The 72,089-nt window shown below is 46.7% G+C and overlaps 2 protein-coding genes and 1 long non-coding RNA gene across 4 annotated transcripts in view; all 3 read right to left on the reverse strand.

Annotated features, from left to right (window-relative positions):
• LOC120642856 (protein PFC0760c-like) overlaps positions 1 to 4,197 on the reverse strand; it is a 5,876-nt gene extending 1,679 nt beyond the window's left edge. The window contains exon 1 of one of the 2 annotated variants that reach the window (XM_039919464.1): positions 4,062 to 4,197. The gene's annotated coding sequence lies outside the window, so the exon portion shown is untranslated. Of the gene's footprint in view, positions 1,072 to 4,061 lie in introns of those variants that run through there. The other variant, XM_039919465.1, reaches the window with a different exon arrangement.
• Positions 4,198 to 11,863: 7,666 nt separating this feature from the next.
• LOC120642858 lies at positions 11,864 to 13,153 on the reverse strand. The gene is made up of 2 exons (XR_005662754.1): positions 12,206 to 13,153; positions 11,864 to 12,120 (listed from the first exon to the last, which is right to left on the reverse strand). It is a non-coding gene; the product is annotated as an uncharacterized LOC120642858 (long non-coding RNA).
• An 8,631-nt stretch (positions 13,154 to 21,784) lies between these two features.
• Positions 21,785 to 38,600, reverse strand: LOC120639656 (eukaryotic peptide chain release factor GTP-binding subunit ERF3A-like). The gene is made up of 17 exons (XM_039915514.1): positions 38,274 to 38,600; positions 29,625 to 29,675; positions 29,116 to 29,202; positions 28,019 to 28,130; positions 26,940 to 26,985; positions 26,585 to 26,656; positions 25,663 to 25,725; positions 25,421 to 25,575; positions 25,263 to 25,327; positions 24,769 to 24,919; positions 24,454 to 24,559; positions 24,213 to 24,348; positions 23,493 to 23,557; positions 22,754 to 22,936; positions 22,597 to 22,669; positions 22,159 to 22,245; positions 21,785 to 22,079 (listed from the first exon to the last, which is right to left on the reverse strand). The coding sequence occupies exons 1-16, from the start codon at positions 38,452 to 38,454 to the stop codon at positions 22,184 to 22,186; spliced, it is 1,608 nt and encodes a 535-aa protein (XP_039771448.1). The 5' UTR covers positions 38,455 to 38,600; the 3' UTR covers positions 21,785 to 22,079; positions 22,159 to 22,183.
• Between the last annotated feature and the right edge of the window lie 33,489 nt (positions 38,601 to 72,089).

A 72,089-nucleotide genomic window follows, 5' to 3' on the forward strand; every position in this document is an offset into this window, starting at 1 on the left:
TCATCTCCATCAATGTTGTTTAAGGTTCTTGGCTGTATCTTGTAAACAACACACCAATCACGGAGATCACGCCTTGGAGATGGGTACTGGAAGTAGTACACTTGTGTGGCCTGGTGAGCCATGGCAAAGGGTTCAAAATTCACAAGTCTTGAGGATGACTTTACTTCCACTAAACCTAATTTAGGTTCAGACCTGAGACCAGAAATTGTGTCAAACCAATGACATTCCAAGAGAACCATTTCAATTTTTCTACCAGCACTAAAGGATAATTTGATAATGTCCTCAATGACACCATAATAGTCAATTTGCTGATCATCTGAGGTGAAGGAAGACAAACAAATCCCAGTGTTCACTGTGGTTAGCTTTGCACGGGAAGTCTCATAATTCTCTGACCTAAACCTGTAGCCATTGACATCATAAGAGTTATATGATAGCACTCTAGATTTGCATCCATTAGCTAAATTCCACAAGTCTTCATCTGCTTCAGTATCCTTTCTACACTAAAAACAAAATAATTTTATATAGTTAGTAGATATGTTATAATCATAAGTATATAAAATATGAAAGATGGATAAAGAGTTAGTTCTTTACAGTTTTCTTAAACCAGTCCACAAATTCTGCTGCCATCATTTGATCAAGGACCTCAACCGACAAATTAGGGTCCTGTGATAGCTTTTGTTCCATAAATGCTCTACAAATGTACACATGTTAGAGAACGTGTGCCAAGAAAAGCGAGAAAAAATATATTTGCTTCACTTACTCCCGAAAACGGTCTACAGCAGAGCAATTGGTCAAAATATATAGCCTTGCTGCATTTAACTCTTGTTCTGAGAGATCACGAGGCACACCTCTACCATGTAGGGTGCCATGATATTGGAACACATCTAAGGTGCAGCCATCATTTTGCACCTATGTCCCTCTATTATTGTATCTATCGGTCCTTGTCCATCTAGTACGAATATGGTCGGCGAAGTATCCAAAAAAATAATCTGTCATCTCTTGCACAGTCTCTGCCTCTACAATAGAACCCTCTACTCTAGCCTTGTTGTGCACTTTCAATCGAAGATCATGCATGTACCTAACATAATAATATTGTACTATTTAGTGACACAAGATTTAAAAATAAATATTGTTTAGTTGTTAGGTTCAGCAATGTAAATAATACCTCTCATGCTGGTACATCCAACGAAATGCCACAGGACCACCAACCCTTGCCTCGTATGGAAGGTGCACAATTAAATGTTGCATTACATTAAAGAACCCTGGTGGAAACATTTTTTCTAGCTTGCATAGCAGAATCGGTATCTCCTTCTCAAGTTCACACATTCGCATTGGATCAATTTCTTTGGCACAAAGTTGTCGATAAAAAAAGCATAATTCTGATATATCATTCCACTCCTTCTCAGGAATGAAACCCCTTAGTGCAACTGGCAGGAGGCGCTCGATGATTATGTGGAGGTCATGGCTTTTCAGACCAATAAATCTTTGATGATCCAACCTCACAGATCTACTTAAATTAGCAGCAAATCGATCAGGGAACTTCAATTGTTTGAACCACTTCAAGATAACACTTTTATCTTCCTTCCTAACACAGCACTTTGCTCTTGGTTTTTGCCATTTTCCATTGGGCTTCCTAGTTAAATGAAGAGTTGGGTGATCACAAATCATAGCCATGTCAAGGCGTGCTTTGCCATTATCCTTAGTTTTGTCTAAGATATCTATAGTTGTTCCTAGTTGTGCCTCTCCAACATTTTTCTCATTGTGCATGACATCAATGTTATGTCTAAGAAGCAATTTTTTCCAGTATGGCAATTGCCACAACCCACTAATATCTGTCCAATTGTGCCACTTCCCAAAACCTTCATATTTATTCTTATCTTTGCTGTCAGGAGTTAGGCTACTGAGCTGATCATATACCTCATCACCAATTAGGTGCTTTGGTGGTAGATCTGTAACTTTGGTTTTCTTACGGAAACACTTTAAACTCTTACGGAATGCATGATTTTCTTGAAGAAATCTTCTATGGCAATCAAACCAACAAGGTTTGCCCCCATGCTTCAAACCAAATGTCTTTATGTCAGACCCGCAAATAGGACAAGCTAGCTTTCCATGTGTGCTCCAGCATGCTACTAAGCCATATGCAGGAAAATCATGAATGGTCCACAACACAATTGCCCTCATTGTGAAGTTTTGCTTTCTATGACAATCATAAGTAGCAGCACCATTCTCCCATAAGTCCAAAAGCTCATCAATTAGTGGTTGCATATATACATTAAAGTTCTTCCCTAGGTGTTTAGGACCAGGAATAACAAGTGCAAGGATAATGTTGCTCTTTCTAGTGCACATTTCAGGGGGAAGGTTATATGGAACAATAAAGACAGGCCAGCAAGAGTATGGGGCAGCATGAATACCAAAAGGTGTAAAACCATCAGTTACCAAACCAAGACGCACATTCCTTATCTCATTGGCAAAATTCGGAAACATCTTATTAAATTCCATCCAAGCTTCTCCATCCGAAGGGTGAACCATAACACTCTTGTCCCTTGGTTGTGCATGGTAGCTCATGTACTTTGCTGTGTTCTGTGACATATATAGCCGTTGCAGCCTTGCAGTAATTGGAAGATAACGCAAAACATTCCGTGGCACTTTCCTAGATTTATTTCCTTGGGCTGGCTCCTCATATCGGGATTCACCACAAACAGTGCAGCTTTCTTTATTTTCATTATCTTTATAATATAACATGCATCCATTGGAGCACGCATGAATCTTGACATATGGCATTTCTAGGCTATGCACAAGCTTCTTGGATCTATAGAAGTTTTTGGGGAGATCCTTAGCAGCCTCAACTCCAATAGCTTCATGTAGCAGATTTATTATTTCATTGTAACCAGCTTCAGGCAAATTATATTGTGTTTTAATAGTCATAAGTCGTGCTACTATGGACAAATGGGACTGAGATGTTCTGTCATGCAGTGGTTTATCTGCTTCCTCTAGCAGTTTATATAATTCCTTTGCAACTTGAGTTGGCTCCTCATCATTAGGAGTCACACCTTCTGCACCAATAGCATCAAGTAGCATTTCACCCATCCTATCTGAGGTACCAACATATTCATTGTCTACTTGATCAGGTACATCAATCTCCCCATGCCTAGTCCATCTCTCATATCCCAACTGGAAACCATTGCGACATAAATGCATCTCCATTTCATCCCTTTTACGCTTATGGCGACAATCACACTTAGTACATGGACACCTAGACCTCCCATCAATTGCTTCAGGTAAGGAAAAAGCATGGTCCTAAAAAGCATCTAGACCATGTTTCCAAAGTGGACTAAACAAGTTGCCTTTCCGCTCATTGTACATCCAACTACGATCCTCACCCATGGTACTTCACCTAAATATTACAGTTCAAATTTCAGAAAAACTTCATATTACTTAGATGGAAAAAAGGGCAACACCTCTGCCATATGTTCTTCAGCAAAATTTTCTATTTTGGATATACAAAATGTTTGGCTAAACTGAATATGCATGTATAATTTGTCCCTTCTAAAATGGGATTGACAGAACCTATTGTGAATTATTTGCTGGAGGCTGTGGCAATAGCTATCAAAGCACCAGTTGTATATTTAACAAGTTATATTTGCTTTAACTAGTTGAAGTTTCCATGCATAAACACTAACACAAATGGAGCTGCTCCTAAGAACCATCTTATGCACTTAGTGTGCAGTGATCTCTGTTCTTTGTTACACTTTCACCTTACTGTTTCATCAATTAACCAATGACTTATATATGAGATAGATCAGTTATAGCACCAGGAAGGCAATATTGACATCAAACTGTTGCACACATGAAAGCTCGAAAAGAACAGATTGAATAAAAACCCTAATCAAATTCGTTCATACATGATATGCAAACAATCTGCCATAACCAAGGATTGATGTTTAATTGTTGGGTTATCAAATTACACGCAAACAATCGCAGCACCGCAAAGGAAACTTAAATCAGCACACGGAGACAAAGCAGCAGGGGGATGGTAAACAGAGAAGACAGGGAGAGGAGACCTGAATTCTTAGCTTTCCCCTTCAAGCAAATAACGATCTCCTGTCCGATCTCTAGGAAGCAGCACCAGCACAGCAGGACACCAGCCGCCAGACGAGAAGTCGAGAAGACGATTAGATTAGATCGAAGGAGGTGAAAAGGCTTTTTGGGAAGGAACGGTCTGACAGAGGCCGAGCGGGATTTTAGGGATAGTGGCGGGGAGATTCGGCGCGAGAAAGTTTTCATTGCGCGCTAAAATTTGCTCCGTCCGCCCCCCTACTTCCATGCAGATGCAGATTTTTATTTAATTAACTTCTAGCAGTTTGTATATAGTATCTTTTTGTCCTACATCTTATCAAGATCTGGTCATAGTTCAGTTGGTCGACTGCAATTTTGAGATAAGATTAAGTTGCTTTAGTGTTCGAATCCTGTTGGCATCATTTTTTTAATTATTATTTCTAGAATTAACTTTTACATGTTGCTTATCCGATGCCCAAGTTTGATTTACTTGCACGAAAAAAAAATTCTTTTACAACAATTCAATGAATGCAGTGATATTATTTCATATATGAAGCACGTACATATAGCAATCCTTGGACTTAATTTTTATGTGAATAATTGGGAATTCAGTTTTGAACCTTTAGATTCATCAGGTCAAGCTAGGGCTAATATATATCGTATCAGGCCTCTTGTATTTTGGAGTTTAGTAATTTAGTTAGAACCTTGCTGAAATAAAATTTCCTTTTTACTGTGAAATAGTGAAGAAAAATAATTGAATATTACATATATAGAATAAAAAGAACACCTGTTAAACTATTCTACGTTGTCGTTTTTCGTGGGATCACTGCAAGAAAGCTGCCCTTGCATAACATCTTTGAATCTAGATGCAAATATAATATTACAATTGCCTTCACCGATCGAAGAATAGCAACAATTAATATAGAATCTCATCATACAATGGATGACGAGGCCAGTCTCAGTGAGAACTACATAACTGTGTCAAATGGGTTTCATGATAATGAAACTCTCCTCGCATCCCATGAAATCACATCCTTCTCTCTTCTTCTCATGTCAGCAAAAATAATGATATTTAATATTATAAAACCTCCATTGAGACTGGCCTGATATATAGGACAATGTCCCTCACAAATAATGTCGAAAGTGTTTGCACATTTGAGGCTGATATGCACAACAATGGCACAATCAAGTGAGCTTCATTGAGAGTCTCCATATATAACAGAGTGGCTAGTGTATAGTTACATGCACTAAAAATAAGAATAATATTAAATTTTATCCAATGAGAAATACAAAAACATATGAATTAAAAATAACTAATCAACCAACCATATGAATAATCCCTGAAATATAAAAAAATAAGGAAAGAAATATGCATGAGACATCATGGGCTCGAATCACACAGGCTCTCTTGAATATGGATAGGTCGAGCTTGCGCATTTAGCAAAGCAGTTGAACCATAGTGCTGTGTGGCGCGACCGCTTTCCTAGATGTGTTGAGCAGATCATTGCTCATGATTGTAATACGTTTGTGAGCAATTAATATAGATCTCTCTTTACTCATAAAAAAAGTCTTGACCATCGACCACTACAACTAATAGTAGCCGAGAGTAGCGTAAACACCCATTGGCCAATGCTGCTAATAACCGTGTGTGAAATGATACTATCGGGAATAAGGATTGATCCATCGGCCATTCAACACAAAAGCCAACGGGTGAACGATTAACCATCGGCTATAGCTCATGAATAGCAGACCATCCATTTAAAACTATAGGTGATTGTTTAACTGTTGGCTATCATGTCCATTTACCGTGTGTCACGTAGACACGGTCGGGACATACTTAACCATGTCGGTCATTTGACCTAATGGCCGACTAGTTAACATTTGACCCTTGGGAATTTGTTGTACCGTCGGCTATTGGTTAGAAACACCGATGGTTCAACCTTTAACCATCGGCGACATCTTAACTGTCGGACATTTACATTCTCCCCAACTAGTTGTTGGCCATTATACTACCCCGTCGGCCTAAGTTGGGTTTACAGTAGTGTACAATTTCATCGATATACACCTCAACTATATCTCTAATTAAATTATAGAAAGTTTTGTTCATAGCTCGCAGAAACGTGGGTAAGGCATTCCGCAGACCACATGGCATGACAATATAGCAATAAAGTCCATCCACTGTTACAAAAAGCAGTATGTTTCCTATCCTCTCTAGACATCTGAATCTGGTGGAAACCAGAGTATGCATCTAGGAAAGACAAAAAGTCACACCCGGAGGTGGAGTCCACAATCTGATCGATACGTGGGAGAGGATAGGGGTCTCTAGGACATGCCTTGTTGAGGCTGGTGTAGTCGATGCACATCCGAAGCTTCCCGTTGGCCTTTGGGAAGACGACCGGGTTGGCCAACCACTCGGGGTGGTGGACCTCCTCGATGAAGCCAGCGTGTAGCAGCTTGCGGACTTCTTCACGGATGAAGTTCTGCCGCTCCACGGACTGCTTCCGAGGTTTCTGGCATACCGGTGTGGCGTCGGGGTAGATCCTCAGATGGTGCTTGATCACTTCTCTAGGGATCCCGGGCATCTGTGATGGTTCCCAGGCGAACACATCTACATTTGCCCGGAGGAAAGTGATGAGCGCGTCTTCCTATTTCTCCTCCAGGTTTCCCGCGATGCGGGTGGTCTTGGAGGAGTCCGCTCCGATCTGCACAGTCTTCACGGGAACATTGTCCGGGTCGGACGGTTGAACCTTATGTGCCTTGGCAGGCACCTTGGCTCGCGAGGTGGATGGGCCCTCCTCGGAATGTGCAGCCTCTACCACCAGAGCATGTAGTTTCTCAAATGCAGCGACGGCAGCGGTGCGGTCACCCCGCACGGTGAGGACACCGGCAGGGGAAGGCATCTGCAGAACCAAATTCCCATAATGGGCAATGGCCATGAAGCGGTAGAGAGCCGGCCTGCCAATGATGGCATTGAACGGGAGGTTCACCTCCGCAACATCGAACTGGACGCTTGTGACACCCCGTCCAGGGCTTAATAGGATTAATAGGATACTCATACCAACAAGTTGCAACTTCTTTTCCGGAAGCCGGTCTCCAAAGAACTCCGAGGTTAAGCGTGCTTGGCCTGGAGAAATTTGGGGATGGGTGACCGGCCGGGAAGTTCTTCCCGGGTGCGCACGAGTGAGGACAAAGTATGCAGAAAAGACTGGTGTTAGTCTGTGAGGACAGTCTATGTCCTAGAAAGAAGCCAGATGTAAGCGGGCCCGACCTCGGGGAGGTGGGATGTTACAGAATGGTATCAGAGCCGACTCTCGCGGTTTCACGGGCACGTAAGTGTGCAGAAAAGACTGGTGTTGGTCTGTGACGACAGTCTATGTCCTAGAAAGCATCCAGATGTAAGCGGGCCCGGCCTCGGGGAGGCGGGACGTTACAGAATGGTATCAGAGCCGACTCTCGCGGTTTCACGGGCACGTACGGGCGTAAGTGCAGAGGCATGAGCACGGGCGCGTGGGGGCGCAGATGCCACCGGCATGTGCACGGGCCCGTGGCGGGTCAGTGCGCGGGCATCTGGGATGCGCCGTTGGCACTGGACGCACGGACGTGGCACAGGGACCGTTGGCACTGGACGCACGGACGTGGCACATGGGCTGCTGGCACTGGACGTACGGGACGTGGCCAAGAGAGGATGTTCCTGGCTTGGGATTGACCGATGAGGACGTCGGTCTCTTAAGGGGGTGAGTATGTGACATCCCGGCCCAGGGCTTAATAGGATTAATAGAATACTCATACCAACAAGTTGCAACTTCTTTTTCGGAAGCCGGTCTCCAAAGAACTTCGAGGTTAAGCGTGCTTGGCCCGGAGAAATTTGGGGATGGGTGACCGACCGGGAAGTTCTTCCCGGGTGCGCACGAGTGAGGATAAATTGTGCAAAAAAGACTGGTGTTGGTCTGTGAGGACAGTCTATGTCCTAGAAAGCAGCCAGATTTAAGCGGGCCCGGCCTCGGGGAGGCGGGACATTACAACGCTCTCTATGCGGAATTTCTCCTCGGTCCCGAACGTGACCGGCAGAGTGATGCTCCCAAGAGGGAACACCGGATGTGGGCCCACTCCGGAGAATGGGCGAGAGGGAGTCAGCTTGGACTCTGAGATCTGCAGCTGCTTGAACGTTGCATGACTGATGACGTTGAGGCCAGCCCCACCGTCAATCAGCACGTGATAGAGCCTGATGATGGCTATGAAAGGCGCGGTGACTAGAGGTAGTACACCAGCCCCGGCCATGTTCTCCGGACAGTCAGATGGCCCGAAAGAGATGGGGATTTTCCTCCACCTGTGGTGCGGCGCCGCCTTCGGGACCCCCGGCTTCGCCGAAAGGACCTCTCGGCGAAGGGTCTTCACGTCCCGCCGGGAGACAAGCTCCTAGCTTCCGCCGTACATAATGTACAGCTTCTTGCGGCGCTCCTCGTTGTCAGAGTCGGAGTTGTCGTGGCTGTAAACTCCCTTCAGCTCCCGAGCGGGGGATTGTTACCCCAGCTCCTTCTCACCGGAAGCGGTCTCACTGTCGGAGGCTTTCTCCTTGCTATACCGCTAGCGAGGAGGGGATGAGCCGTCCTTGGAGGCCTGCTCATGCTGCCCACTGACCCGCTTCGCGAGTTTCTAGATCTCGCGGCAGTCAGCGGCGCTGTGGCGAGCGGTGGGATGAACTAGGCATGAACCTCCGTTGCCACCTTGCGGGCGCGGACGCTTGCCATGCGCATTCTGGCCCCCAGCCGCTGCCACAGCATATGGTGCCGCTACTGCAGCGACCGGACCGCCGGCTTGTGGCTCCCCGCGACCCTGGTTCTTGTTCTTCTTTTTCTTGCCACCGCCCTGGATGGTAGCTCCAGAGCCACCAGCCTTGGCGTCTCCGTCTTGGGGGGCTGAGTGCCATGCGCGGCCCTCAGTGGCCCTGGCACACTTGTCAGCCAGGTAGAAAAGCGTGGTAATGCTTTCCACCTCGTGCGTCGCCAGTTTCTCGAGCATCTTCTCATCACGTACCCCCTGACGGAAAGCAGTAATGATAGATGCGTCAGAGATACGAGGAATGGTATCCCATACCTTGGTGAAGCGCGAGATGAATGCCCGGAGCGTCTCTCTGGGTTTCTGCCTCACGGCGTGGAGGTGAGCCTCCACACCATGCTGCTGGTACGCACTGGCGAAGTTCGCAGTGAACCTCGCACAGAGCTCCTCCCAGGACTGAATCGTCCCAGGATTGAGGTTCATGAGCCAAGTCCGGGCTGGCCCAGTCAAGGCTACATGAAAGTAGCTCTCCATGACAGCATCATTACCATTAGCTGCTGTGATGGCGGTAACGTACATCTGCAGGAATTCCGACGGGTTTGTGGTACCGTCGTACTTCTCCGGCAAGTGCGGGCGGAACTTGGACGGCCATGCCACCGCCCGGAGGTGATCCGCCAGTGCAGCGCAACCCACCCCAGCCACCCGGGTGCCCGCCTATATCCGGGCGTTTCCCAGAGGCTTGGGTGCCGCTGCATCCAAGTCGGCGTTGAGGTTGCGGCCCTCGATGTTGAGGCGGCGTTCTCGCGCCCTTTCCACGGAGATGTGGGCATCCTCACCCGCGCGCCTGCGGTTGAGCTCCACCCGCAGGTCCTCACCCCCACCGCATTGCCAGGCGGAGGTCGTTTCCCAGTCCTTGCAGAACTGGGGGAGGCCTGAGCCAGATGGAGGAGACGGTCAACGCCGTCCCGCCACTGCCTCATGGCGTCTGCCGAGGCTGCAGCAGCCGGAGGGTTGCGAAGCAACTCCATAGCTGCTGCCAGTGCTCCGCCGCTCGCAGCTTGTGAGCGGGCCATTGACGGGCGCCCTGACTCTCGCCGACGTGCTGCGCGCGCCGCTGCCGACGGTGGCTGCTCCACGGGCACGGTTGCCCCTGGCGCAGGAAGGCGAGAGGCGCGTGGTGCGGCTGATGCCACACCCTCCGTCATCTCCATGTCGTCGTTGTGGTGGGAGTGCTCAACCACCCGAACCATGGAGATGAGCAAGAGATGAGCTAAAACTAGCTAAAACTGCCCCTACCTGGCACGCCAAATGTCGTGGTGTGCAAAACCACAGCCGGGTGGCGTAGTGCACCCGCCTAAACCCAGAGGGTGAGTACTCGGGGGTAGCTAGGATGAGCCCAATCTAGATGCAAGAACACGATGAACACAGCAGGTTTAGAGTGGTTCAGGCCGCCGGAGCGTAATACCCTACGTCCACTGTGTGCTGTATTGCCTGTGCTCTCAAGAGGTTGAGAACGGGATTGTTCGGAGTGAATCCGAGCTTGTGTTGTCTCTGGCTTTGCTTGGCCTTAGAGAGTGTCGAGAGGGTCTTGAGTGTGCAGCGAGCGCCTCCCTTTTATATCTCAAGGGAGGCGCGTACATGGCCGTTGAGTCCCCGACAGGTGGGCCCAACGATGTTGTATTTAATACGAATGGCCTAGCGCTATTATGGTGCTACGCCTGGGAAAGATCTTAATCCGGGATTTCCTTGCCTTGCCCGTGGGAATCTTCCGTCCGGCATAGCCATGCCCTGTCTTGTCGAGATGGCGCCAGGGCGTAGCTTGCAGCGTAGCTTGCCGTAGCCTGCCGCGTAGCTGAACGGGCCGTGTAGCTTGCGGCGTAGGTGTTATGATGAAACGGTGCCGTGCCGTCGTATCCATTTAATGCGGCTGCACTGTGTACCTCGGTAATATGCGATCTACATTGAGGCCTGGCAAAAGATGCACCGCGCGCCGCGGCGGCAGAGCACGCCTCAACTACCCGCATCAAATGCGGTGGGTGGGCGAGTCTCCCAGCGTAAGACTTGCACCCTCGCCTGCGCCTGCGCCTGCGGGACACGTGGCGCCCCCGGACCCCGCCCCGGCGGTATACTGGTTCTACGCGCGTGGGAGGTCCGGACGGATGCTGGGAGGTCCCGAACCCATATGGGGGGTCCGAGCCCTCGGCTGTTGGCGCGGAGCTTCCCCTCCTCAAGGACACGTGGCGTCACCGGACCCGTTCCCAGAGCGGGGAACGGGTCCGGGGCCGTTGGCCCGGTGAGGTAAGAGCCGGATCCCAGGGGCCCGGCTGCTCTGCCACTTAGGGGGTAGTTATGGATGACTACGTGAGTCCTGCCTTGCTGCAGTAGGAGTGGGTATCCCTGCTACAGGGTACCGACAGGAATAAATGACATGCAAGGCTTAAAGCAAGGAATAAAGGCTGGCTGAATAAAGCGGTAAGCATTTTAATTAATAGTTGAACATTAAAGCCTATTTATCACTAGAAGAAATCATTTAATCTATGACGAAATAAATTCGTCACAGATTGCTGAAAAAATGTCATAAAACACCATCTATGATGATTTCGTGACGAATTCGGATAACGTCATGGATTGAGCGTCATAGATTAAATCAAGTAACATTTTTTTCATAACCATCACAGATTGGCACGATCTGTGATATTTCTAAACCGTCACAAAATGGCCCGAAGTCCATTTAGCCCAGCCCAAGCCCAATATCTATGACGAAAATAAACGTCACAGATATTGTCACAGATAATGCCACGTGTTCAACTATCAATGACATGGACATTAACATGGAATCTGACAGGGCGGCCAACGTGGCAGCTGATGTGGCATTCGACATGGCAGCCCACGTGGCTGCCACATGGATGCTGACGTGGACAATGATGTGGTAGCGAGTTAATTTGAGCCCATTTGCATATGGCCCAATTAATTTTCAACTCATGAAAAAAGCAGAGCCCATTTTACATCAGGGCCACTAAAATACAGCCCATTTTTCTAATCAATGCATTATCATTTCAGCCCAAATCAAGATATAAACTAGCATACATTCTAATCCAACAACTCATCACATACATACATGATACAACATCAAAGTTTTTCAATTCTGCATGAAATCAGTGTAACTCTAGTTAATCTAGCAAAACCTCTTACAGTTCTGGAAAACAAAAAAAAAAAGTAGCTTCCAGCAAATCCATGTTTTACGCACGACCTCAAGTTTTGCATCAGTCTCAGCTTCTAATCGCAGACCTACACATGATATAGCAAACATGGTAAATACAGTTGTTGCATTACTTTTCTGCTAACAAGTGGAGAATTCGACAGTAACATGCACCTTGTCATCATTTTCAATCAAACTAGTCATTTCAACAAACAAGTGGAGAACTATAAAAAGGACCAGAGAGATTATCTGCAAAATGGAAGTACAGTATCAAACAACAACAAAGAGTGATGGTGAACATCAGCAATAGTTGCACCCCTATCAAACAGCAATAAGAAGAGATAAAGCAACCAGATATATGTTGTAGCATTCTAAGAGTATTTTTTATGAACTACTATATATGCCTTTACCACACATGCTTTAATAGGAACCACTGATTATTTCAGCATACATGCTAACATGCACGTAATAATGAATGGCAAGAAGAATTGAGAGTATCTATACAACATCAAAGTGACATTTCTGAACAATCACACTGACCTGCTATTCTGAATAAAAGTGCAAACATGATAATAGAGCCGAGATGTCACAAGCATGAGCACGTTCTCAGATTTATATCATTCTTATAATTAAATGGAAACTCATAGGCATTCAACCACCTCATTTGGCATTCACAGCTAGGACAGGTAAGAACACAGCAACAAATACAACTAAAAATCATTGGAACATGCAGAGGGGTTACGAGAAGGAGGCACTAATGGTTTTACCATAGCAGCTTGCAAAGTCCACACAGCAGAATGGAAGCAAGTGAGGACAAGCAGATCCACTCGATTCCTTCACAGATCAAAGGAGAAAGTGACGAATCATCACGAGATATACATGTAATCCTATAGAAGTAGATGCTGAAAAGTAATAAATTACTTGCCTTTGCACCACGAGATCCGCAAAATTGATTTCCAAACTACACATAAGCACATGCAAGTTGATTTCCCAACCACCCTGGCACCATGTCCGCACATCAACAAAAATAAGCACCCCAGCACATCAAATCGCTTCCGGGTTCTAATCCAATCAGCTAATTCGCACCCTTCTTCAGATGTTACCAATTTCACGGGGGAAAGTAACGCATATGGGGGAAGGGGGTCCGAACCTTGCATCTCCTGGGCAACATTGGCCTGCATCTCGCGGAGAGTGGCAGCCTCCTCCATCTCCTTGAGGCGGCGCTTCATCTCGTCGAGCTCCTGCAGCTGCGCACGAGAGCAGAGGTGAGGAGCAGGAGAGAGTTGAGGGGAGGGAGGGAGCAGCTGCGCACGAGAGCAGAGGTGAGCACAGGTACTAGTTCATCTTACCTCGTTATAGCAGGACATTAGTTCACCTCTACTATCAACCAAATTAACAGATTCAGCAAAGCTAACAGCACAGGTACTAGCAAAGCTAACAGGACATGAAATAATTTCTATTGCCAATCCAGAACTAACAGATCAAGTCCTAATTGATCAAAAACAAACCAAGAATGCGTAGATCGAGCACTAAGAAATCCCCAATAAGGTGCAATAACAAACAGGACGGTTACATCAAGAAAAAGAGAAAACTAATTAAATCGTAGATTCAGACTGAGATGGACAAACGAGCAGCAGGATTACGCTCACCTTTCTCACCTGCATGCTCGGTGTCCTGTTGACGCGTGTAGCCACACATCACCGCTGCTGCCACAACAGCTCTCTCGACGAGATCCCTGAAGCCACCTGCATGCGATGCTGTGGCGGCCGGCGACAAAGGGAATGGCGTGTAGGGCGCCGCCCGTGCCAGATCTAGCCATGCCGCATCCCCACGCGCCAGTGCCTGACCACCGCCCTACGCACTGTGGCCCCGCGCACCGCTACCGCGACCGCAGCCCCACGCGCCCAGGATCTAGCGGATCCTGTGCCGCCCGAGCCAGATCTGGCAGCACCTCCGTGCCGCCCAAGCGTGGAAAGGGAGAGGGAGGAAGCGAGGGAGGGGAGGAGAAGAGCGACGCGATGGTGGCCAGGGAGGATGCGGCCGGCGAAGGTGGTGAGGATCTTGCAGGCAAAGTGGTGACAGAGAGGGAGAAAGGGAAGGGGAAAATGGCTAGGGTTTCACGCGGGGGTGTGACCGACGCGGCACCGCCGCGTTTTATTGCGGAGCGGGGCGAATGGGAAGCGTCCGATCGAGATCAGACGGTGCACGACTGGTCTAAGCTCGAGATACTGGGCTCCAATGGGCTGATTTAGATGTTGTCTCAGCCGGTCAGCCCAATATTATTTGATATTTTGTCAAAAACTAATTAAATCACCCTTATGAAGCAACTCATAAAAACAATTATCTTATAGCTCTCAATACAATTTTTACATGTAATAGACAACATCTAAGTTGCCATGTAGGAGTTTCAAGAATTTTCTAACAGATTTGGTATTTCCTACCATTTAAATGAATTTCTATATGCTTCTTAAAAATAATTACTATTTGAACTACATGTATCTCGAAAAATATCTAAAAACATCCCCAAAATATATTTTAAGTATCTCCATTCTATTATAGCTCATATCCTGAAAATGAATGAACATTTTAAATATTTGTTAGGGATAATTCAAACTTCTACTTGCAATCTTAATATAAAATATTGATAATAATATCTAAAACTTCTCCAAAAATTCTATAAATTGTCATAGAATCATTTTATGAATGTATAATCCTTGCATAAAAAATTTATAAGATTTTACGATATTTGAAGTATACATTGTTTATAATGGATACATCTCTCACACAGTTTCTTCTAATTTAAGTCAAAACTTTGCTATTTGAATAGCTCATAACTTGTTCGAACTCGTATGCACATAAAATTTGGACACCACCTTATGTTGACCATAATATTGAAAAATAACAAATTACATTAGCAATTGTTATGCTAAACCCTAAAAAGTCATGCCTTTTCAATTCTTTATTTAGTTGGAATAAAACATGTCATACGAAAAAAAATCAAGATATAGCAATTAACATATAAATAAAATCCACAAAGTAAAGAATCCTGATTTTAGAAAAAAACGGAAAAAGAACCACCAAATTTGGAGTTCTTATGAGGAACAAATACCAATTACAAAATTTAATTCCAGATTAAAAAGAAAAAGATGAATTACACATCTGTTTTTCATTACCGGACCACGTCAGGAAAATACTATGTCAAAGCTTTATTACCCACCAGCCTCACAAACCAAGTCATGGCTCACTGGTTCGGCGTCCGTGTCTTATCTCCATGACCCGCGTTCGAATCCCCGTTATTCAATGGTGTAGCGAGATATATGTATGAATAGATGAATAGCAGTCAAAATCACAATTGATGGTGTAGTGCGGTTGGTAAAGGTCTGCATGTCTTCTGCGGATGAAGAGCAGGGTTCGATTCCCACATGGGACATTATTTTTTCGGATTTAAAAAACCAGAAAGAAGAAACGGATAAATAAATTCCTGAGTGTGGACACACTACACAGATAAGCATATAGCGTACTGGTGTGTCCTTTGATTTTGTAGAGCAAGATCTCGGGTTCAATCCCTCAACAGCCCAGCCACTTTTTTGAATTAAATAATCAACGTGTCATGCTGACATGGGCAAAGTTGACAGCCGCTAACTGGGCTGTTGATTACTTGATTTGGCCATAGCAGAACAAAATAAGAGTCATGATAAATAGACATTTTTTTGAGATCGTTATAAATAGACTGACTACCATACCAAAATAACGAACCAATAAGTACTAGCTAATTGCAGGTTGCAAGTTCGATTTTTTGGCTATATCTATTTTTAAAACTTTGTGCCATATATTTAATGGCAACGTATCAAGTGTAAACCAATCTCCCCGTACAATCATGCAAACTTCTAATATGGGCCACGGGATGTTGATCATCGTGACTTAATAGGTCAAAAAGACTATGATAATTTTTAATTTATTGATCATGACGAATTTGCTGAAACGTCATTGTGTTGTGGGCTGAATCGTGACGAAATTGATAAAACATCCCTGATTTTTGGGCCTAGAACCCATTACATCAAATCCATGACGGAAACAAGGGAATCGTCATAGATGGTGTGTCATTGTGACATTTTTTAAAACATCACGAAAAAATCGTCATAGATCAATAGATTTCTTTTAGTGTTACTAAATCATGTATGAAACCATCCCACATTTATGAAAAGAAGTAGATATCTGAATAAATAATTAATTTGGAACAATTAAAAGAACTGAAATTAATCAATGATTTCCATTAATAGACATGTGATGGTCCGAGCCGCTCTTGACCATGAGTACGGCTGATATATCAGTTTTCACTCTGCAGAGGTCGCACACTTTACCCACAAATCGCGTAAAAGTTCGAAAGAACTTTGGACCCAACCATGCTATGTTAGCTAGGCACAATACCACACTTCCTTATGTGTGATTGCATAGGAACGATACGAGGCCTTTACAAAGACTCTCTAACAAGTAGTAGCCCGCTAAGGTTTCAGCCGCTAGGCGAGTGCACCCTCCCCCAAAGCTAGTGTACCCCGTAGGCGTACCAACCCCTTTGGCAGTCCGAGTACCCCTCTTAAACCTAGTCCCTCCTCTTGCACTTTTCGGTAAGCTACTAACAAGTTAGAGAAATCTAATTAATCAGCCAAGATCAGAGCCATGTAGTCCTTGTGGTTGCGCTGTTTTTCCGGGTGGTTCTCCATGGTTAATTTTAATCAAGTTCACCAATTCATCATATTGTTCCAAAAGTTATATGTATAAGTCTCATGTCTTAAATAACATTGTTGTAAACCACCCATAACCATTGTTCAGCAACTAAACAAACTACCCGAAAATTTTTATAAAAGAAACCCGGCTATTCAAGGACATGGATAATCAAATAGAATAATAGGTACTCATCAATTTAATGCATGCAATCATAAATAAAAGTTATTAGGACAAAGTATGATCAAAGAATATACTTGCCTTAAATCCAAGTAATAACTGCTCAGAGTCTTCAACTCTTTTTCTTGCAACTCTTCATCTTCACGCTCTCTAATTGTGTTTATTTCTACTTGCGACAAGCATCGGCACAAACGTACAAGAAACAAGCAAAACAAGCACAACTAAAAAAAAGAGCACTAAAAGAGTACACTACAGGTTATGGCTCGAAGCTAAGCCTCAAGAGCGCAAGAAACATTAATTTGAAAGTTAAAATGACGAAGTTTAAAACACAAGAATTAACTGAAACAAAATAGATACCTCGGAGGGCTTATTGAAAAAAGTACATGGCTCATGGCCATGGCGGACGATACTCCTGGGTGCTCCCAGGGTTTTCCTTTGCGGCGTTGGGAACACAGCTTGTCGGAAGCTCATGGCGTGCGGTCTGCTCCCCCGGTGGAAGCGCTGCACGATGCAGAGGGACGAGGGGGCGACGGCGTATGGTGCCAGGGAACGCAGCAGCTGTCAGCACGGGCCGAGGCGAGTAGGAGGTCGGGATGACAACCGAGGGCTCGAGGGCGACGGCGATCTGCTCGGCGACTTGCGGCACCGGAAACTCTAGCAGCATGGGGCGCAGGTGCAGGGGCACGTGGGGGATGATGTAGCGGGCGCCATTAGCTTCTGCTTCCCAGGCGACGGCGTGCTGGACGAAACACGGGCAGCAGCCAGCAGGGGCACGATGGGAGGCAGAGGCGCTCGTGCTCCTGGTGGTAGTTGCTGGCGTAGCTTCCCATGACCACGGGATAGATTAGTTGAGCTGAACCAATGACGGCAACCAAGGATGAGCGTTCCGGTGTAGATGCGAGGCTATGGAGGATCAGAATTAGTCAGGTAGGGCAGGGCAGCTTACAGAGCCGAGGAAAACAATTGAAGGCGGCGGTAGTTCTGTTAGTGGCCAGTCTTCGGCGACGGCGTCTGGCGATGAAGGGGCGACGAAGATTGGCAAAACGGGTTCGTATCGACGAGGGAGTCGTCATGGTGAATTGATCCGGCAGCGAATCGGCGACGAGCACCGGTCGGCAGCCGGCTTCGACGGGCACCCGTCGATCCCTTGCGGCGGCGGCGCTGGCCTGCTGCGCACAGAGTCCAGGATGGGGCGCAGCTGCAGCAGGGTGGGGTCTCACGGCCGAGGGCACTAAGGGGCGGCGGCCGACGCTGCTCAGCTCCTGCTTTCTCCACGATTGCGGCGGGTGCTACGCGCTGCATGTAGTGCTAGGGCAAGGCGAGCGTGGGCTTGCGCAGCAGAAGATGGCGTTGGGGAGGGCCTCACGAGTCACGATTGATAGTGCTGGGAGGCGGCACAGGTTGGTCGAGTCGTTGTAGGGAATGGCGGAAGGAGGCTGGGTCGGATGAGTGCAGAGTTCGGCTTGGGTTGGACTCGGACGGAGTTGATCAAGGATAGATGAACTTTGTACGTGTTAGACAGATAGATTGTTAGCATGTCAAGCTAGCTGTTTCCGTTCAGTTTAGATAAGTGGCAACAGCTCACAATTTGTATGGTGCCATGCATGCTACTGTCAGGCGTGGCGAAGAAAGGGCAGGGCACAACTGCGCTGTGCGTGACAAGGACGAGGTGAGGCACCGGCGCATGGAGTCGCTGCCAGGGAACGTGCACATCGAGGCGAATGCCGAGGTGCCGTAGGCTTGGACCGGTGCTCCCTGAGAACGTCAAGTTGTACGGTGCGGTGCGGCGAGGCCGGGCGACGTTGAGAAGTGGCGAAGAAGGTGCGGCTTGATTGGACAACTCAGGTCCAAGTCCGGCTAGGTGAGAAGCTTGTGCTGATCTCGGATGGGAATTTGCTCGTGCAGGTGACAGACCCTGACCTGGCCGAAACGGCTTCCGCAGCGAGGCTCGTCCGGCGGCATCAAACTCATCAGACGGGCGACAAGCGCGGCCAATCGGCGATGAAGGCTGGCGGGGCTCGGTCTGGCTAACCAGCTCCGCAGCGACGACGGCGCGTCGCACGAACGAGAGAGTGAGGCGGCGTTGGCGGCAGGGGTCGGGGTAGGGCACCACGGTCGCCTGCGCTCGATTCAAGAAGGACCCGGCTGGCTAGCTAGGGCGTCCGTGTCCGCCGAGTCGAACCTGACTCGGGTTCTCAAGCTTTTGCATTTAGATCATGCATGGCGTGCAACGAGCCAAGGAGATGACGTGCAGGGAGGCCGGATTGCACTTGGCTCCGGGACGCACCTGCAGAGAGAGAGAGAGAGAGAGAGAGAGAGAGGCGGTAGTCAGGCATAGAACGGGATTTTGGTTGGCCCTTGCTTGCTCATGCTCGGCATGTTAGAGATCGTGGGCCCCACAAGCAAAGAGAGGAAACGAGCTAGTTGATCCATCAGCAACAGGCAATCTACACAATGTTTTTTTTAACCTGGAGAATTATCCTCAAGCATCCAACGTTCCGAGAAAATCTCAAGGATTAATTTGGACATGATGAACCCAAATAAAATACTTGGAGTTCGAGAAAAGGATTCTAGAACTTTCTATAAAATGAATTTAGCTCTAGAGAAAAATGAGAATAATTACCAGAATAATCTGGAAAATTCTCAGAAATTTAGAAAATGGATAATTTTATTCGAAAAGATATTCACAACCCAAAATTGAAATTTTGGGGTGTGACACTTCTCCTAAACTCTACTAAGGCTATAGACTAAGCAAGAATGCCTTGAGATGAGAGGTGAGTTGAGGTGAGTGTGTGTGTTCCATCCTCTACCCCCTCCCCTTGTTTATAGGAGGGAGCCACAGGGTTTCTGCAGCTCTTCCGCGGCAAACCGACATAGAGGACCAATGGGACGATGCCACATAGCAGCTTGAAGGTGGTGGGGCCCACGGGCCAGTCGGCCGACTAGGCCAGGGCGTTAACCGCCCCCAACTGCTAGGGGTTGGGTTGTCCTGGGCCAGGCTCTCTCCCCGCTCGATCTTTGTCCAAGTCTGTTTCTGAACCATCTAGCTCTGTAATTCCGTTTCTCTGAATGGAATTGAGGATGAACCTCGGTTTGAAAAAATTTACCACGAATCGGAGATAATAAATATGAAATTGCAGTAACACGATCCGCAACACAACCCCTTTGAACTTTTTCTTCCCTTTTTTTTGCTCTCCTTTTCTTTTGATCTTTCTTTCACTTTTTTCTGATTCTTTGACAAAATAGGGGTGTGGATATGAGGGGAAAATGAACATAGCGGAAGACACAACGATGGTGACTAGCAACTTAATGAACACAACAACACAAAAGTATTAGTACCATGTAAGGGCTATGCGATTTTTTGTATGGCTTTTTAGTGGACTATGGGATATGGCAAAACAAAAATGTCCTCATTAACCTTTATAGCTTTTGGGAATCAAAAGTTATGACTGTTTCTTTCAGATTGTTCTGCGGGACTTGTCGGGTTCGAGTGTGGTCCTTCTCTGTAGTCTTCTTTTGTATTTATGTCATCCTCCATGGTGAACCTGAGTAATAGCAACATGCATGACTTAGCCAGTATATAATTCTCATTGATATTAAATTAAATTTCATAAAGTAGCACGTTCAACTCTTGTTGTAGTTTCTTAGCTCGGCTGCGTGTAATTAGTCTATCAAAGACTTGGGCTTGATTTGTATATTTATTTGATGTTGGATGATGAATTTTTGACACTTTTGGATTTGCACTAAAAAAGCAAGTTTTGGGCAAAAGCAGATATAGCATTTGGACTCTTTGGTTGGTATTTTGGCTTTCTTGGAAAGCCATAGCCAAAAAAAAAAGCTGAACCAAACAGAAGTGCTCCGATCCCAATAGTAGGGGATTATGGGTGTGTTTAGATCACTTTGCATTTTGCATTTTTTTGTTTTTGAAAAAGAATCTTCAATATTTGAAGTATTAAATATAGACTAATCACAAAACTAATTACATATCTCGTCTGTAAACTACGAGACGAATCTAATGAGCATAATTAATCCATCGTTAGATCATGTTTACTGTAGCATTACTGTAGCACTTTAGTGCCTAATCACGTCATAATTAGACTCACTAGATTCGTCTCGCGATTTACAATTTATTTGTGTAATGCGATTTATTTTTTGACTATATTTAGTACACCATGCAAATGATTTACAAAATTTTTGCATTTTGCGTTTTGAGATCTAAACAAGGCTATGTAGACTTCTTCCCTCTTCTTCCGTGCTCTTTCATGCTCTGTAGCCTGTAGGACCAGCGCGGTCGAGTGTGAACTGCCTGCGGCATCGACAAAGTACCCAATCATGCCCACCGGCATTTTTCTGTCCCTTCATTGGGAGGGGCCTCTATTATGTGATAATATGATGCCATCAAGTGGCATGATCAGGACCACAAGAACTTTTTTTGCGTGTATCGCAGTGTCTAGTTTACCGTCTCCACAAATCCGATTACAGATCGAGTAAATTTCATCTTCATTTGCAAGCCACTCACCTCTGAAATATAGGGTTAAAGTATATCCAGGCACCCTGACTTTGACTTCACATATCCAACTTGTAAGGCCTTGATTAATTCACAAAAAAAATTGAGTTTTAATACTATAGCACTTTGATTGTTATTCGGCAATTAATATCTAATTATAAATTAATTAGGCTTAAAAAATTTATCTCGTGCTAATTATTTAAAATGTATAATTAGTTATTTTTTCAACTATATTTAATGCTTCATAAATACGTGTAAAGATTCTACATGATAAGACTGTAGAAATTTTTTTTGGAAACTAAACATGCAGGCACATGAAATATTCGACTTGTGGGTGTGTTCGATTCACTGGACAGATACCACCGCAATTTGATTTGAACTTCACACGAACAGGTCACAACATTTTAACCACAGATACCATCACAATTTGACACTACAAAAATAGAAGTTAGATACTCATCCATACTGATTTTACAACCTTACATGTAACCAGAGATGTAAAATTATGCAACCCATATGTAAATGTTGACTGCTAGGCCTAAATTATACATGATTTTCAATCCGGGCCTCAGGAATCTATGCTAAAATTTCGGTTCACCCAAAAAGGTATCTCAAGAGATCGCACGCTTCATGGTTATCCTGTCAAGAAGGGTGAGTTTATCCATATGTAAATCTCAGAAAAGACAATCAAATGTAATTAATTTTAGTCATTGCTTACCATCCTGTTCAAAATTGGCATAAACTCAGAATGTTGGGCTGCCAGCAGGAGGAACGTCAACAACTTTCCCTACAGCTACTGTCTTTCCTGTAACCATCAAGGTAAATGAGATAAATCAGTAATTTATTTAATAAACAGTTCAAATATTTGCATGGAAATCTGAGGTGGGTGCAACACAAGAAATTCACTACTCCCTCCGCTCATATATATGATGTTTAGGGCTAGCTAGTTCATTAGTTTTGCAGTAAACATTCATATCTTTGAGAATGGAGGTAGTACAAACTATATATAAAGACATGCAATGTTTATAATGAATCAAATAAAATAAATATGGGTTCAAAAGAAAGGTAAAAGAACTGAATTTGCAGACATTATCGAGAAGTGCAAACAATATGATAACATGGGAACCAAAAAAGCTTCCAAACATGCATAGTTTACCTTCAGTTCGAAGTGTAAACCTTCCAAGCTGAGGAAAATCAGAGAACTTCTCTATGCATATCAAGTTATTCACCTAATTATGAAACAAATTAGAATCAGCAGAATCTGGGATTATCAGTTAAAATAAGAATTATATAAAGATGTCCTACAAGGATACCTCAATGCGGCAAACAACAACAGCACCATTCTTCACAAAAAGAGGCTTCCTCTTTGGTTTCTTCTTTGGATCTGCTTCTTTCTTTTTCTTCATGTCAATTTCCTCTATGAGCTCAACGATTTCACACTCCTCAACAACAGAATGGATATGCAATACAGCTTTGTAGCCGGCAGTAAAAATAGCCTAACACATTCACAAAACAACAGGGGACATCGAGCATGGGCAACAAGAAATAATCAACATTTGGTAAAGAAAAAATATCTTATGGTCATGTTATGTAAGTTGCATCATATCATCTATGGTGAATAGTTTCCAACAACGATATTTCAACAATAAAATTTAGACGTTGTGGGAGGCAGTAGGCCCAACCTTAGTAAAATTTTAGTTCCTGCCTTAGTAAAATTTTAGTTCCTGCTTTGATATTTAAACAATTTTTAACTTGCTGCTAGATCAGAGGAACAAAACTAATTCAAAATGGCAGGACAGTACCAAACAGAATTTTCAGCTCATCCAGTAACCTCCTAATGTAAAGTTAATAACATATTAAATGTAGTCATGCAAAGTCACAACGGGCAATGATATTTCATTTTTCATATCAGCAGATAAAAATACAAACTTATAGCACAACTGTAATTTATTCAGTATAAGCTTGAACGTTTAGATAGACATGCTCCAATAGACAAATATGACTTTAAAGAACTTCCAAACTTAATAAAATATTACATAAATCCATACTTACATTGTCAAGCAACTCTAAAATCTGCAACTGGGCGTTGAATTCGGTAACAGCACCAACCGGATTAGCTGCATGAACAGACATTAAATGAACATACGGCAAGAAAAGTTAATATGATACGAAGCTGAACACAAATCTTTGCACCGTTGCAGGTTGCACATCATGCAGAACTCTTTTTTTTTTTTGAGTAACTGCAGAACTCAATTATGAAGCAAAACAAATAACACAACAACAAATAAGAAAAAGTCCATAAACTCAGAAGCTAAAGTTTTGTCTGCCACAGGTGATTTGCTTACTGGATCACAGAATTATCCAGTCTTGCCATTAGTGATATAAAAATTATAGTACAAGTTCATGCCCAGCTAGCCAACCCTATTGAGCCCTTCCATGAGAGCCATTCGGAACCCAACTCCTATTGCCAAGACAAATACAAAAAAGTCCAAATTAGAATGTTAATTTGTTAGGCTGACAAGTCATTTGTCCTTCAGGTGAATTATGAAATACAAGAACTGAACAGCCATTAGAATAAGAAAGAATCAGAACTAATACTTAATCCTACAGAATGTCTAGAGCTGAACTTAATACTTAATCCTACATAATGTCTAGAGCTGAACTGATACTTAATCCTACATAATGTCTAGAGCTGAACTAAGACTCAATCCTACATAATGTCTAGAGGTGCCCAGTTGCTATACTATTTTTTCCCTAAAAACATAAACTTACCAACACTTGAAAGTACAAAACCAGCCATTATATCCTCTTCTTCAATTCCTGATAACTTGACACGAACATTCTCAGCCGGTCCAGCACGACGCACTTTGCTGTCATCCAAGCTTATACCAATGACTTTTACATGGGACTAATACAGAAAAAGTATCAAACACTGATTAGGCGGGAAGACAGTAAGAGAAGAAGTATGCAGAGTGTATTACAGCATGAAATGAAAGGAATGAGGAAAAGGTACCTTGTTTGGCATAACCAACAAACTGTCACCCTCTCTGATCGTCCCCGACTCCATTTTTCCCATTACAACAGTGCCCATATCTTTATATTTATCAATTATTGGCATTCTGCATTGAGCATAAAGATGTTGCATTTAGCATACAACCAATACAATATTTCAACTAGTTATATCAACATATTTTCCATGAAAGGTGGATTGGAACTAAATGGTTTTAATAATAATGTAGAAATTAACTATCAAAGCTACATACCAGTGACCCTGTCCAAAGACTTATGCAGTTCTGAATGGAGTATAAAATAAGCATAACTATCTAACCTTACTGGACCTTTGGGGTCACGTAAAGGAACTTCGATGCAGTCCAGAATTTCAAAAAGACATGGGCCATCCCACCAATTACAAATGCCTTTATCGATCCTGGTTTTCATATTGCTTCCCAAAAGACCAGATATTGGCAAGAATTGGACATCTGAAAACAAATCCAATGACAGTTACAAAAAACGTAGGCATATTTTGCTGTACCTATAATCATCTGTTAAAATGGAGCAAAGCAATTAATAAGAGAAAAAAGTTGATACAGGCTGAGTCTATGATCAGTGTGATCACAGTGCAATTAGCCTTAGTTGTTTGAACATGAATCTGAAGAGGCATCAATTGAGCAAATACAATATTGAAGGACAATTTTCAAGGATGCACACTACAAAATTTCACTTGGTATAATTAACTAGGAATATGATGAATTAAAAGCTTAAAGATGAGAGCCTGGCAATAATTTAGGACTGAAGATAAATAATAAGTGGGATAATACCTACCTTTCTTAACATTGTACCCTGACGATTTGAGGAAAGGAACCATTTTTGCTTCAATCTCATCATATCTGAAACAGGTATAAATCAAATTTGATTATTTTCCTCCCATTACACAAGGTATAACATTAAAGGAAAAGGATAACACGTTTCATCAAACGTACCTTTCCTTAGACCATTTAACAGTAGGGTCATCCATCTTATTTATTACAACTACCAGCTTACAAACACCTAAAGTTTTTGCGAGTAGTACATGTTCACGGGTCTGTCCTCCTTTTTCGTATCCAGTTTCAAATTCACCTTTTCGAGCAGAAATGACCTAAATAGGGAATGATAGGTTCAAAACAAATTAATGCTGGAGATAAAAGAAAGTTCAACAAACAATGTCAGCGAGTCCAATGGTTACCAGAACACCAATGTCAGCTTGAGAAGCACCACTTATCATATTCGGAACATAACTTTTGTGACCCTGCAAGCCCAAATTATACGAATAAACAAGGATAAAGGAAACAAGCATTCAGCGCAATCAATAAATTATGTAAATGGCACATGGAGAAGCATCAGCAGTTAGGCCATCAATCAAGAATTTGACACGTGCAAAGATATTTGATGAACAAAGTAAATGGCAAACAACAAAAAAATATTGAGTACAGATTGAAGCAAAAAAAGGAATCAATCTATGCAAAAATATAATGTACTTTGATTATCCCTGGACTGATCAACGGCACCAATTTAGAAAAGTTGTGTTGGGGTGGGGGGGGGGGATATTATAACACATTTCCAGAAGAATACCAAAATTACTTATAGGCTGATTGCTATAAATGTGAAATCATTTGTTTCTCAGAATTATCTTATGTCAAAGTATGCCGAGAACATGGTCTCCCAGAATGATGACACAGGTTTCTTGCATGAATGCAAGCAACAAGCCAACTAAACTGAGAAAGCAATCCTAATTTAACAATGGGTCCCAATCAAAAAAAAAAAGATGGCCTTAAATCAAACTATCAGATTTTCTGGTTGCTCCAGCCATTAAACATAATTAGCCAAATGGGTTATGGAACATAAAAAATTAACAGTTCAAATAAGAGGTCCTGGCATCAGAATTAACATGCGGGTTGAAAGAGATAAGAATAGTGAGCACTACCATATCCCAGTACATGGACTCTATAAACAGTAGGGGTGTGCTCAGTAGTGCTGGCTGCAGCTGCAGCTGCAGCAGCCAGCAAGTAATTTTTACTGTAGATGTTGCTGCAGCCGCAGCCGCAGCCGCAGCCTAAAAGAGCTGAAGCGAGCAGACCCTAAATGTAATGCAGTAAGAAAACAAATACCGGTGCATCTAAAATAGTGAATCTTGCGTGTTCCGTCTCGAAATGGGCTCTGCCGACTTCAACAGTCTTTCCCTGAACACATAAAAAAAATATACAAGATTCACATTTGTAAAAAGCACTTAAAAGAGAATTACCTTGTCATGCGATTTATCTGCATTCAGAATAAAATACTTTGCTGCTATTGACTAAAATTTGGAGAGCTGATCAGGTTACTTCAAAGAACTTAGCTAATAAGATAAATCAACAAACTATTCGTCAACAAAGAGCACAAATTTCAACACCATAGCAAAATAGAGATCAGCATCTAACACAAAGAAATTATCAGCTTATTACAATCAGATATGAGAAATCGTACCTTCACCCGTTCTTCCTCATTTGTGTCCATAATGTAAGCCATGTACCTGTAAGTATATTCAGATTAAAAATTAAAAAAATAACAGCATGCGTGGGATGCAACACTAAATATTTTTGTGACCGACAAATAAAGAAGACATAAGTTAGACAGGATTCGTTGCAATAAGGCTTTCGAAATAAAAGTAAAAGACAAAATTGGATTAGTTCATTTAAAAATTCAGGTTTCTCAGTATATCAGCAACTGGAAATATGCAATACTTCAATTTCAGAAAAGAAAAAAATGTAAAATCTTAAACAAACCCACAATCTTGAATTAAGTTTACCAATAACTGAGTTCCCTGACATCGTTCTATTATCAGTTATTTGCTTATGGTTGGAGAAGAATATGTTAGCCTACATGGGCCTACAAACAGTTAGCAGCTATGCTGCATTCGAGGTTTCATGTAACAGAAATTATACAGTATCACAAAGCATGCTCCTGTATCATTTCCCAAGCAAAAGGAAGATACGATAATCATAATTCGTAAACCACAATCCTTCCTCTACTACAAACTTAACAGAACTACATGATACTATTTACTCCCTCTGTTTGAAATTATTACAAGGCTTACTACAATCCTTACATCATTTTTATCCCCAGTAAAAAACAGTCATAATATATAAATGTATGTGCTCATCATGATTCACATGCTGTTAACATATGGATGGTGGGGGTAGGGGGCTCTCCACCAATCGTTATCGGGAGAGCCCTCTCCCCGTAGCTAGGTCCTTTAGAAATTTCAGGCTGCAATCAGTATACTAAACCAACATATGATAAATTAAAATAAAACACTCCTTGAAAGATGTTAGCAACCTATGAAGCACTCAATACATGAAAGTACTTGCAATACAACAGAGCAGTCATTACGTGAAAGTGCTTGCAAGTAACAGAAGCAGATACCAAATGGACATCAATTTTATTCAGTAATATAAGCAGTTGTATCTCCCTAGTTCAAACTGTCGCATGATTAAACCCATACTCAATTTGTGAATAAGGACACGAGCATCAAAACCTATTTGCAACAGAAATGAACTACTCACCAGCTTTCTCGGCTTTTATCCTTTGCTTCCTTCTCATATTTCTGGATGGTCCTATCATCAACTTGACCACTCAAAAACAATATCTGTCCTCCAGCAGTTGATTTCCCAGCATCTGGATCCAAGCAACAAAAAAATTGAGACAACAAAAATTCTTTGACAATTAAAACGCAGAAGCCATTACGAAGTAAATAGCTCGCAACTAGTACTATTCACTAAGTATTACCAGCCAAGAACTATAAGCAGATGTCATGACAATTTAAGTGAAGAAGACAGAAGATATATGCTTTGGAACTAAAGGCTAGATATTGCTAAGCAGATATATTAACCATTGACAAGCAAGTCCAAAAAAAATCAAAAGTCAACTTGCTGGTACACATCTGGCAGACTCTTGCCAGAAAAAAATTCTGTTGGTTGAGAAGAGATACAAAAGCTTTTCTATCTTGAAGCATCTAAGACTGAGGGAAGAAGGGAAGGGAACATGAGCTAACATAGAGGAAGCGCCAGCATGAATGAAAAATACAAGCCATGGGCCAATTGGTGTGTTGCCACTGATTGCTACAGTATAGTTGCTGCAAATACAACCTTTTACTTCCAACCCTTACGACTGTGTAGTTCAAAACATCTCTGCCATAGGATAGATTAGATAAGATCAGGGCTCTTCGGCTGGGTTTTATTCAGTTCACAAAGCAATCTATTAAGAATCCCCTAATCTTATGAGATTGCCAAATCAGATGCCCGAAACTTGTCAGGCTGACATCAACTCCTATAACATAATTAACATTTAAATGGCAAAACATGTATGATGCATTCACTGTCTAAAACAATGTCAATAGCTCACAATGTGAATCGACTAATTAATCAATCCTTCCTCGCATGGTGTGCTGAAAGAACCTGACACTTGGTTCCATGACTCTAACCAGCACTGTATTTACATCCAACCAAGAACTTTGATAGATAGCAAATTTCTAATCGAGATCTGTTAGCCCCAACACACAATCCTATATCAGACAGCCAAAATCAAACACAGCACGCATCAATCAAGAAATTATTCTTCACACCAAACCGGATAACACTTAAACAACGTTGAAAGAACTTACCAACATGGCCAATGAAAACCACATTTAAGTGTCGTTTCGTTTCCTCTACCTCATCTTCAACCTCCTGAGCATCTTCATGTGCAGTAACTGCAGCAATAGAAAAGTCAGGTTGCATGAGAGTTCGCATTCACAATTAACTACAGGTCAATTATTTTGGAAGTGCCACAGCAACATGAAGCAATAGTTGGTAACATTTTTAGTAAGACTGTACACGATACAAGAAACCTTGGATCAAGTCAACAATCTCTCAGGAAAGTGGCCTTAGGTTGAAAACATAATAAATCATTTCACAACAATCAGTTATTATTGGAAGTACGTTAAATGATCAAAATTAAGAATCAGCTCAGTTAAATGTCCTATTAGTTATGGAGAAAACCAGGTTGCAAATTTACCAAAATTTGCATGAATCCAAGGGCAGGGCACAAAATTAGCGAAGAAACTAAGAAAGTTTTCATTTGAGGTTTCAACAATAGTGCAGGACTAAAAAGAGGAATAAGCTTCATACATACCGTTTGCCTTAAGCTCCAACGACTGAAGTGATGACTCAATTTCCTTGGCACCTGAAAGTACATGGACATGTTAGCACATAGAAATATTTACACCATGCATATAAGAATACCATCTTCCAACGCAGGTAGAACTATAAAGACAAAGGTTCCAAGAGAGATCCAGAAAGTCAGCATCAAAAGACAAAAAGTATTTCCGCCATTTATTGATAATAATAATCCGAGACCACTGGGATGAAATATTACCTAGTTAGACTTGACATAATAAATAGAATTGAACTTTCGGAATTAGCTAGTGCGAAGCCAGAACAATAAGGCATTCAGTGTGACCTAGGTTAAATTGTTGGACTCACTGAAACTTGCTTATAACTTTAGGCTAAAGAATTACTGTCAGCCAGTGGGTACGTGTACGTCATATTGGACATTGAGCTTGTCGGTACCCCAGGACTGGGGTATCCCCTCTTGCTGTGTCTAGACAAAGGTCTTGTAGTTATCGTTAACTACGCCCTAACAACCGAGCAGCCGGACCCCTGTGGTCCGGAGCCCTACTCTCCCGGCAAACAGCCCCGGACCCGCTCCCCGCTTGGAAAGGGTTCGGTGGCGCCACGTATCCCAGAGGGGGTAGCCCTCAGCCAAAACAGCTTGGGGCCCCGGACCCCTGCCGGGTCCCGGACCCTCATACACTATCCGGACCCCTCAGCGGGGTGGAACCAGCAGCCCGCTTGGGGCTAGTCCGAAGCCGCCACGTGTCACGAGTCCGCAGGTGCGGACACGCGCGCGGGGCCGCGAGGCTTCCACTCGAAGACTCGCCTACCTACCGCATTCAATGCAGTAGGCGGAAGTGCGCACTGCCATAGCAAAGCCCGAGGCGGCCTTGGCCAGGTTGCACTGTTGGTTGCGTGTTACCAAGGAGCACAGAGCAGTCATTGGCGCCGCCTACACCACGTATGTCAGTCTACTATGCCAGTTGGATACGACGGCTCGGCTTCGCCCATTAAGGCACCTACACAGTAGCCTCGACAGACTACGCTGAAAGGAATAAGTCTTGTACTCTTGGTCTTTGTGGGGCTGCAGCATCTCCTTTTTGCTGCAGCACGCAGTGGGTTTGTGCTGCCCCTAGAAGACAGCATCTTGGACTGTTTTTCAGTTTGCTAGGACAGTTGCAGTTAGTAGGACAGCAGCAGTTAGCATCTACTTTTCTAGGACAGCAGGAGCATCTTAGACTAGGCAGTGAGCAGCCACTTGGCTAGCTGTATATATGTGTGGCCACCCCTCTGGTTGGATGGTATGGCATTGTGAGTGTGAATGAAGAAAAAACCCAGAAAACTTCCCCAACTTGAGTGTCATCCTCTCAGCTCAATGAGAGTGAAAATTGAGCTGCTAACATCTGGTATCAGAGACGTACTTTCCTGTAGACTGGATATCTCTTGTTCTTCTCCCTCCCAAGCAGCAGTAGCAGCAGCTGCAGCACCAGGAGCAGCTAGCGCAGCAGCAGTTAGCGCAGCAGCACCTGCAGCAGCCCCTCTTCCACCTTCCTCACACGAGCGGACGAGCAGCAGCTCGTCTGAGGCTGCGTCTTCTCCACGCAGCAGCCCCTTGGAGGCGCGCCATGTCCGACGCACCGTCTCAGCGCTCGGTCGCCTCGAGCGCACGGCGTCAACTAGACGCCGAGCTCGCCGCGGCAGAAGAGCGCAGGCGAGCGACGGCACAAGCCGCTGCAGCAGCGGCGAGGGCGGCCAGGCTGGCTGCAGCGGAGCTAGCGGCGGCCAGGGCGGAGTTGGAAGCAGAGGCGGCGGAGGATGCAGCGCGTGCGGCGGAGGTCGAGGTTGAGACCTTGCGTGGCAGCCTCAGCGGCTCCATCGCCGGCGACACCACCGCCAACGGGGACCTTGAGGAGTTGGAGAGGGAGAGAGGGCGGGAGCGGACCACGCGGTGGGCAGCAGCCCACCTCGCCGACGGCGGCCTGGAGGGCGCCGCGCCCGGCGGCGGTCCAGGGACCCGCGCGCCAGGCGGCGGCCTGGCTGGCGGCGGCCTAGAGGGCGGCGCACCCGGCGACGGTCCAGGGGGCCGCGCACCCGGCGGCGGAGGCCGCGCCCCTGGCGGCGGCGCGCAGGGCGGTGGCGGCGCTCCTGGCTGGGGTGCGCGCGGCGGCGCCCCCGGCTACCACAGCCTCCAGGCGGTGGTCAGGGACGTCGGTCCCGGCGGTGGGTGGCCCACCCTCACCAAGACCAACTACGTCGAGTGGGCCGCAGTCATGGAGGTGAAGCTCCAGGTGCAGCATATGTGGGAGGCAGTCCGGTACGGCGACGTCGACTACGATGAGGATCGACGGGCGCTGGATGCTCTCATCGCAGCAGCCCCGCCCGAGATACATTTCACGCTTTCCAAGAAGCGAACTGCCAAGGAGGCCTGGGACTCCATCGCTGCGGCACGCATCGGCAGCGACCGCGCCCGCAAGACCACTCTCCAGGCACTTCGCAAGGAGTGGGAGAACCTGGCCTTCAAGCCAGGTGAGGATGTTGATGACTTCGCCCTCCGTCTCAACACTATGCTGCAAAAGGTGGTGCAGTTCGGCGACGACACCTACGAAGAGGAGAGAGCCGTCGAGAAGCTCTTCCGCTGCGTCCCCGAGAGGTACAGGCAAACCGCTCGCTCGATCGAGTCTCTGCTGGACCTCTCCATCATGACGATCGAGGAGGCGATAGGTCGCCTCAAGGTCGTCGACAGCGCCGAGCCACAGCCTCCCTCGGGAGGCATCTCCATCGGTGGGAAGCTCCACCTTACTCAGGAGCAGTGGGAGGCCCGGCGCGGTGACAGGAGGAGGGGGGAGCCCTCTTCCTCGACTGGTGGCCGCAAGCGCGGCAAGCCGCGAAAGGGGCGCGGAGGTGCCCAAGCCGAGGCACGAGGGTGCGCCAAGGGTGGCGCCTGCGGAGATGCTCAGGGCGGCGCTGCCGATAGGCCCAAGGCGGCACGAGACGACGCCTGCCACAACTGTGGCAGGCCTGGCCACTGGGCCAGGGACTGCCCGCAGCGGAGGCGTGGGGGCCAAGCCCACGTCGCGGAGGCCCAGCCGGATGACGAGCCGACTCTGTTCCTACTCCACGGGGACATGGAGCCTCATCCGGCGGCACCGCCTTCCACCGCTCTACACCTCGACGAGCCGCGTGCCCGAGTCCTCCTCGGCAACGGCTCCGACGACGACAGGGTCGATGGCTGGTACCTCGACTCCGGCGCCACGCACCACATGACCGGGTGGCGGGAGTTCTTCTCCGACCTGGACGTCGACGTAGGTGGCTCCGTCAGGTTCGGGGACTCCTCCGCCGTGGAGATCAAGGGCGTGGGCTCCGGGATCTTCACCGCCAAGTCCGGAGAGCACCGGATGCTCACCGGAGTCTACTACATCCCGGCGCTGCGGAACTCCATCATCAGCCTTGGGCAGCTCGATGAGCAGCTCCCGCGTGGTGATCGACAGCGGGGTCCTCCGCACCTGGGACTACCGTCGCCAGCTTCTCGCCAGGGTGGTTCGAGGGAAGAACCGCCTCTACATCCTCCACGTCGGGGTGGCCCAGCCTCTTTGTCTTGCAGCTCGCAGGGACGACGAGGCATGGCAGTGGCACGAGCGCTTTGGGCACCTCCACTTTGAGGCCCTGAAGCGGCTCGTCGCCAAGGAGATGGTGCGAGGCCTCCCATGCCTCGACCACGTGGAGCAGCTCTGCGACGTCTGCGTGTTGACGAAGCAGAAGCGACACTCCTTCCCCCAGCAGGCGAGCTTCCGAGCCAAGGAGCGGCTCGAGCTCGTACACGGGGACTTGTGTGGCCCGGTGACACCGGTCACACCAGGAGGACGGCGCTACTTCCTACTGCTCGTCGACGACCTCTCCCGCTTCATGTGGGTGATGATCCTCGGCAGCAAGGGAGAGGCTGCGGACGCCATCAGGCGTGCTCAGGCTGCTGCGGAGGCGGAGAGCGGCCGCAAGTTGCGTGTGTTGCGCACCGACAACGGCGGCGAGTTCACGGCGTACTGCGCGGATGAGGGCATCCAGCGCCACTACTCCGCGCCGTACAGCCCGCAGCAGAACGGCGTCGTCGAGCGGCGCAACCAGACGGTTGTGGGGATGGCCCGGGCCCTCCTTAAGCAGAGGGGGATGCCGGCTGTCTTCTGGGGAGAGGCGGTGGTGACGGCCGTCTACATCCTCAACCGCTCGCCCACCAAGGCACTCGACGACATGACGCCGTATGAGGCTTGGCATGGGCGTAAGCCGACGGTCTCCCACCTGCGGGTCTTCAGCTGCCTCGCGTTCGCCAAGGAGCTTGGCCACATCGGCAAGCTCGACGACAGGAGCACTCCGAGAGTGTTCATCGGCTACGCGGAGGGATCGAAGGCCTACCGCATTCTCGACCCAGAGACACAGCGTGTGCGCACGGCGCGCGACGTTGTGTTCGACGAAGGGCGAGGATGGGCGTGGGATAAGGCAGTGGACGACAGCTCGGCTCCAACGTACGATGACTTCACCATCGAGTACGTCCACTTCGAGGGAGCTGGGGGAGTAGGCAGCTCTTCTTCGCCGAGCGTGCCTACCCCGGTCCCCGAGCCTCCACCGACTCCGGCGCCCGCCACACCGGCGGCACCACGCCCTTCAGCTACGACTCCGGCTGCGCCGAGTTCCTCGGCTGCACCACCACAGCCGGCGACGCCGCGCACTCCAGTACCGATAGCCACTCCTCCGGGCACGTCTACTTCGACACCTGCTCGTGCTGAGCACAGTCCGGTGGAGTTCGCTACTCCGCTCTCTCACGATGAGGAGCGCGTCAACGCGTATCACGACGGCGAGCCGTTGCGGTACCGTACGATGGAGGACCTTCTCGGTGATCAGCCGGTGCCGGGACTGGTGCCTCACGACCTGGAGGCGCAGTTGCACCTCGCGTGCGACGACGGCGAGCCTCGGTCTTTCGCAGAGGCCGAGGGACACGCGGCATGGCGTGCCGCGATGCAGTCGGAGATGGACGCGGTTGAGAAGAACCGCACTTGGGAGCTTGCTGACCTCCCTCGTGGTCACCGCGCGATCACCCTTAAGTGGGTGTTCAATATGAAGAGGGATGAAGCCGGCACCGTCGTCAAGCACAAGGCTCGCCTGGTGGCACGAGGTTTCGCGCAGCAAGAGGGGGTCAACTTCGACGATGCCTTCGCTCCCGTGGCATGGATGGAGTCCGTGCGACTTCTCCTTGCGCTGGCTGCCCAGGAGGGCTGGCGCGTCCATCACATGGACGTCAAGTCGGCGTTTCTCAACGGCGACTTGAGGGAGGTCTACGTGCACCAGCCGCCGGGGTTTGCGATCCCCGACAAGGAGGGCAAGGTGCTACGCCTGCGCAAGGCCCTCTATGGCTTGCGGCAGGCCCCGAGGGCGTGGAACGCCAAGCTGGACTCCACGCTCAAGGGGATGGGCTTCGAGCAAAGCCCGCACGAGGCGGCCATCTACCGGCGGGGCAATGGCGGAAATGCCCTGCTGGTGGGTGTCTACGTCGACGACTTGGTGATCACTGGCACCAAGGATGCGGAGGTGGTGGCGTTCAAGGAGGAGATGAAGGCCACCTTCCAGATGAGCGACCTGGGGCCTCTCTCCTTCTACCTGGGGATCGAGGTGCACCAGGACGACTCCGGGATCACACTTCGACAGACCGCCTACGCCAAGCGCATCGTCGAGCTCGCTGGGCTCACCGACTGCAACACAGCTCTCACTCCGATGGAGGAGAGGCTGAAGCTGAGCCGTGACAGCACGACAGAGGTGGACGCTACTCAGTACCGGCGCCTTGTGGGTAGTCTCCGCTACCTCGCCCACACACGGCCGGACTTGGCGTTCTCCGTCGGCTACGTTAGTCGGTTCATGTAGCGACCGACGACGGAGCACCAGCAGGCCGTGAAGAGGATCATCCGCTATGTTGCGGGGATTCTCGACCACGGTCTCCGCTACCCGAGGTGCCCTGGAGCGGCACACTTCGTCGGGTACAGCGACAGCGACCACGCCGGCGACATCGACACCAACAAGAGCACGAGCGGGATCCTCTTCTTCCTCGGCAAGTGCCTCGTTAGCTGGCAGTCGGTCAAGCAGCAGGTGGTGGCCTTGTCCAGCTGCGAGGCCGAGTACATAGCGGCCTCCACCACGTCGACTCAGGCGCTCTGGCTCGCTCGACTGCTTGGTGATCTACTCGGCAGAGACACTGGAGCAGTGGAGCTCAGGGTGGACAGCAAGTCTGCTCTGGCCTTGGCGAAGAACCCCGTTTTCCACGAATGGAGCAAGCACATCCGGGTGAGGTATCACTTCATCCGAGGCTGCTTGGAGGAAGGAAGCAACAAGGCGAGCTACATCAACACCAAGGATCATCTTGCGGATCTGCTCACCAAGCCCCTTGGGAGGATCAAGTTCCTTGAGCTTTGCTCCAGGACCGGGATGGTCCAACTTTCCCACAAGACGACGCACAAGGCTTAGGGGGAGAATGAAGGGAATAAGTCTTGTACTCTTGGTCTTTGTGGGGCTGCAGCATCTCTTTTTTGCTGCAGCACGCAGTGGGTTTGTGCTGCCCCTAGAGGACAGCATCTTGGACTGTTTTTCAGTTTGCTAGGACAGCTGTAGTTAGTAGGACAGTAGTTAGTAGGACAGCAGCAGTTAGCATCTACTTTTCTAGGACAGCAGGAGCATCTTAGACTAGGCAGTTAGCAGCCCCTTGGCTGGCTGTATATATGTGTGGCCACCCCTCCCGTTGGATGGTATGGCATTGTGAGTGTGAATGAAGAAAAAAACCCAGAAAACTTCCCCAACTTGAGTGTCATCCTCTCAGCTCAATGAGAGTGAAAATTGAGCTGCTAACATACGCTGCAAGCTACATTGCTCCAACCGTCCAACGGGCGCCTCGCCGATGGGACAAATAAAGACTCCCCTCGGTCAGAGAGTCTACAGGACGAGGAAGCGTATCGGAGAAGAGATCCTCAACCACCGTAGCACCATTAAAGTCTAATTTGTGGTATATTATACATCCTCGTTGGGCCCACTGTCGGGGTCCAACACCTGTGTACGCGCCTCCCTTGCTCTATAAAAGGGAGATGCCCGTTAGAGAGGGACTCAGGTCCGAAAAGAGACTGGGAGGCAGAGGATAGACTCATCCACAGACCCAAGAGCAATACAACTCCCAGTGGACGTAGGTATTACGCTCCGGCGGCCCGAACCACTCTAAATCCCGAGTGTTCTTGTGTTCTTGCTCCATGAGTAGATCTGAGAAATAGTTTGCACTTCCCTGGGTAACCACCCTCTGGGGTTTGGCGGGTGCACTACGCCACCCGGCTGTGGCCCTCTTTCTAGAGCCACGACAGAGCTGGACTAGCAAGGTCAAACTTCTTTCCATATTTATCAGAGCATAGATACAGGCACTCCTGTTAATAGAAGATTAAAGAGTTCAGAAAAAGTGGTTGCCACACATGGTGGGCCCAGTGTATAAGAAAGCGGCCTAGGTTGCTTGGCTAGGCACTAAACAGAACCCGACAGCCACACCTTTTGGCATAATTGGCAGGCCAGGAGCCAGCAATTTCTGGACAGGTTAGACAGGCATTGGGAACAATTTGATAGGCTGGGACAGTTAAGTGGGTGATCAGCAATGTGCCACTGGAAGGGGGACACGACGTGCCATTAGAGAAGTACCACATGAACTCTGGCTGAGCAGCTATAGGAGGGTAACATTGACAATGTGGGTGGAGGAACCTGTGAGCAGTGGCAGGGAAGAAGCATATCCAGACATGGAACATGTGCGCGACACTGCCGTTTCAATCGCTGCACTATAGGTGTGGCTTCATGAGGGTGAGAGATACAAGATTTGGGAGGTGAATGTGGCACAGCTTAGAAGAACCACAAGAACCACAAAGCGATGCAGGGGTATTATGTATCAGACAGAAAAAATCAGAACTTGCTATAATGAAAAACATCACTCCCAAGAATTTTTCCTATGCATGCACATCATCTTTGTTCTAAAAAGGGACCACCTACTAGCATCCTAGCAGCTAGCGCCACCGCCACTGCCACCGCCACCCTCCCCCATTGCTTAACATGCCATCCCTCTGTCTACCCCCATTTAGAAACTGGACGTGCATGGCTTAACAATCAAGCACGCAGCAACAACAAAAGGACAGCCAAATTAGACATTTTCAGGGGCGGTTCACAGTATCACTAACCGACAAAGAAAACAGAAGGACAATCAGCTATGCAGAACTGCACACAAGGCCTTAACATCATTGGATGGTCATCATCTAGAGGAACACAGTACCACAAAAATGATGGCTACTGTAAAAATTATAAGACGGACACCCGGTCATAGAAGCTCCCATGCACTGGGTACGATCTAGCATCTGAATTTCGCCTTAAACAAATTATAAACTCAACCCAACTAGCAGAGATCGCCGCCACAACCTAATCGCCATCATCCTCACCCGTTTCCCGCGGCAGCAACCTACATAAATAAGTCCCCAACCCTAACAAACCCTATCACTGCTTAATCTAGCGCGTCAGCACCACAGATCGGCCCCTGCGCTGTTTAGATCTAAGCGAACAAGCCGTGTAACAGCAACGAGCAAAAGAGAGATTCAGAGATAGATAGGGTAGAGAGGGCGACCTTCAGCACCGGGCTCGGGCGGGGTATCAGCGGCGGAATCCGCCGCGGCAACCTCTGCGGGTGCGGCGCCGGAGTCCACGGGCATGGGCTCCGCATCTTCGCGCGCCCAATCGTCGACGGTAGCGTCCTCAGGCGTAGGAACAGAGTGCGTCGGGGCCACGGCGTGCGCGTCGTGCTCCATCCCGCGAGGCGAGGGTCGACGGGAGAACGCGGTGGCGGCGGAGAGATGATGCGGCGCTGATTGCCGGCCCTCTAGGGTTTTATGCGTGCGGTAGATTTAGATTTTTCGGCAACCGAGAGTAGGCGATGGGGGGCCGCGTCCTGTGCGGCCTGCGTGCTTTAGGGCTTTCTTTGGATTCAGAGGAACTCCATGTGATATAAAAAAATTTACTATTTTGAAGTATTAATAAAGTTTAATTAATAAAAATAATTACTGAATCACGGGGCTAAATCGCAAAACAAATCTAATAAAATATATTAATCTATAATCAAATCATGAATTAATTAAATTTATTAGATTCATCTCCCGAATTAGCACTCATATGTCAAAAATATTTTATAGACATATTTTATTTAATACTCTTAAATAGTAAAATTCTTTTTGATGTGACAGAGACTAAAATTTAGTCTCTGGAAACAAACAGCTTAATATTAGTTTGTTTAGATATTTCTTCTCTACCAAATTTGGTGAGCCGTAACCGGATAGGTTGTCTAGGCTATAAATATGTAACACCGTCCATTGTAAAACATTTATCACACGATCAATAAACAAACTCTACTTTTTACCTGCAATTTACTTTTCGGCGACTTCGCCATTTTTCTTTTCTTTTCGGCGAGTTCTTTCGAGTTGATAAAGGACACATCACATTCGAGCGACTTGATCTGCTGTTAAGTTTTCGTTTACCGAATAAATCTGAGTTTTAGCTTCCGGGCGCATCGCTGTAGCTTCGTTCAGATCTATTCAAAAGTTATCGAGTTTATCTAGGATTTGACATCCGGGCGTATCACTGTCGTCTCGTCTAAATTTATTCACCAATTATCGATATCGACTAGATTTATAGGTTTTTTCTACGCTTTTTAGCCATTATCACACCTAAAAATGTATTAAATCGGCTTTAGGTTTTACATTAACACTTTTGTTATCTCAAGAGCCGGTTTAGATCTGTTTTTAGTTTACATCATCTGAGTTACACATTCGTAGCTTAGATTTTATTACACACGCATAATCGGCTACTCAAAGCCGGTTTTGTCGTCCAGTGCATCGGCTGATCTTGCCGACGCACTCGTTTATTACACGCTTACATTTAAATATTCTTTTGTCGTGTATTGTATCGGCAAAGCTTGCTGATACGCCTATCTGAGGGATAATCGGAACCCCAGCCGATACACCCTCGAATTTAACGTTTACTCTGTTTCCTTGTCAATCAACAGGTCAGATTGACTGGCGCGCTTGGTCTACTTTCCGTGCTTGGTGAACACTTGCCATCGGATTCCAGTGTGTTGATTTTTGCATCAACATATCTTTTGGCACGCATGGTGGGACCCGACATTATCATCATGAATTTTCCAACATCTTTTGGCACGCATGGTGGGACCCGACATTATCATCATGAATTTTCCAACGAAGATGTTCGAGCAAGCTTTGAAACAAGCAATGATTAATTGGATTAACAGCCTAGCGAGCACGGCAAACAATACAGTCAAAGCATCAAACATCGGCTCAGGCAGACGGTTATCAATATTATGCATTGGCTCCACAGCCGATGACTTGTCAGCAACCATGGCCGATGGTTTTTCAGCGTCAAACATTGGCTCAGACAAGCAGTTATCAATATTATGCATTGGCTCTACAGCCGATGGCTTGTCAGCAATCATGGCTAAAAGTTCAACAGCCACAGCATATGATTCAGCAACCACAACCGATGGCTTATCAACAACAACGACAGTTAGACAGTTATCACCTGCAGGAATTGGCGTCGCAACCAGTGGTTTATGCACAACAACAGTCAGTTGGCCATCGATCACAAACATCAACGCCTATTCCAATTATTGGTCAGCAATCAATGTCGGCCTCTCAATCAATAATTGGGGAAACACAAACACAAACACAAACACAAGTATCAGCTCAGTGGCCGATGACCCAACCATTGCTTTTTCAGCGGATCATGCAGCATCCACGAATAGTTGATCGACTGCAGCAACTGCATGGTTATGAGCAGCAAGCATCAATTCTTCAGCCCATGGAATGTCAGTGGCAGACAGTCGTTCAGCCAGCAATCCGTCATCAGGTCCAATCGGCTATTAGACAAGAAAAAACTCAATGGGAGGAGTTTGTACAGGCGATGAGGGTCAACGAAGATTTGTTTTCGTCCTATATGGCCAAAGTGGACAACGAAAATAAATGTGTCCAGTCTGAAAAGTTGAATTCCCGAATGACTGATGAATCAGGAGACACAGATTATAAAGTATAAAATTCGGTTAGCAGATCCGAAGACGGAGACCAATGTGGAGAAGAACATAGCTTTGAAAAGCCTCATGAAGAAGAAGCTCCAGTAATTAAGAAGGAAGAGGCTAAAATCAACTTGACTGAATGGGTAAAAAATATATAGCTGACTTCATGCCCATACGTCGAAGAAGAACCTGAGAGGTCTGGGTCAATGAAAATTGTTATGCTTGATGGCCGTTTGCCAAGGGTGGCCAATATTTTATTCTTCCAGCCTGAAATAGCCAATGGATAGATGAAGGTTGCAGAGGCAGGGAAAAGAATGGTTTCTTGGAATAATTATTGCCTACTTCCCAGAAATATTATCCAGGAGTATTGGCTGCTTGGGATTTATTTTTCATGGAAGCCTGGTGATCAAGAACAAAAAATTATCGCTCAGAATTATCGGTTACTTGGAGATTATTTTCCCTGGGATCCAGGTGGATAAGTGCTGCATGCAAACATCTAAAAAAGGATATGTGGAAGAGCATGCAAGGGATATTCAGATAAAATGTTATTGTTCTCACATACGAGAAAATAGCTGATGAAAGAAATATAGCAGACACAAGTTAGAAGCTAATGCCATATTGGACCCCACGGCTGATGACTTAAGTTTTTCGGTCCATTGACTGTCGGCTCATTACGTGCACTTATCGGCTCCTACTCTTGGACTGCCGATATAGTCCTACCAAATATTGCAGAGCTGATGACTCATGCTTTGGTGAAGGAATATTCTGGAGATGAAATTATACCTAAGGGCAAATAGTGACGTATTTCTCCTATTGATGCTGAAAACACTAGTCGGCTCTGGAAAGATAATTGATCTTGTCGGCTGATCGCGACCTGATGGGTTCCTAGCCGATAGGGATCATGGCACGCATGGCGAAGATGATGATGGGTGTCGCTTATAGTGTGACTGGAAAACTGACACTGAAGATTATTTCCCTCCTGCAAGAATTAATGATCATCTGGTATTGCATTTTCGACGGGTCAACAATCGGCAGTTCTGCGTTGGTGGCGACGCGCCGAGCGGCTGTTAATACTTGGAACTACTCGGCCAGCTCAAGGGGATCCCATTCTAGGCCGACAGTGATCCTGTAATATTCTAGGTCGAGTTTAATGCAGCAGCTCGGTAGTGGGGAATGTTGAGGCTTGCAGGCAGGCAATTTCAGGAAGCTGTGTTCATAAGCTATGGACTTGTTATCGGATCACTAGGTGTTAGTTTGTTTTGTGGACATCATTGGAGCTGATGACATAAGGAAGAGAAAAGCAAGCTAGCAAAAGTTCGTTCCATACAGGGCAGGCTGATACATGCATGCATGGCACACTAGTGCGACTCGGTCAGCCGATAGATGTGTCCATTGGTCACATATAATATTCAGATCGGCAAGACACAATTATTGGCATATCGGCTACCACAGAGAACATGGCAAGCCAGTTGTTTGAGTTTGTGCTGCCGATAGCAAGAAAAGTCGATGAAGTTGTTAGACTAATTCATCGGCTGCCCTATTTTCAGCTGTAGGGGATTGGTCGGCAACAAGAGGCATATAATGCCATTCCCTGGTTGATGATATATATCCGACGGGCACTAGCCGACGCAATCTCTGTAGAGGTTTCACTATGGTTCAGATATTCAGGAAACAGCGGGACTGATCGTTAGAAACCAGAAGCCAGTACAAGCGGCCGGATCGTCAGAATCAGCGACGTCATCGATATTCGTCGTTGCCTTACCCAGGCGGCCGGCGGGAGCAAAGAAGACATCCGTCAAAGCATTCACAGACGGGATTCTCGTCTCAGTTTATTTCAACGAAAGATAGATGATGAACAGAAGCTGCTATCTCTAGAAATGGCTCGTCGGCTGTTGGTTTCTTCTTTTATATGTGGAATAGCCGATCGGAGTACTGGCAGTATGACTTGGGTCAGGATCAGTCTTCATTTAGTCAGCCAGACGTATGATGGAGGGAATTATTTCAGTACTTATTCATGGGCCGATGCGTCAGTTTGGGTTTTTTTTGAAGAAATCATCTACATTCGTATCGGCTGTGTCTTCTTGATGATGGCGGCTGAGAGTATTTTATTAAGAAAAGAAATTAGCAAAACAAGCTGAGCGTTGCTTGTCCTGTTTCTTCCTGTGCTAATAGAGCCGATAATTTACTTGATTTTAGTTATCGGCTATACAGTACGTGAGATGATGTGAAGCTGCCGGAACAACGTCCTTCATATATACATTCAAGCAAGGGAATCTTTAAAGGATCGAACTCTGCTGCAGTTTGACTCGGACGTTCAGGATTTGGGAGATTACTTATAACTTATTCCTCGACAACCTCAACGTAAATGAGATCGCCAATAAGTCACGTCGCGAGGCTGCCGGATGTTCAGAAGATAGCTCCAAGGTGACAAGGATGCCGCGGAGTTATTCGAGGCAGAGCTATCCAGAATGGCGCTACCGGCAAATCGGCTGCCGTTGCTGCCACGGAGCTGCCGGAGGTTTTTTGAAGAAGGTAACGCCTCGCCGCCGGCTACCGGACTGTAACTGCTGAACATTCTAGAGATAGTGTCGATAGTCTCCACACTAAGGGATGCTCGGGATGCAGTAAAGCAACGACGTGTCGTGTGGTTCAACCTGCTAGTGGGCTGAAGCCCAACCTGAACCCAAACCAATCCGTGTCATTATTGTATAAAACATAAATCCACCCCACTCCAATCCATCAATTACAAAAACCAATTCACCCCACTATGATATTATATTATCCTATATACCATATCAATCCACCCCACAACTATGGTTTCAACCCATTGTAAAACCATAGTTTGGTGTGCGGCGAGCGACCACCAAACTGCAGCTGCAGCAGGAGGCGTTGCTTCTCAGGCAGGCCTCCTTAGTCTGCTTGACTGCCGAGCAGCCCAAGGAGGCTCACATGGGGGCGTTCCTTCTCAGACTGCACTTGCACGATTAAAGTCTTAGACGAAAGCTCCAGTTGATCACTTTATTCTTTGCTGGGTTCTGCAAATCGTTGAAAAACGATCTCAGCACAAGACATAGACTGTTTGAAGCAAATATCTATAGCACATTGGTATAATGAGGCAGACTGTGTAAACAAGCTACAGAGTACTTTGCAAAAAGAAAATATTAATATAGCAGCAAAAAAGACTAACAGACCATACTCTAAATAGACTTATTCTGCAGCAATACAAGTGCAAAGCAAAATCATCATGCTTCAATACAGGAAAGCAGGTGTGTCATCACGGCTACATATTCAGTAAAACAAATATCTCTGGTGCACATTATAATGCTACCATCAGAACATACAAAATACACTGAAATAGAAAAAAATGAACAGCAATGCACCCTGATCTACAGACAAAACAAGAGAACTACAGGCTAACTTAAATAGCTAAAGTTGTTCATTGTTTCATTCTTTCAGCAGGTAGAAAAAATGGCAAATATTATGTCATGGAATTGGAAATGTGCTGTTTCTACCATATGGTCACAATGATCTTGGCAACAAAGAAAACTATTTTTTCCCATGCATGTATTATTTAAGAGACAAAATACTTTATTCCACCAGTTAAGACCAGATCAGGGACAGTGAATAAAAATTAAAATGAATGCATTACGACATTCCAAATAAGGTTATCCCTCACAAATTTCATTAAAACAGAGAACACCAATCCTGTAGAATGTCCAGCCATAGAAATAAGGCTATCCTTTAAATAATCATAGTATCAGGACATTCCAAAGATTGAAATCTTACTATACAAGCAATGAACCAGCTTTCTAGAATATAAAAACAATGAAACAACAATCTATTTCCTAGAAATACACTTGTTCCAGGGAGATGCAAATGGAGTCATAGTTATAACATACTTAATTCCATCGGTTAAGCCCCCACCGGTCCAGCTGATTCCACCTATGGCACATTTTGCCGTGCACCAACCCCAACAACTTCACTTAAGATCCCTGCATCCAGAGGCACGACGACATGACGCAACCGCAAATCTGTCACGTTGTCGTGTGATTTTCATACGTCGACAGCCAGAGGCACGTATATGAAGGCCGACGTACTCATCAGCATGCAAGCAAGAAGATACCGGCTAAATAGAATCCTTGCCACTGAGAGGAACAGGCAGCCGATAAATATTTTATATTGTATCGATGGCAGCAGCTACGACGGCTGGCAGTTCTCCACTGGCTTCCTCATCCACAGGTCCTGAAATTTTTCACTAACGATGACCGACAGAGAGTCGATGGCAGGGATAATAGATTGACTTAATTGTTGCTGAGAGCCGATGCCGGTATACTAGATACAGTTCAGGCTGTCTCGTTTTTGGAGGTGCCGATCGTGCAGGAGTCGGCTAGCAGGAATTATTTCAGAGATGACGAGGGCGTCGGAGGTGCGTATGTGACGGATGTTCAAGTTACGCTGCATAGGAGGAATATATATCACGTAAGCAGGAGAATCACCAGCATGTGGAAATACAAGAAGCCGATGGTTCAATTATGGTTCTACAACACGCTGCTGATGCTGGTATGATCAAAGAAATCTTACTTCTTACTGCAAAAATACTTGGGGTTTTTGTTTTATAAAAAAATAGAAATAGCTTAGCTCCTCAAAGATATGAAATTCCTACCAGAGCCATATGTTGACATATCTTTTGAAAAGCTTATACATATGCTACTTGTTCTTGCATTGAGTGTTGTCAAATTGTTTGTGACCCTTGTGAGATTCATTTCATGCTTTTAAGATCAAGATCACGTACACTCTACATATGTTTCCATTGCTGGGTATTCTAGGGCGCATCGCTGTTGGTTTGTCTAGACTTAACTACTCAGCTACTCATATGCTGACTTCTACACTGGAAGTTACGCAAAAACATGCCTTCCATCCACACAAAAATGCTCCATCCCTTTGACATGATTCTTCATATTCATCATGCGAAAAGATATGGGCTATGCAAAAGAAAAAATATATATGTGCCCAGAAGCATAAAAAAAAGAGAAAAGAAAAAAAAAGAAAAGAAAAGAAAAGAAAAGATAGCCCATATCTCAAAATAAAGATAGAGTCATGCAGAAAGGGGTGTGAGTTCCATCCAGAAAAATTCCACACACATGCACATCTTGATCTGATTGTATGACTTGTTTTCTCCATTGGGTCCGGTTTTTGACTTTGCAAAATATGCAGTGCAAGCATGCTACCTCTTCATCACCTATCTTGAGCTCCACCAAAAAGCCTTATTAGAAATAGGGAGAAAAGGTGCGATCTACTACCTTGGTGAGGAATCATATGTATTGAGTGATTCGAGAGAATCATTTGAGGAGTGAGGTTATATTTTGATTTAAAATTTTTTCAAAAAAAAACCCCAAGTTATTTAGCAGGAAGAGTAGAGTTGATTTGATTTTCCACAGTTGGTTGAAACCTTTTTGATGAAAAAGCTTGAAAGGGATCATCGGTTATGCAACAGCCATACTAGAAAGATCAAAAGTTCATGGAGTGGTTAGACAAGCTACAGTGGCTAGAGGATTGATGACATTGAGCTTATAGAGTTTCGAAACATGAAGCCTTCATACTCCGAAACTGGGAGGCTTGTGTTGACACCGGATTTTGTCAGAAAAATCCGATGTAATCTGAATTACAAGGTGATCGGCTGATTGGTCCGTATCGGTAGGATCACGATCTGCACACAAAAATGTGAAGAATGTTGGGAAGGAAAAAGAAAGTAAGCGTGCTTAGCATCCTGGTTGGATTAATTTATTCAAGGAGTTTGTACGTGAAAGCAACCGAAGACGGGAAAGCAGCTAGAAGATTAATTTATCGGCAACTCTGTTTGACTATCGGCTAGGAAGCAAAACTATACAATCACTATGAGCCAGTAGGCTTGTTGATGACAAAATAGCTGATGTGAGAAAAATGATAGCCGATGGTCTAGTTGGCATCGGCCGATGGAAAAGTTGCGTGCGAGACGACTAAAGGCCTGGACGGCAGTCCGCACACAAGGTGATTAAAGGGAAGATGTAGGACCGAGAAATGCGACCAGAGGGGCGTGAATGGAAGCCTTCGAAAATTATCGCAATCGAAAACTTCGGCTCAAGATCCAAAAGCGCACCCCAACCCTAGAGTCCTAGGCGTAGTGCAGAGTAGCTATCGAAGAGCTACACGAACACTATAAACCTTAGGAACAAGTGAAATCAAGCACGGAAGCAAACACACGAAATCAGCTCGATAACAGCACGGTATACTATCACCGGTTGAACCGACGTATACAACTGAGTATGTCGGTCTATCCTGTGATACAGAGCCGGCAGCAGGTGAACAGCGAGCGACGGTTGATCCGATGCAAGGTTTTGAACTGCGTCGGTTAAACCGGTGAACCTGCGTCGGTTTAACCGACAAAATCACAACCTGACGTCGGTGCAGTTATCCAGAGACACTACAAAACGACTCAAAATGGACTGCTGAGCACCGGTTGATCCGATGAAATCAACTCCATTACGCCGGTGCAGTTGTCCAGAGAAGCAGTACAAAGAATTTGACTGAACACCGGTTAAACCGGTGAAGGGAAAATTGACCCCGTCGGTCAAACGCCCAAAACCGAAAATCTCGTATTAGCGCCGGTTAATCCGATGCAAGTTGAAAACAATGCACCGGTGCAACTGCAGAAAACCCCAAAGACCCTAACCCTCAATGCTCCTACTCACCGGTTGAACCGATGCGCCATGTTTGAGGCGTCGGTTTAACCGGTGAAAGGAGAACGTTCACCCCGAGCCCAGAAACTCTATTTTTCTTGGCTCAATCCAAAACTCGATGAATCGCGGATCAAAATGAGTTCAAATCATACCAAACTACGCAGGAAGGATCACAAGGGTCTTGAGAACAAACCCACGGAAGGAATCAACGAGTCAATCCATGGTTTGGAAGGAATCGAAGATTTGGCAAACAAAAACGGGGTTTTCTCTAAAAACCGAAAAGCTCAAGAGCTTGGTTACTAAACGGCTCGTGATTCCTAAGGGTTTTGCGCTAGGCTAGAGGGATTAGAACCACGTCAAAGAGCTCAAGGAACCAAGTCAATCTCGTACTTCATGATCTACCAAAAGAAATCGAAAATCGTTGCAAAGAAAAGCACGAAGTGAATGAGATCGAAATGAATTCAACTCACCCGAGGGCACAAGGAGGGAAGGGCCTCCTTTCCCACAAAATCTCCTACAAAAACTTCACAAATCCATGGCCTAGAATCCTACCTTGGAGAAGAAGAACATGGAGAGGGAGAAGAACACCTTGGAGGAAGGAGAGAGAGGGCGCCTACTCTGTTTCCTGTCTTTGTGCTGTGAGCGCCAGAGAGAGGGCAGGTGCGCCCCTGCCTTTTTCCCTTGTGAGCTGCTGCCTTGCCTCCCTTTCCTTTCTCTCCAAGTCTCCCACTAAAGACTAAACTACCCCTAAGCGCTAGAATTAAACTAGAAGGCCCTTAGGGGCAAAACCGGAAAAGATACATTGAAGACCATCCGACGGCTGCGACAACTTGGAGTAGTTTGCTTCGACCAGATGCAAATCCTCTGATGTCGCCACGCGTCCTTCTGGAATCTTCACGGGGGCAGTTTTGGGAAAACTGCCAAAACCGAGTTTGGGTGCGGTTTTGGAGGAACCGCGAAACCTTCCCGCGCGATGTTTCCGGGCACACCCGCCAAGCCCGATGTCGCCACGTGTCCGACCTCCCGCCGGAACCCTAGCGCCTTCGTCATCCCTGACGCCATCGCCATCTCTCTCCGACTCGGCCGACGTCGACGCATCCCAGCCGTTGGTTTATCCCGAGCTACCAACAAACTCCACGCCTTCTCGCCTTGGCACCAGGAATGGATCGCAACGCGGCCCAGTAGTGGCCCAAGCATCTGGGCCGCCCTTCTCCACCGCACGGTCATCCGATCGGGCCTCCAACGCCACCGCAAGGTCTCTCGCCTCCGCATGGTTGTCGAGCTCCCTGCCACCGCAACGCCGCCGCATGGTGCATCGGCACGTGCCTCGCTCTTGTCCAAACCATCTCGCTGCCACCGCGCCATCCGTGTACCTGCATACCACAAACCAAGAACTGGCGCAATCTCCACAGAGTCGCGACTACACACAGTTAGTCCACTCCACGTGTTGGCAATCACTCATCACACCAAGGAGCAGGCCTCCGCTGCCTCTCAATCTCCCCCTTGATGAGTGCATTGTCAACACCACACCCCACACGGGCACTGGTGAAAGAAAAGGATAACCAAAAAGAAATAGAAAATAAAGAGAGCTAACTCAAGTGATTAAAGGAGAATGAAAGCCAGAAAAGATCACTTGGAGATAGCAAAGCCAAAAGAGTCAGCCCCTAAGACAAGGGCAACAGCTCGACGCACTGACTCCAAAATATGCTTGACCCCTCAAGAAGGAGGCAGGGCTCAACACAGCCAAGCATGTGCCAAGCTGGTCCCTCCAGAAAGAGGCAAAGCTCAACGCAACTAGCAAAGAGCATGAAAAAGCTCAAAACTCATGAAAAAGCTCAAAACTCCCCCTGAAATGCAACTCAAATCTCCCCCTGAAATGCAGCTCCCCCTCACTATGCAACTCTCCCCCGATGTGTGCACACTCAAAGTCTGAATCTCTCCCTGAGACCAAACAAACAATCTCTCCCCCTTAGGACAAGGATCAAGAAATTCTCCCCCTAACCCCTAAGGTGAGACACAAAACAACATTCTCTCCCCCTTGTTGACAAGGCACACGTCAAGGAAACTCCCCCTGCCTAGATGCTCCCCTTGAAAATATGCCATGAAGTGCAGTGCATGTGTGCCTAAAAGCTTCCAGGTACAGAACAGAAGCATTTGCAAGGGTCGAAACAGCACAGCATATGAGGGTGCATATACAAAGACAATGCATGGAGAAGCTCATAAGAATATATCTATATAGATCATGAGCAAGCATTTGTCATTTGTAAAAGGAAAGCATCACCATAAAGGACCTAGCATACTAGAAGGTAAACAAGCATGCTAGTGCTATTAAGAACATACCGGTGAGCTATCCAAAACATGTCATAGCAACCGCCACTCAACCAACATTGATGCCAATTGAAAATTTCTCAAACACAAAGAATTGGTGCCAGGGGTTGAAAACTTGCAAGTGCTTAACTTAGCGAATGTGCCAAGCCTAGGTCAAAGACCATCAGAAGCTTAAGACACCACTCTCAGTCATCCACAGCCTTGTCCAAGTTCTCCAGAGGAGCAGTCTCGGATCAAGAACAGTGGTGCAAGCAATCCCACCTGGATTTTTTCACTCAAAGCAACCCAAGATATACCAGATTGGACTTTTTGAAATTAGATACCAATTAAACTATTCCAATAGGAAAAAGGGCATCATGTTGCATGAAACAAGGACCTACCCACTAAGCATGAAAAAGATAGCATATGCATACAAGCCTACACATGCTAGTAGCAGATCCAGAAGGTGACCATGTTTTATGATTTTCAAAAAATAAAATAGCTAAGCTCAGAGCCAATATACAACATATTCAAAGGAGCTAGCTACACATGGTCAAAGCATATATACAACTCATAGCATAGCACAAGGCACAAGCAAATGCAGATATCATACACGAGAAGCTAGTGCTAAGTGTAATGCATATGAGTAGATGCAGTGCAAAATGGTATGTACACAACAAATACAAGAAAAAGCAAAAAGAAAGGAAAACCAAATCCTAAACTACAGAAACAACTACCCAACTCAAAATGGGTAGCACACGCCAAGCTCTCCTCGCAAGCGAGCATAGGTGGCTTGTTCTAGGGGCTTGGTCAGGATGTCGGCTACTTGATTGTCAGTGGATACATGGGTCAGCTCGACATCACCCTTCTCATAGTGATCTCTCAGGAAGTGGAACCTCACGTCTATATGCTTGGAGCGAGAGTGTAGGACGGGGTTCTTGGCTAAGCTTATGGCTGAGGTGCTGTCAATGAAAATGGGAACTCTGCCATAGGTTAGGCCATAATCGCTGAGGGTGTGTCTCATCCAAAGGATCTAGGAGCAGCAACTAGCAGCAGCTATGTATTCGGCTTCTGTGGTGGAAAGGGCTACACTAGTTTGCTTGCGGGCAGACCAAGACACAAGAGAAGTTCCAAGAAACTGGCAAGTGCCCGAAGTCGACTTGCGATCAATCCGACACCCACCATGATCAGCATCAGAAAAGCCAACCAACGCAAGAGAAGAGGAAGCAGAGTACCATAAGCCAAACTCTGGAGTGTATCGAAGGTACCTGAAGATCCTCTTCACAGCATTCCTGTGAGACGTGCGCGGAGAAGCCTGGAACCTCGCGCAGAGACAGACCGCGAACTGGATGTCAGGTCTGGTGGCCGTCAGGTACAGGAGCGAGCCGATCATGCTCCTGTACTCCTTCTGGTCCACAGCAACACCTTCAGTGTCCTCATCCAGCGCCGTAGAAGTGCTCATGGGAGTTGGCATGGGACTGAGGTCCCCGAAGTCGAACTTCTTGAGCATGTCCTTGGTGTACTTGGCCTGGTGGACGAAGGTGCCATCTCGGGTTTGCTTGATGTGCAACCCGAGGAAGAACTGAAGCTCACCCATCATCGACATCTCAAACTCCCTGCTCATATCATCAGAAAAGCTAGAAACAAGAGAGTGAGAGGAGCCACCAAAGATGATATCATCCACGTAAATTTGAACCAACAGAAAATCAGTACCACGCCTGAGGAGAAACAGTGTCTTATCTACCGATCCCATGACAAACCCCTGTTTAAGCAAAAAGGCTCTCAACCTCGCATACCAGGCTCTAGGGGCTTGCTTCAGACCATACAAAGCCTTCTGAAGCTTGAAGACTCGGTCTGGAAACTTGGGACTCTCAAAGCCAGGAGGCTGCTTCACATAGACCTCCTCCTCTATAAACCCGTTCAAAAAGGCACTCTTAACATCCATCTCATACAACTTGAACCCCTTCGAAGCTGCAAAGGCTAAAAAGATCCTGATGGCCTCTAAACGAGCTACAGGTGCAAAGGTCTCCTCATAATCTATCCCCTCCTGCTGGCTGTAACCCTGAGCTACTAACCTAGCCTTGTTCCTCACAACCATCCCATCCTCACCCTGTTTGTTCTTGAAAACCCATTTGGTACCTATAGGGTGGCAATCTGGTGGAGGCTCTACAAGGACCCAGACTTGGTTTCGCTCAAAGTTTTCTAGCTCCTCATGCATGGCATTGACCCAGTTAGAATCAGATAAAGCATGTCCAATATCTTTGGGCTCAAAGGTAGCTACAAAAGCAGAGTGAGCATAGAAAGCGATAGAGGTAACCTTCGACCGCGTCTGAACTCCATGGTGAAGGTCCCCAAGTATCCTCTCTGGAGGATGATCCCGCAGGGCTCGGTGGTGTACTCGCTGGGGTGAAGTCACCTCGCCACCGCCCTCAGCATGGGTCTTGGAAGAAGAACCTTGAGCTGGACGTGGATCTGCCATAGTCGAAGCTGTGGGGAGCGGGCTGCCATCATCGTCAGAACTCGAATCTCCAGGAAATGGGCCTGCAGCCGGCGCAGGGACACCACCATCACCCTCAAAGGCCTCAGGCTCATCCTCATCCTCGAAGATGTCCTGGCCAAACTCATCATCACCTGCACACTCCAAAGGAGCAGACAAAGAAGGAGTGGACTCGTCGAAGGTTACATTACAAGTTTCGACGATCCGGTTAGTCTCAAGAATAAGAACACGATAGCCTCTGGATTGAAGAGCATAACCAAGAAGAATGCCATCAGAGCTCCTAGACTCGAACTTATCAAGATTTCCCTCCTTCAGAACAAAGCATCTGCAACCAAAAGCACACAGGTGGGACACTCTGGGCTGTCGACCAAACCGCAACTCATACGAAGTCTTCTTCATGAATGAGCGAAGGAAGATGAGGTTGGCAACATAGCATGCGGTGTTGATTGCCTCGGCCCAAAAACGCCTAGGAGTCCTATGCTCATCGAGCATCGTCCTGGCCATCTCCACTAGGGTCCGATTTTTGCGTTCAACCACGCCATTCTGTGGAGGAACATAAGGAGAGGAGTACTGGTGATCAAGACCAAAGCCACGACAGAAGTCATCAAAACGAGCGTTCTTAAATTCAGAGCTATTATCACTGCGGATAGCCCTCATGGCATGTGGAAGCTCATTCTGTAACCTCAAGGCAAGGTCTCGAAAGTACTGAAAAGCCTCATCCTTAGTCTCCAAGAAGAAAACCCAAGAGTACCGAGAAAAATCGTCAACGATCACAAGAATGTACCACTTCCCACCGACAGAGCGCACACGAGCAGGACCAACGGCGTCCATGTGAAGAAGCTCGCCAGGGTGCGATGTCATCACCTGATTCACAGGTGGGTGCGGAAGGGAAACCATATTCCCGTGACGACATGGGTGACAGACAAGGTCCTTATCCAACTTGAGCTTGGGCAATCCTCGGATCAAATCAAGTGAGCTGAGTCTAACTAGTAGATCAAAACTCAAGTGACCAAGTCTCCTATGCCACTTCCAGAGCTCAGAGGACTGACCAGTCACCAGACAGTGAGAGGTGCTAGATGAAGATCCAGAAAAGTCAATGCGAAACACACGACCAAATGGAACAATGCCGCAAACAAATTCCCCTCTAGAATCAAGAACACGCGAGCAACATCTCTTGAAACTCACCTCATACCCATCATCAAGAACTTGCGAAACAGAAAGCAGATTAAAACCAAGTTTATCAACAAGAGCAACCTCTCTCAGGGTGAAGTCGTCAGAAATCCGAATAGTGCCAACTCCACGTACCTTTCCTCTGCTGTTATCCCCGAAGGTGATGTACTCTTTGTCCTTCATCGGGGTGAGGCTGGAGAACCATCTGTGACTTCCGGTCATGTGGCGTGAACAACCGGAGTCCATGAGCCATATGTCCTCCAAGCCTCGAGTGTCCTGCTCAGTAGGAAGATAAAGAACGGGCAAATGGCCCGACACTGGGGTTAGCACAGAAAGAAGCAAACCAGTGTCGTGCCATCTGCTCGAAAGCAGGGTAAGTATCCTCAAACGAAAACTATGGCTGGCGACCACCACTCTGAGGAAAACGTGGTGTGCCTCCGCCACCAAAGCTTTGGCCACGCTGACCACCACAGAAAACACGGTGTGGAACAGGGCCGGCGAAACCACCAACAGGAGCGCGGTATACACCACTGCCTCCCCCTCCTCCACCTACACGATGTGGCCTGGCATCCCGCCTCTGCCCACGTCGAGCTGGAGCGTGTCCACCTGTAGGCTGGTGGAACACCTTCGGAGCGTGCCTCTCAGACTGCCTGCGCTCAAACCTCAACCTTCGGAATCAAAACTCTGCCAAGTGACCCTCTCTTTCACACCACTCACACTGATAAGGCTCTCTCTTGTGTGTAGGCTGTGGCGTAGGTGCTGGGGCTCTCTGAAGAACTCTAGGGGGCTGAGTCCTCACCTTGGGCTTAGGAATTGGCTTACCACTAGGTGGGAGTGTATCCAGTCGGTTCTTGAGGTGGTTAGGCTTGGGAACCCACACTGGATTCTTAGGTGGAGCTTTAGGTGGCTCAGTGAGGATTCCATCCTTAACTGGTGCTGGCTTAGGAACTGGTGAAGCTGTGGAAGAAGAAAGTGCATTCACACTCGGCTCAAGTATCTCACCAATCTTACCATAGGGTTGGACAAAGTCAGCAGAAGTAAAAGCAAAACCAACCCCAACACCATCAGGACGCTTAAACTGCTGAACTATCATGCCCAACTGAGGCTCACGGGCGGACATCCAACTGAGAATCTCCCGAAGATGGGAGTTCTCCTCCTCCATCCGGGTCTTGTCCTTCCGTGCCTCCTCAAGCTCAGAGATCAGGCTTGGGCACACAGTACAATCAACAGAGCAAGAGCTAGGGACTGCGGATTTCTCCAACTTTCTCAAAGCAGCATTCTTCTCCTTAAGCTCTTCTCTAAGTGCTGGGCACTCCTTACAAGCACCCAAGAGGGTAGGCCGGAACTTGAGCTCGTCCAAGGCCTTCTTGCCCTCCTCGAGCTTGAGCAAGTTCTCATCATACTTGCTCCTAAGCTCGGAAAGGTCAGACATCAAACCGATGCACTAACTGCACTCATCCTCCTCAACACAATCCTCCACAAAAGGGGCAGACTGAGCAATCTCTAGAGCTAGCTTAACTTCCTTCAACTCCTGTCTCAAAGCTCTAAACTGCCTCTTAGCATCCTTAATGATCATGTCCTGATTATCTAGAGCAGTGTAAAGATCCTCCAACTCCTCAGGAGTGGGGTGCTCAGGACGTACCTCAGAGCTTGGCTCTGGCTAAGGTGCAGACTCTGCAGTTGTGGAAGGAGTTCTGTCGGCGTCGGAGTCGATGGCCATGGAGCAGAAACCGTCCGCCTTCCCAGCATGGAGGCAAAGGCCAGTGAAGCCCTCCGTGGCCTTCTTCTTGGAGCTCCACTTCTTCTCGCCGTGGTGGTGTGAGTTGGAGTCGCTGGAGCTGGATGAAGACGAAGACATCGAGCTCTGACTGGTGGAGGAGTGATCCTCACTCTGGGCGACGAACGCCTGCTTGCTCTTGTACTTGCCGACGTTCTTCTTCTTCCGCTCGTGGTGCCGCTTGGAGCGTCCACCCTTCTTCTTGTGGGAGTCCCCACTCTTGTGCTTGTGGCGGTGCTCGCGGTACTCCTCATGCCTGGAGCGGTCATCATCATCCCTGGAACTCTTCTTCTTGGGGCACTCGGCGGCGAAGTGGCCGGTCTTGCCGCAGTTGAAGCAGGTCTTCGCTCGTGCTTGTCTGTTGTTGAAGGCGCGCTGGAACTTGTGGATGATCAGTGCAAGCTCCTCGTTTCCCAGCACCTCCAGCTGCTCATCTGTCACAGACACAAGAGAAGACAAGCAAAAACTTCCAAGAGAAGGGTCAGAGTTAGCTCCAGAGTTGCCTACCAGGGCCATAGACTTGGAGGCGGAGGCATCACCATGATTGCCTTCCATCTTAGCTCGAGAGAGCTTCTCCACCTCCGAAGCCTTGAGCTTACTGAACAGCTCATCCACGGTGAGGGTCTCATAGCTAGCAGACTCTATGATAGTTTGGACCTTCTCCTCCCAGACCTTGCGATCAAGAGCATAGAGAAGCTTCATAGCCTTCTAATGATCGGAGTAGGCCTGGGTGCCATGTGGCTGGTTCTCACGCACCTTGTTCACAATCGACTGAAAACGACTGAACATGGTGTCGATGCTCTCACCCGGCAACAGAGAAAAGTTCTCGTACTCCCGCCGGTGAGTCTCATACAGCCTCGACTTGACATGGTTGGTTCCTTCATGGAAATTGGCCAACCGTGTCCAGATCTCCCGGGTTGTGAGAAGGTCGCTGACACGATCGAACTCAGGACGAGAGAGACAGGCTATGAGAGCGTTGTATGCCTTGCTATTGACCTCATGACTCCTAACCTGAAGCTCGGTCGTGCGGACCGCAAGGTTCACATAATCAGGGTCCACGCAAATCTCCCAGACCTCGGAACCTAGACTCAAAAGATAGGCACGCATGCGCGCCTTCCAATAGTCGTAATCGGATCCATCGAAGATCGGGGGTTTGCACGGTGAACCCATGGTCGCACAATGGTTTCGAACCGGAGAAGGCTATAGAGAAACCGTCCTGGCTCTGATACCAATTGTAGGACCGAGAAATGCGACCAGGGGGGGTGAATGGGAGCCTTCGAAAATTATCACAATCGAAAACTTCGGCTCAAGATCCAAAAGTGCACCCCAACCCTAGAGTCCTAGGCGTAGTGCAGAGTAGCTATAGAAGAGCTACACGAACACTAAAGACCTTAGGAACAAGTGAAATCGAGCGCGGAAGCAAACACACGAAATCAGCTCGATAAACAGCACGGTATACTATCACCGGTTGAACCGACGTATACAACTGAGTACGTCGGTCTATCCTGTGATACAGAGCCGGCAGTAGGTGAACAGCGAGTGCCGGTTGACCCGATGCAAGGTTTTGAACTGCGTCGGTTTAACCGACAAAATCACAACCTGACATCGGTGCAGTTGTCCAGAGACACTACAAAATGACTCAAAAAGGACTACTGAGCACCGGTTGATCCGATGAAATCAACTCCATTACGCCAGTGCAGTTGTCCAGAGAAGCAGTACAAAGAATTTGACTGAACACCGGTTAAACCGGTGAAGGGAAAATTGACCCCGTCGGTCAAACGCCCAAAACCGAAAATCTCGTATTAGCGCCGGTTAATCCGATGCAAGTTGAAAACAATGCACCGGTGCAACTGCAGAAAACCCCAAAGACCCTAACCCTCAATGCTCCTACTCACCGGTTGAACCGATGCGCCATGTTTGAGGCGTCGGTTTAACCGGTGAAAGGAGAACGTTCACCCCGAGCCCAGAAACTCTATTTTTCTTGGCTCAATCCAAAACTCGATGAATCGCGGATCAAAATGAGTTCAAATCATACCAAACTACGCAGGAAGGATCACAAGGGTCTTGAGAACAAACCCACGGAAGGAATCAACGAGTCAATCCATGGTTTGGAAGGAATCGAAGATTTGGCAAACAAAAACGGGGTTTTCTCTAAAAACCGAAAAGCTCAAGAGCTTGGTTACTAAACGGCTCGTGATTCCTAAGGGTTTTGCGCTAGGCTAGAGGGATTAGAACCATGTCAAAGAGCTCAAGGAACCAAGTCAATCTCGTACTTCATGATCTACCAAAAGAAATCGAAAATCGTTGCAAAGAAAAGCACGAAGTGAATGAGATCGAAATGAATTCAACTCACCCGAGGGCACAAGGAGGGAAGGGCCTCCTTTCCCACAAAATCTCCTACAAAAACTTCACAAATCCATGGCCTAGAATCCTACCTTGGAGAAGAAGAACATGGAGAGGGAGAAGAACACCTTGGAGGAAGGAGAGAGAGGGCGCCTACTCTGTTTCCTGTCTCTGTGTTGTGAGCGCCAGAGAGAGGGCAGGTGCGCCCCTGCCTTTTTCCCTTGTGAGCTGCTGCCTTGCCTCCCTTTCCTTTCTCTCCAAGTCTCCCACTAAAGACTAAACTACCCCTAAGCGCTAGAATTAAACTAGAAGGCCCTTAGGGGCAAAACCGGAAAAGATACATTGAAGACCATCCGACGGTTGCGACAACTTGGAGTAGTTTGCTTCGACCCGACGCAAATCCTCTGATGTCGCCACGCGTCCTTCTGGAATCTTCACGGGGGCAGTTTTGGGAAAACTGCCGAAACCGAGTTTGGGTGCGGTTTTGGAGGAACCGCGAAACCTTCCCGCGCGATGTTTCCGGGCACACCCGCCAAGCCCGATGTCGCCACGTGTCTGACCTCCCGCCGAAACCCTAGCGCCTTTGTCATCCCTGACGCCATCGCCATCTCTCTCCGACTCGGCCGACGTCGACGCATCCCAGCCGTTGGTTTATCCCGAGCTACCAACAAACTCCACGCCGTCTCGCCTTGGCGCCAGGAATGGATTGCAACGCGGCCCAGCAGTGGCCCAAGCATCTGGGCCGCCCTTCTCCATCGCACGGTCATCCGGTCGGGCCTCCAACGCCACCGCAAGGTCTCTCGCCTCCGCATGGTCGTCGAGCTCCCTGCCACCGCAACGCCGCCGCATGGTGCATCGGCACGTGCCTCACTCTTGTCGAAACCATCTCGCTGCCACCGCGCCATCCGTGTACCTGCACACCACAGACCAAGAACTGGCGCAATCTCCATAGAGTCGCGACTACACACAGTTAGTCCACTCCACGTGTTGGCAATCACTCATCACACCAAGGAGCAGGCCTCCGCTGCCTCTCGGAAGATGTTAGCCGGGTCAAATAATTAAAAAGAAAAGGGTCAGGTGGCCTAACGGGAAATTGGAGTATATTGGTCTGGTACTTCAAATGGTGTTGGTCCGATGGCTTTAGCCGATGGGATTTGGTCAGCCAATGGGAGATGGTGAATCGGCAAGTCATTTGGTTACGTAAAGGCAAGAAGAATAAATAAAGGGAAAAATGACGTCAAGAAAGAAGACCAGCATGTGCATACGGGGGTGAATAAAGTAATTGATGACCACGAGATGATATTCGGCCTGTTGGATTAAATATTTCCTAATCTAGATGCATTGGCCGAGACCAGTCAGAAGCTTTATCGACGAGGATTCTGTAGAAAGGAAATCAGAGTGCATGTATCTTAATATTAGTTTGTTTAGATATTTCTTCTCTAGCAAGTTTGGTGAGCCGTAACCGGCTAGGTTGTCTAGGCTATAAATATGTAACCCCGTCCATTGTAAAAAATTTATCACACGATCAATAAACAAACTCTACTTTTTATCTGCAATTTACTTTTCGGTGACTTCGCCACTTTTCTTTTCTTTTCGGCGAGTTCTTTCGAGTTGATCAAGGACGCATCATATTCGAGCAACTTGATCTGCTGGTAAGTTTTCGTTTACCGAATAAATCTGAGCTTTAGCTTCCGGGCGCATCGTTGTAGCTTCATTCAGATCTATTCAAAAGTTATCGAGTTTATATAGACTTTGACCTCCGGGCGTATCGCTGTCGTCTCGTCTAGATTTATTCACCAATTATCGATATCGGCTAGATTTGTAGGTTTTTTCTACGCTTTTTGGCCATTATCACACCTAAAAACATATTAGTTCGGCTTTAGGTTTTGCAGTAACACTTTTGTTGTCTCAAGAGCCAGTTTAGATATGTTTTTAGTTTACATCATCTGAGTTACACATTCGTAGCTTAGATTTTATTACACACGCATAATCGGCTACTCAAAGCCGGTTTTGTCGTCCACTGCATCGGCTGATCTTGCCGACGCACTCATTTATTACACGCTTGCATTTAAATATTCTTTTGTCATGTATTGTATCGGCAAAGCTCAGATCAGCCGATACACCCTCGAATTTAACGTTTACTCTGTTTACTTGTCAATCAACAGGTCAGATTGACTGGCACGCTTGATCTACTTTCCGTGCTTGGTGAACACTTGCCCTCGGATTCCAGTGTGTTGATTTTTGCGTCAGCAGTTCCGGAGTGATGCTCCACTGCCGGAAGTGCCTCGTCCGCTTCATCAAACTCCAAGTTCTCATCGACCATTTGTTGATTCTCATCCGGATCTGGCTGAATTGGATGATTTAATGGACGAAGATTCTGATGGGGGTGCTACCCTTGCAGAGGATGTGAAGGGTAAGGCGGTTGAGTCCTTGGATCGGGAGGAGAGCCCTGAGCCCGAAGCCGGCACTAGTTGTCCCAAGAAGCCGAGGACAACTGTGCGGAAGAGGAGGGCTAGCAATGATGCCAGGTAACTCATCGAGTTATTTTTTGGTCCTTTTCTGAGCTTGCTATCTGATATGTCTGCTTCTGTTGTAGCCCTGGTCCTGTGCCTAAACAGAGGTGAGTAGTTGAGGAAGGGACTCCTGCAGCTGCCACTAATGTGGGGGAGTCGTCGAGGAGGGCTAGAGGAGCGGGGACGCAACCTTCGGATGAGATCCCAGTTGGTGAGCCCATCATACCACCTTATAATGGTTCGAAAGTTCTTCCAGTTGCTCGACTGCTTCACGAGCATAGAACAACAGGTGCTTCGCCAGATCTTGAAGAGGAGGAGGAGTCGAGTGACAGCCTTCTGGATGAGATTACAGCATCCTCTCCTCATTTTGAATGTAACCATGGCAAAGATCTTGAGGATGATCCGCAGTTGACGCTTGGGAACATGAAGAAATTCTAAGCAAATGTTCGAGAATTCACCAAATTTTCTGTGGTGAGTACTATTATCGAGTACTTTTTCCTTATTTTGATGTTTTTGGAGACTGATTGTGGATTGTTGCAGCAACTGGCAAATCGCTCATATCTGAAGTCCCAGAAACTGAAGGAGACAGCTGCGGATCGCTAGAGGATCAGTCTGCTTGAAATGGAGAATGCTGCCCTGAAGAAGGACAAAGCGGCGCTCGAGCAGAAGGTCAAGATGTTAAAGGAAGTGATTCAGAAGAATTGAGGTAACTTCCTGTACTGCCTTTGTTGTGGATTTCTCTTGTTTGGTCGCCTGGTTGTTGATGTTCTTCTTGTTTTCTCAACAGATGGGACCAAGAACCATTAAAAGGAGCTGCAGGAACTCAAGGCGGCAGCTCAAACTGTAGTGGACTCGATTGGACCAGTTGAAGAATCTGGTAGCAGTTTGGCTGATCGGCTGCAGAGGGCTCCTCAGAAGTTTGCCAAGTACTTGGCCGAAACTTCTAGGAATTGTGTAGCGCAAGCTCTCGAGCTTGTTAAGTCATATTGGCCTTCGGCAAAGATAGCCATTCTTGGCGATGGCATGTGTTCGAAATATAACCATGACCAGTTCGTTAAGTATGTAGAGGAGGCTGAACCTGTGGCCGACCAAATTGTAAAGTTGATAGAACAGTAGATTGTACTGTATCTTCTCCTTGCCATGTAAATATGACATTTTTTAGAGCGAGCTCTCCAATTCTTTTGAAGAACCTTGCCTGAGCGATCAACTCATGTAGATATTTAGAGAACTTGTTTCTAAGGTTGCAGAGATCATGTCCCTTAGCTTGACCGCTCGAGAGCTCATGCCTTTGATTGATTAAGGGGGGACTAATTGAGTGGTCGATGAAGTTTCAACTACTGAAGAGGGTAGAGAACTTGTCTCTAGGGCCGCGGAGAGCATGTCTCTTAGGCCCGACTACTCGATAGGCCGTGCCTTTGACTTTGACTTAACAAAAAAAGGTTGGTACTCGAGGTAGCCGATGGAGTAACGACTCCTGAAGAAGGTAGAAAACTTGTCTCTAGGGCCTCAGAGAGCATGTCTCTTAGCCCCGACTACTCGATAGGCCATGCCTTTGACTTTCACTTAATAATAAAAGGTTGGTACTCGAGGTAGCCGATGGAGTAACGACTCCTGAAGAAGGTAGAGAACTTGTGTCTAGGGCCGTAGAGAGCATGTCTCTTAGCCCCGATTACTTGATAGGCCTTGCCTTTGACTTTGACTTAATAAAGAAAAGTTGGTACTCGAGGTAGCCGATGGAGTAACGACTCCTGAAGAAGGTAGAGAACTTGTCCCTAGGGCCGCGGAGAGCATGTCTCTTAGCCCCGACTACTCGATAGGCTGTGCCTGACTTTGACTTAACAAAGAAAGGTTGGTACTCGAGGTAGCCGATGGAGTAACGACTCCTGAAGAAGGTAGAAAACTTGTCTCTAGGGCCGCAGAGAGCATGTCTCTTAGCCCCGACTACTCGATAGGCCATGCCTTTGACTTTGACTTAACGAAGAAAGGTTGGTACTCGAGGTAGCCGATGGAGTAACGACTCCTGAAGAAGGTAGAAAACTTGTCTCTAGGGCCGCAGAGAGCATGTCTCTTAGCCCCGACTACTCGATAGGCCGTGCCTTTGACTTTGACTTAAAAAAGAAAGGTTGGTACTCGAGGTAGCCGATGGAGTAACGACTCCTGAAGCTGTCTTGGACACTTGATTTGAACTTCGAAGGACCATGTTTCTTTATTGAAATTTCAAGTCTGGGAGGTGATCTCTGACAGCTTATGGATAGAACTTCTGCATGTTCTTGATGTTCCATGAGTTGGGGACTTCTAGTCCGTCCGCGTAGATCAATCGGTAGGAGCCTGGTCTAGTGACTTTGGTGACGATGAAAGGTCCTTCCCATCTTGAGTTAAGTTTATGTAGACCTGTTTCATCTTGAATTCTGTGGAGGACCATGTTTCTTTATTGAAATTTCAAGTCCAGGAGGTGATCTTTGACAGCTTATGGATAGAACTTCCGCAGGTGCTCGATGTTCCATGAGTTGGGGACTTCTAGTCCGTCCGCGTAGATCAGTCGGTAGGAGCCTGGTCCTGTGACTTTGGTGACGATGAAAGGTCCTTCCCATCTTGAGTTAAGTTTATGCAGACCCGTTTCATCTTGAATTCTGCGGAGGACCATGTCTCCTACGTTGAAAGACCTTGTCTGAATGTTGCGATCGTGATATCTTCGCATGTTTTGAAGGTATCGAGTGGATCGTAGCAATGCATTGCATCTCATCTCATCGAGTGAGTCTAGTTCCAGTTGGCGACTTCCATCGGCTTCTGCTGAGTCATACATCTCTAGACGAGGTGACTTCAACATGATGTCTACCGGCAGTATTGCTTCGGAGCCGTATACTAGGAAGAAGGGTGTTTGACCAATAGCCTTGCTAGGTTGAGTGCGTAGCCCCCAGATTACCATTGGTAGTTCTGCAAGCCATTTGCCTCCCTTCTTGCTTGTGGAATCGAAGATCCTTTTCTTTAAGCCATCAATTATCAGTCCGTTGATGCGTTCCTCTTGGCCGTTGGCTCTTGGATGTGCAATTGATACATATTTAATGTCGATGCTGGAGTTCTCGCAATAATCCCAGAATTCTTGCGAAGTGAAGTTTGATCCAAGATCGGTTATAATTGTATTGGGGAAGCCAAATATGTGGAGTATTTCACTGATGAACTCGACTGCACGATCCGATGAGATTTTTGTGACTGGTTTGACTTCGATCCATTTGGTAAACTTGTCGAATGCCACCAATATATGTGTAAAACCTCCTGGCGCTGTTGGGAGTGGTCCTATCATGTCAAGGCTCCAGCAGGCGAACGACCAAGATGGAGGTATGGTGATTAAGTTGTGAGCAGGCAAGTTACTTTGTTTGGCAAAGTACTAGCATCCTGGACAGTGTTTGATGAGTAGTTCTGCATTTGATAGTGCTGTCGACCAGTAATATCCTGATCTGAAGACTTTACCGACCAATGTACGTGAGGCTGCGTGGTTTCCACATGTGCCTTCGTGAGCTTCTTGTAGGATCTCTTTTTCTTCTTCTGCTGTGATGCATTTCATGAGGATGCCGGATCCTGCGCCTCGTTTGTAGAGTTTATCGTCGACAAGGACGTAGTTCTTGTTGTGATGCATGATGCGTACTGGCCCTGCGCCGTCCTTTTTGATTCCCGGGGGAAGTACTTGGTCCTTTATATTGTTGATGAGCATAATGCGCCAGTCGACTTCAATCATCATCACCTCTCGACTGGTTTCTTGAGGAACTGTGTCGACTTCCATTGGGGTGGAAGTGTTGATTGAGGGGTGACGTAGCTCGTGGACGAAGATTCCTGGAGGGATCTCTGCTCTATCGGAGCCTAGTTTTGATTGGACATCGGCTGCCATGTTGTTGTCGCGGATGACATGATGGATCTCCAGTCCTGAGAACTTGTTTTCAAGCTTCTTGATTTCTACGACGTAGGCATCCATGGTTTCTTTGTTGATGTCCCACTCCTTGTTTACTTGTTGAACTACAAGGAGGGAGTCTCCGTAGACGAGTAGTCGCTTAATGCCGAGGGATATGTCCAGTCGAAGGCCATGTAAGAGGGCTTCATATTCTGCTTCGTTGTTCGAAACTTCGAAGTGAATTTGGAAAACATACTTGAGTTGCTCGCCTTTTGGAGAGATGAAGAGTATGCCTGCTCCTCCTCCACCCAACTTCAGTGAGCCGTCGAAGTACATGGTCCAGTGATCTGAGATGGATGGTGGAGCGGGTACTTGATTTTCTCTCCATTCAGCCAGGAAATCGACTAGGGCTTGAGACTTGATCACTGTTCTTGGCATGAATTTCAGCTCGAGTGCCCCTAGTTTGACTGCCCATTTTGAGATGCGACCAGTCAAATCCCGATTGTGTAAGATATCACCCAGTGGGAAGTCCGTGACGTCTGATATCTTGTACTCGTCGAAGTAATGTCGCAACTTCCTTGAAGTGATCAGTGTTGCGTAGAGAAGCTTCTGAATTGGTGGGTATCGCACCTTTGATTCAGAGAGTACTTCACTGATAAAGTAGATTGGTCTTTGGACGCCGTAGGTGTGATAACCCAGGTAATTAAAAGGCTAATCAAGAGGAATTAAACATGTCATCATGCATCATTAACCAAGAATAATCAAAGTAGTTGCATGTATGGGGGTATGTGCATGTAAAATGCATCTTTTATATGTTGCTAAGCATGCTTTTCACCTCACCATGAGATGACAAATAAAATGCATCAAAATGCATCCTAGCTGATGTTGGAAAATTTGCCAGAAGAATTGGATTTCAAATTAATAGCGGTCACACGAAATAACGATTTAATTCAAAAGCTCGTAAATAGGTGTTGAAAATAACTTTTAAAATAATGCTCGAATGAACTTTTGCCCAAAATCAATGTTGTAGGTTTTCAAGTGTCGAATAACTTTCATGTTCCAAGTTTTTTAAGTTGCCACACAAAAATGGAAGAAAAATTTGAATCACGAAGCGTATAGGACATTTTCAAACACACGCGAGTTTCAAATTGTAACTTTCAAACGAAGCTTCAAACTGAAAAGTACCTGAAACTAAAGTTGTAGGATTTTGAATTTTGAACAACTTTTGTATTTAAACTTTTTTGAGTTACAATGCAAATTTTGGAGAAATTGCAAGTCAAACAAATTTGACTTCTCTCTTCTCTCTCTACTCTCTCTCTTCCCTCCCTCCTCTCCCCTGCTTCTGCTGACGGGCAGAGCCCGCACGACACGCGGCCAGCGATTCCTGCCGGTGAGCCGCGCCAAGCCCGTTCCGACCAAGCGCCCAGCCAGCCACGCCGACCGCCTGCCCAGTCCCATCGCCGCGGCCACGCGTCCGCCATGCTCGCTCGCCCCAGCGCGCCACGCACGGCCTTGCCGGCCACCACGGATGGGTGCCGCGCCCTCCCTTTCCCGGCTCTCCACCTCCCCCATTTGCTCCGTAGTAGCTCCTCCACATCCCTCTCTATAGTGAAAATGGCCTCTCATGCCATATTTCAATATAATGTTTTGGCGATTGATGACACACACAACACTTGGATTAATATGATTGTTAAGATGACCATTCTCTGGCTTTTAGGTTCAAGTGATAACAAAGAGAAGATAGGCATAGCTAGGCCCAAAGGGCCACACCTATGGTCCAAAGGATAAGAATGGAAGAGACCGTGAAGAAATCCAAGTCGAAAAGATCAAAACGAAGACAATTTGCTATCACCGATTAAACCGATGATGAGAAAATTGCACTCATTGGTGCAATGAACACAGAAGCTGCGAGCTAGGGTTTGGCACCGGATTAACCAGCGTTGGGTGTTTTACACTCACCAGTGTAATGGACATGGAGGCCGAAGAAGCAGCAGGAGTTTTACAGGCACCGGTTAATCCGGCGATCAAGGCAAAGTGAACGTCTGTGTAGTTGTCCAGAGAGTTGGTTTTCGGGAAGTCTAGGACAATCACATGCACCGGTTAAACCGGCAATGAAGATACATTCACTAGTTGATTACGTCAGTTGATTAAGGTAGTCGTTGAAGTGTAACGGCTAGTTGGAAAAAGGTGCTCACCGGTTAAATCGGTGATGACACAAAGTGTCTCATCGGTTTAACCGGTGATAGCGCTTTTTGTCAGCCACTTTTCCAACAGCTCTTTTGGGGTGAGTGGGCTATATATACCCCCCATGGCCGGTTGCTGCATATGGTTGGACACTAGAAAAGTTGAAGGAAGTGTTGCCCAAGAAAACTAACATCTCCAACCATCCTAACAAAGCTTAGTGTCATATCTAGCTTGTGAGAAACTTTGAGAGAGTGCTTTGTGCACATGTATAGGGATTAGTTCTTGCGAGAGCTCCCTTGAGCAAAGTCTTGCTGCGGCAAGCAATCGTGTACTCATCGTGTGACCCTCCGACTTGGTGTGGAGAGGCAACGACACTTTGTGCGGAGAAGGAGACCCCTCTTGGTGAGAAGCTCCAATAGTGAAGACGGTGTCGTTGGTGACGCTTTGAGAGAGACGGTGGCGGTGGCCTTATCTTGGTGACTTGGCGCCACTTAGCCTTTGCTTGCCAGAAGCCTTGGTGGCGAATGCAAGACGGTGATCAAGCAAAGGGACTCGGCATCACACTTGTTCTTGTTGGACAAGTGGCCGTGGACGTAGGGAGGGACTTGGTGTCCTAACCGAACCACGTTAAATCGTGTGTCTTGGTGTCTTCACGGGAGTTTGCATATTCTCTCCCTCACCTCTTTACTTACCGTATTACGTTTCTGCATTTGCTCTATCTTACGTGCCTTTACTTTCCTAGTTAGTTTGATTAGGATTGGCTATAGGTTGCAAGTCTTTTAGGGGTAAGTAGAGAGTAGCATAGATAAACATTAGTCATAACTAGCATGTGTAGGACGTGTTAGGTTTATCTTATGCAAATAGATTGAGCCCTAGGTTAGAAAGCGATTAGCGACCCTATTCACCCCCTCCCCCTCTAGGGTCGGACACCCCGGTGATCCTTACACTCTCCACTCCCCTTCCCTCCCAAGCCAATCCAGCCCCTCCCACCGCCCAGAACGGCGCCGCCGTGCCATGGCCGCCGCCCCCACCTGAGTCGCCGCCGAGCTCCTTCCTCCACCCCTCCCAGACTCAAACCGACCCCCTAGCTAGCTTCTCCATCTCCCATTGAACCTCCCCAGCCCCTTCCCCGACAGTCCCGGCCACCAGAGCTCGCCGGAGCAAGCCCGCACCCACCGCTGGAGAACCTGCTCCGCGGTGGACCACCCTCCGGCCATCCACGCCCCCAACCGAGCCCACAAACCGGTAGGTATTGACCCCTCTATCTCCTCCCCCACTTCCCCCTCGCCGCCGGGGACCAGAGCCGCTGGATTTCGGCTGGCAAAGGCCGCACCCTCCCTAAACGCCGGCCAAGGGCTAATGTGCAATCGCCCAAATCCTTCCAGGGGCCCAACTGCAAAGTTTCGTTCTCTTTTTCTTTTGTTTTCAAAAAACAGCAAAATTGTAAAATCGATAATAAATCGCAGAGAAATGGGAAAATTACAAACTCAACTGTTCTGAGTTCCTTGTGACTAGATCTACAGCTTTCCTTACATTCACTTTTTGTTTTGCTCTGTAGTTTTTACTCTATTTAAAATACAAAGAAAAGGTAGCTTTTAATGTATCTCAAGTTGTATCAACTGCATGTCTACCATTTTCTGGTCAGTATGTGTCATGCTATTAGCGTAGACTTGTGTAAAAATTTGGTGGCCATTTGACATTCCTAGCTATAGGTTTTATTTAGGTATTGTTTTATGCCTAGGATAAATAGCTTTATTTATCCAAGTTGTTCTGCTACGATTCATGACCTGAAACTTTTACAGTTGCTCTATTATGATGCATGGATGCTTCAGAAAAAGTTTGGCAATTTTTAGTTAAGTCAAACTGGTCCAAATAATTTATGGTAGGAATAAATGTACTAAATAAAGAAAAATAGTTTCTCTGCATAGAAAAATCTTATATTTGTACTAGAGCTTCTATTAGAGTACCCTGTCATTCTGGTAAATTTTGAGCCTCCAGAACTTAGTGTAACGGTCTATAGAAATTAGTTTTGATCCATACAACTATATGTTTCTCTATTTTTCATGCCTGGTATTTAGATCTTTTGAATACGAAAATTTTACATTGGCTTAATAATAGTATCATAAACACTCAGTTAAACTTTCAGTACTATTACTTGCATATTTTGACTTGTACAAATTACTTTTGTTTCTAGCAGTATCTTCCTACTTTATTTTTCATTATCAATCTGCTGCATGAAATTAGCTGAAATTTTTACAGTAGATCACTGATTAAGTACTACATTCTGTATAAAAATTTTATGACCAGAGGAGCTGAGCAACCTTATGTTGTTATATAATTGATTAACTAGTACATGTTATATGGCGATGAATGAATTAGTAAAGTGTGGAAAACCACCCCTAGTTTCTTTATGAACTAAATCAGAGTTAATAATACTCTATAAACGATTGCCCAATGTTATGTAGATGAGTTGCTTCACAACTTAACTTGGGTTATATTGGATTACAACTCTACAGTGAATTAATATAAATTTTGCTATCAACACACAACTCATGCATGTTCATTTCATATAGATTCGACTACTCTCGCTGACGGTACGTACGAGCTGGTGCCGGAGTCCGAGAGTGAGCAGCGTGAAGCTCAAGTTAATCTAATTGAAGCTGCGCAAGACCCGAACCAAAGTTTGGAAGAGCCCAAGGCTAACTACGCTCAGGAAGGCAAGCCCCGGAGCATTACCTATCTATTTTGAATTTATGCAATTTATTGTTCCTATCTACTTGTGTATTTAAGTTGAAAGGAGTTGTTTGGAACCCTAGTTGCATGATCCTAGGTACCTATACTGGAACACTAGTATGTGTAGGTCGCTAGACAGCTATGCTAATGATTCGGTAGAAGTCGAGTGATTTCCTGTCACTCGCGAGCTTATAGGAGTTGAATGTTTACTACACGTTGTAACCATAAGGTCCATGGGCGGGGCTATGGTACTTGTTGATGCCCCGTATGTTTAGTGAAAAATTGTTAAGGCTGGAGTATGTGGTAGTGGTGGTTAAGCGTTTGAACGTACTAACCGCATGCCGAGGAATATGGTAATCGGTAAGCTTAAGTACTGGATTGAACCGAGGCCGGAATAAACTCCCCACTGTCTTGAACTCGTTCACATCTAGCTAATGGCGAGTGCAGAGTCTTCGTGCTGCTGTACTCGAGGGTGGTGGGCCTGTTCCGTGAAGCGGTAATTGAAGGGAAATGTCGTGTGGGTGATTTGATTCCCATGCGTGTGTGTTAGGTCTGCCTTGCAAGGTTAAGAAATTCGATTCGAATCGTCCGTTTCTCGCGGTTATTGAGACTGATTAATACTTTTACCACATTGAGTAAGAAATGAAACATGATGATGATCAATATTATTGGATGATGAAAGATAATTGTTCTACCATGGTTGCTATTGGATAGTTGCTCACTTAGAATGGTTAATTGTATTTAAATCTTGAGGCTAAAATCTAAAAATAAGGACCTACTCTTAGTTGCTTTTCGGCAAAACAAACCCCTCAAGCCAAAAGCCTTGCATGTCTAGATAGTGGGCTAAGTATACCCATAGTCGGGTAAACTTTGCTGAGTATTAGTATACTCAGCCTTGCTTGTGGCTCTACTTTATTTTAGGTGAGACTTTTGAGGACATGATTGCTAGTTTGACTTGGCCACTCACTCTTCCTCCTGGTTGGTCGGTGGAGTGGGATCCGACTCCGGCCAATGATGACAATGCCGAGTGATGTCATGTACGGGCTTCATCATGACATCTTGTATCATCGTTTAGAACTCGTTTTATTTCCGCTACAATTTGAACTCTGAACTAATTTACTATTTTTGAACTTGAAGTACTTTTATGATTTCGAACTTGGTATGTAATAATTTCAGTCAAGACTCTGTGATGTAAGAAATTGTGAATTGTTGTAATCTCTGGTCCCGCCTTCGTGTGGGCTGTGTTTGCTTTGCCGACCCCGGAAGTTAAGTGGTTTTTATCGGGACTTTACCCGAGGGACTGCCGTGGTCTTCCGGTTGAGGTGCAAGTTAAACCTAATTGCCTTTGCGATGATGGTTAGCGCACTTAAGTCGGATTTCTTTGGGCGGTTCTGCCACTGTAGGCGTGGCCTTCTTCGTTGCGTTCTACCACAATTGCCCTGCTGATGACGTGTGTGGTAGCTGCGATATAGAGGAGCAACTCCTCGCCTGGCATTGGAGCCGTGAGGATAGGAGGCGACTGGAGGTGATGCTTAAGATTTTTGAGTGCATCGGCTGCTTCTTGAGACCATCTAAACTTATCTTGCTTCTTATGTAGCTTGAAGAAAGGAAGTCCTCTTTCGCCGAGTCTCGAGAGGAATCTGTTTAAGGCGGCCATGCATCCAATGGGCTTCTGAACATCTTTGATAGAGGCTGGAGCTTTTATGTTCATGATGGCGTTAATCTTTTCCAGATTTGCTTCGATCCCTCTGTGGCTGACTATGAAGCCGAGTAGTTTTTTGGATGGCACACTAAAAACACACTTGGTCGGGTTTAATTTCCACCTGAAGCTTCGTAAACTGTTGAAAGTTTCTTCTAGGTCAGGAATAAAGGAATCGTATTCCTTCGTTTTTACGACCACGTCATCGACGTAAGCTTCCACATTGCGGTGGAGCTGATTGGTGAAGCATAGCTGTATGGCATGCTGATATGTTGCTTCAGCGTTCTTTAATCCAAAGGACATGGTCTTGTATGCATAAGCACCGAATTGAGTGATGAATGCTGTCTTGATTTGATCTTCTTCCTTGAGGGCTATTTGATGATAGCCTGAGTAGCAGTCAAGGAAGGATAGCAGAACGCAGCCGACCATCGAGTCGATGACTTGGTCGATGCGTGGGAGCCCAAAAGGATCCTTCAGACAGTGTTTGTTGTGGTCTGTGTAGTCAACACACATCTTCTTGAGAACCAGTACAGGATTCGCCAGACACTCGGGGTGGTAGACTTCTTTGATGAATCTGGCTGCGAGTAGCTTAGTGAGTTCTTTCTTGATGACTTCTCTCTTCTTTGCTGAGAATCTTCGTAGCCGCTGTTTCTTGGGAGTAGCAGTTGGGTTGACATTTAAGGAGTGCTCGATCAACTCTTTAGGGACACCGGGCATATCGGCTAGTTTCCAAGCGAATACATCACGGTTGGCCCTAAGGAAGTTGACGACCGTGCTTTCCTATTTGTCAGTGAGCCCTATCCCAATCAACGCTGTCTTTCATAGATCACCTTCTTGCAATTGGATTGTCTTGACTCCAACACTGTCGGGTGGCTTTGGTGTAGACCGATTTGTCTTCTTCATGGGGATTTCAATCCCTAATGCAGAGTACTGTTGGGCAGTCGCTAGTACTTCTCCTGCGGTGTCCGGTAGCCGATTTGTAGAAGCATAAGTGATAGCTTCTTTTTCACATTCGAAGGACTTCTGGAGATCTCCGCAGAAGGTAAGTACTCGTGTCTTTCCTGGCATTTTGACTAGAAGGTAGACGTAATAGAGAATTGCGATGAATTTGGCCAGGGCTGGCCGTCCGAGTATGGCGTTATATGAGGATTCGAAGTCTGCTACTTCGAATTTGATGAGCTCTGTCCGGTAGTTATTCGGAGTGCCGAAAGTAACGGGAGTACCACAATGCCAATTGGGAACGAGGCGTTTCCTGGCACGATGCCTTAGAAAGGTGCTTTGCTTGGTTTCAACTTGTCGGAGATGTCGAGTCCCATCTTCGTAATTGTACTCATGAAGACGAGATTCAAGCCACTGCCTCCATCAATAAGTACTCGAGTAAGTATGGAACCTGCCACCACTGGGTCTAGAACAAGCGGGAATTTTCCTGGCTCAGAAAAGCTAGTCCACTGGTCTTCCCTTGAGAAGGTAATCGGGATCTCGCTGTGTCTGAGTGGTTTCTGAACGGCAGGTTCCATCTTCAGTATTTCTTGCCATACCAATT

Source organism: Panicum virgatum, chromosome 7K (assembly GCF_016808335.1).
Source record: "Panicum virgatum strain AP13 chromosome 7K, P.virgatum_v5, whole genome shotgun sequence".
Taxonomy (NCBI): Eukaryota; Viridiplantae; Streptophyta; class Magnoliopsida; order Poales; family Poaceae; genus Panicum; species Panicum virgatum.

Bases quoted from the DNA above. Each gene is read 5' to 3' on its own strand.
- LOC120639656 (XM_039915514.1), bottom strand. From the start codon at position 38,454: ATGGAGCACGACGCGCACGCCGTGGCCCCGACGCACTCTGTTCCTACG. The intron at 25,726-26,584 runs GTATTTGTTTTC...TTGGGCTTGCAG, and splicing joins TCACTATTTTAGATGCACCG to GGTCACAAAAGTTATGTTCC. The intron at 25,328-25,420 runs GTACGTTTGATG...TACCTGTTTCAG, and splicing joins GTTAAATGGTCTAAGGAAAG to ATATGATGAGATTGAAGCAA.